Here is a 72,089-nt window from a genome sequence, read left to right as displayed (position 1 = left end):
GAACTCCAGGCCTCGAGGGCCGGTGTCCTGAAGTTTTTAGATCTCACCCTGGGCCAACACACCTGAATCAAATGATTAGTTCATTACCAGGCCTCTGGAGAACTTCAAGACATGTTGAGGAGGTAATTTAGCCTTTAAATCAGCTGTCTTGTATCAAGGTTACATCTAAAACCTGCAGGACACCGGCCCTCAAAGCCTGGAGTTTGACACCTGTGCTGTAGACAATGTTTTAAAAGCCGCTCTTTGTTCTAAACACCAGGGCCCGTATCCCTAAAGATTCTGAGAATCCTCTCAGAGAGCTCCTAACTTAACCTAAAAATTCCTTGCCAGGAGTTTTAGCTTAGAAGTGATTCCAGAACATTTTCAGTGAACTCTGAGCAAGGAATGGATGGAAAATCCTATCTTAGTGAGGAGGTGTGGTTGACCCCGTTGCTAGGTATGAGTCATCATTTCAAAAGCCGTGATTGGTTGATCCTACAAGTTTGATGGAAATGAGCTTTTGGTGACAATGAGCAAAGGATGTACCCTCAAATCAATAAACATAATTATACACTCTAATCTTATGCTGACTGTAATTGTAAATATTTCACATTCAAGAAAATATCTGGAAAATGAATAGTAAGCTGTAGGGGTTATAGCCTAACATTAGAATCTAAAATATGTGAAAACTTAAACTCATTACACCCTGTTCAAATAATGATTCGTGTCTTATTTGCTCATATCAATATCCTAGCTGGCATATTTTGTACTTTCACTCCCATATGGACCCCATTGAAAACAACATGGCCTATCTCAAGGGGCTGTCCCTAATGAAGTAGAAATCACAACGTTACAAGTCCAGTTTGGTCTTAACGAGGTAACACGGCTCAGCTTTTATCAATGTCTGTGATTGCTGGCTGGTCTATTTGTAAAGGCTTGTTAACAAATATCCTACAAACACAGAAAATGGAGAAAAAAGGGCTCATAAAGCGAACTGGACTGAGGAGCAAGGTTTGTTTCTGGCCCAGTTGGTGAACGAACATAAAGGTATCTCTCCTGCCTCTTCTGTTGGCCATTTTGTGCAGCTGCTTAGGGGACTCTTAAGCCACTAAAGTCCTCTTCCTGCTCTTAGCAGATCTCGCCTTAGGAGCCCTTTTAAGCGCTAGGAATCTTGAGGAATAGCTTTTATATTAACTGGGATTATCGTGTCACTTTTAGGGAAATTTTAAGAAAACGTCATGACTCTGAGAATTACGGGCCCCAGGGCCCGTATCCCTAAAGAATCTTTGTGCAAAAAGTGGCTCCTAGCGGCCAAATTCTAAGAAAATTCTCAGACCCGTGACGTTTTCTTAGAATTTCCCTAAAAATGTGACACAACAATCCCAGTTAATATAAAAGCTATTCCTCAAGATTCCTAGCGCTAAAAAGGGCTCCTAAGGCGAGATCTGCTAAGAGCAGGAAGAGGACTTTAGTGGCTTAAGAGTTCCCCTAAGCAGCTGCACAAAATGGCCAACAGAAGAGGCAGGAGAGATACCTTTATGTTCGTTCACCAACTGGGCCAGCAACAAACCTTGCTCCTCAGTCCAGTTCGGCTTATGCCCTTTTTTTCTCCATTTTCTGTGTTTGTAGGATATTTGTTAACAAGCCTTTACAAAATAGACCAGCCAGCAATCACAGACATTGATAAAAGCTGAGCCGTGTTACCTTCGTTAAGACCACACTGAACTTGTAACATTGTGATTTCTTCTTCATTAGGGACAGCCCCTTGAGATAGGCGATCGTGGCTCAAAAGTTGGGAGTTCGCCTTGTAATCGGAAGGTTGCCGGTTTGAGCCCGGCTTGGACAGTCTCGGTCGTTGTGTCCTTGGGCAAGACACTTCACCCGTTGCCTACTGGTGGTGGTCAGAGGGCCCGGTGGCGCCAGTGTTCGGCAGCCTCGCCTCTGTCAGTGCGCCCGAGGGTGGCTGTGGCTACATGTAGCTTGCCATCACCAGTGTGTGAATGTGTGCGTGGATGACTGGATGTGTAAAGCGCTTTGGGGTCTTTAGGGACTAGTAAAGCGCTATACAAATACAGGCCATTTACCATTTGTTTTCAATGGGGTCCATATGGGAGTGAAAGTACAAAATATGCCAGCTAGGATATTGATATGAGCAAATAAGACACGAATCATTATTTGAACAGGGTGTAATGAGTTTAAGTTTTCACATATTTTAGATTCTAATGTTAGGCTATAACCCCTACAGCTTACTATTCATTTTCCAGATATTTTCTTGAATGTGAAATATTATTTACAATTACAGTCAGCATAAGATTAGAGTGTATAATTATGTTTATTGATTTGAGGGTACATCCTTTGCTCATTCTCACCAAAAGCTCATTTCCATCAAACTTGTAGGATCAACCAATCACGGCTTTTGAAATGATGACTCATACCTAGCAACGGGGTCAACCACACCTCCTCACTAAGATAGGATTTTCCATCCATTCCTTGCTCAGAGTTCACTGAAAATGTTCTGGAATCACTTCTAAACTAAAACTCCTGGCAAGGAATTTTTAGGTTAAGTTAGGAGCTCTCTGAGAGGATTCTCAGAATCTTTAGGGATACGGGCCCTGGTGTCACTTTACCTGTGATAGTAACTCCCAGCATGTGTAGGTTTGATCTCTGCTCTATGTATGAAACGCATATAAAGAAATCAACAGCGTTAGTTCAATGATGCTTTTATTTTGAAACTAAAGAACTGAAAGAAATGAACCCAAGTAAGTTTACAGTCAGTTATCTGTGTCTGGATTTGGATTCAGATGAAAAATAAGGAAACATTTCAGCTTCTAGAAATTCCTCCACAGCACTGACACACATTTTTTTATATCAAACTAAATCAGCTGTTTACATTTTTATCATGATAGTCAGATTAAGTTTAACATCTGTTAAGTGTTTAAGAAAAATACCTTTTATCAAAGAAGAGAAAAAGAGGAACTGTTGGATTTTGCTAAACTTAACAGAAAAAAAACCAGTTAAAAGCAAACATGTGGGCCAGCAGTCTCCAAAATAACAGACTGACCAACACAGGACAGTGGAGCCAATAACAAAATAATGCAATTTACCAACTTACAGATAATAGTCATGACCTAATGGAGGAGCAGCACTTTATGAAGAGCCGACTCAAAGAAAGGACAAAGAGAAGAGAATCACTGAGCATTTAACTGGATTTATTTGAATCAAAGATAACAAGAAGAAGTAAATTATCTGAGTCAGTAGAATCAGAGAAGGAAAAACAAATAAACACAAAACTAGAACCCAACCAGAAAGAGAGAGAGAGCAAGAAGCTGATTCCAGCAGGTGATTTACTTCCTGTTTTATTTCTAAAAATGGCTAAGCTCCGCCCACACATGACAGTCCAAACAGGAAGTGTTCGAGGTGTAACACCTCTCACATGGTGAATATCAGATGACCACTGAAGGTGGTATGATGGTTTTGATTGTCAAATAGCCTTGCACCAGGATCAATACGTACAGACACCTGATCTCCAACCTCTAGAAGCAGTGAGGCTCCATTAGAGGCGCTCACACCACCAGATGTTTGACGTACAAATGTAACAAAATTTTCTCTCCATTCCTGAACAAATAGGCACCTGCAGGAATATTTCCATTTCCATATACTGTCCAGTAAAAGTGGTAGACTCCTCTCACTGGTGCAGTGAAAATACCTGTGGGACATTTGTTTTTGTTAAATGGAAAATCAGCTGTTAGAACATCTGGAACATCAACCTGACATCAGCATAGCTGAGAAGAGACATTCAGTGTTATTACCTGTGTGTGGGTTGTAGGTATTTCCAATGTTTGTGACAACACGTTTGAAGATCAGAGTCATATGTGTGTTATAGGGTCCAGTGTATCCGTAACCTTGATCCAGCAGACTGACTGAGAAAGCCACCTGTTTGACTGAGAGAGAGAGAGAAATGTCATCATTTGAAACTTTCTGTTTTAGAGTTAGACTCTTCCCAAAAAAGTGACTATGACAAAAACTTTAATCTCCAGTGAAAGAAATGTTTGACAGCTGAAAGCATTTCATTGTCACAGAAAATGTGACAATGAAAATGTGTCAAATATTTCAACGTTTCTAGAGAAATTATCAGATTCTGACACAGTACCTTGTAGTTCATGCTTCAGCTGGTCGATCTCAGTTTTCTGACTCTCAAGCTTTGCTACTTGTTCTGACAAAATGCAAATTGAAAGAAATCATTATTTTCACACAGTGATTCACATGTTTTTTTATCTGTGGTAAGAAAGTAACTTTGACTCTCATTCTGTTCATGCTACACTGAGCGGTGGTCTCCTCCACGTCCCCTCATCCTCCACCTCACACTCTGCAGAGCCACAGGACCACACCTCCTACAGGTGCTGGGTGGAGAATGGTTGAAGAAGCAGACTTGTTTGACTGCATCACTGAACAAACTGACTCTCATTTGAAATCTGTGCAGTTAAACTCTGACATCTTTATCCAGTGTGTGTACTCTCTACTCTGTGTTTCTCTCCTTCACTTAGACATGAACCATAGACTGTATGTAAAAGATGGCTGTAACCACACCACTTGTCTGCTCACTTGTTTAACATGACAACCCATATGGACTCATACTCATGTAGTGCCTTTTTACTCAGTTAAGCAATCAAAGGATGGATGGTGGCTGTAACCATGCAGCTGTAGCTCTGTTGGTTGATCAGGTGACCTGTGTGCCAAATGGCTACAGATGTGTGGGTTCGATTCCTGATTATGTTGCATAGTTCATACATGCACAATTACATAACAGTTGAGTAGAGGTTGCTGGCTTCTGTCTGCAGGTGGCGCTACAGCAAAAATACAGATTAAAATGTTCACAGAAATTAGGCCCAGATTTGCTAAAACAGCCTGTGAGTGTAATGGTGAAACAGCACTAAAAGGTTTGGTGTAATGGCTTTGAGTTCTTGTGACCCAGCATTTTTGAGTATTTTGTATTATGGCTTATGTTCTGAATCCTTTGTTTTGCAGTTTTGATTATTATATTTATTTTTACTCTAGGTTTGGTAATGGCTATTATGGTTTTAGTTCATAGGTTTTGTTATATGGCTTCCTGTGTTCCATGTTGTGCTATTTTTGTGCCTTTCTGTCCTGCGTTTAAGCCCTCTATGATCTGTCTCCCCAGTCTCCAGGGGCGGATCTAGAAGGGTGGCATGGGGTGGCAAGTGCCACCCTAAAATAAGCCCTTGACACCCCAAGTGCCACCCTAGTTTTGCATATGGCAATGTTGTTTATTAAAATACGACAGCATTAATGCTTCGATCAAGCTAGCTTCAATTTGTAGTGAGCATGAATTTTAAAACTAACTGAATTGATTGCACAATCCCCCCTTGCCTCCTAAAAAAATGGTTCAGCCCATAGCTGCTCCTCCAACGTGTTGTCAATGGCTACCAATGCTATGCTCTGATTGGTGCAAGGGGACATCTTGAATGAACACCGCGCAGCATTCAGATTTCAACTCAGACTGTTGATTTGTATTCTCTGGGAATGTCATAAAGCTAAATGTTATTAGCCCAATAAATCATGAAAAACAAGGTTTATATTTCTGTACATTCACTGATAGTTTTCCTGTACTTAATGTTTATTATTTAATGTTGTTTTGTGCTATTGCATACCGTGAAAGCTGCGGTTATCATAAAAAAAGTGCGCAAATTGTAAGATAAACTTTAATTTGGGTAATCAAGTGCATTTTAGTTTTAATATTAACGGTGAAGGCCATTACATCGAACGCATTGCGTAAAAACAGCAATAAGTCTCAGTGCGATCAACCTATATATGCACATCGAACGCATTGCGCTTTTGCGGATAATTTATCCTCATTAAACTGTCTAAAAAAATAGAAAAATGAAGATGATATGAAGCCTTGATGAGCTGGTGCTAATCTTCGTAAATGAGAAAAGTGGGAAATGAAGATTCTGGTTCATCCGTTTCTCAGAGAAGACAACAGCAGGGATAATATTATCGTTTGATCCTGGTGTTGAAGCTGTATCATGGCTTCCTAATGCATTGTTGCCAAATGCATTGATCTGATTGGTCTGATTTGTGTATTCAGATCCGAAACATCTGAAAAATCGGTTTGAATTATATGCGCAAATTCGTCCAGTGAAATAACATGGTTGGGGCAGAACGCCTGCGATAGCAGGCGAGTCTGAAAAATATTTTTAATGCATTAAGTATTCGCACTGATTTTGTGAAAGGGCCTTCATATTAAATCTGCATTTGCACAATTTCAGACACTACTGAGAGGTATGAAGAGAAAGGGTGACATCACTATTTTCTTCCACACAAAGAGGAGAGATCAGGGAGACAAAGGGCTAGAAGCTGGGCCAGGGCAAGACGCTGAGCCAGGGCAAGACGCTGAGCCAGGGCAAGCAGCAGCAGAGGAAGAAGAAATATGGTCCAAAGCAGGGAAGGTGATGGGGTCAGACAGCAGAGGGAAGGAGAGACAGCCTGAGTTCTTTGTGTTTATTCAAAGCGATCCCCATGGTAAGATGTCTGTCTGAATTTGCATAAATGTAGAAAAATAAAATATATAACTAACATGTAAAACTAAATTACAGTAATGGTTTAATCATATTAAATATGCATTAGCACTATGTTGCAATACAAATCTAATTAATTAATTTGTGCATATAAGATTATTTGAGCAAAGAGGTTTTTCAAAACACAGTTGAAGCTCATGCAATATTTTGTGTTTTGTATGTGATTTTTAGACATATCCAAAGTCAGAAGTGACAACCCAACACAGCCACATCTGAGTTTTCCTAAGACATATCAAGGATGCAGCAGGAGGAGCTTCCGCCCAGAATGGTACAAAATACACCCTTGGTTGGAATATTCCCAGAGTAGAGACTCTTGTTACTGCTTTGCTTGCCGGCATTTCTCTCTTCCTGATGCTCCCAAAAGTGTGTTTACTTCAGGTGTTGGATATCGTAATTGGAAGAAAGCAATGTTTAAAGACAGTGGGTTCTGTTGTCATGCAAAATCTCAGAGTCATAAAACAGCAATGATTGCTTGGGCAGAGAATAACAAAATGAGTGAAAAAAATGAAACTCTGATGACGGCAATGGATGACCATCGCCAGAAACAAGTGCTTGAAAACCAGACTTACATTAGGACTATAGCAGAAATTCTAATCTTGACTGCTACAGAAAATATAGCTCAACGTGGACACAGGGAGTCTGCTGACTCAAATAAAAGGGACATTTTCCTAGAAATGTTGAACATGGTAGGCAATCATGATCCTGTGGTTAAAAGGAGACTGGAACAACAAGCCAAAAATGCTTTGTACACCAGTAAAACCATCCAGAATGAAATTGTTTCATGTTTGGCTGAAATGGTTGCTGAGGAGATCATCCGAGAAGTTAAAGACAGTGGACAATTTTCAGTCATTGTAGATGAGACTAAAGATGTCAGTAAATCAGAGCAAATTTCTTTTATAGTTAGATACTACTATAATGGTGCAATACACGAGAGTTTCTTAGGGTTTCAAGAGGCAGACAGACTGGATGCTGCTGGGCTGACCAGCAAGATTATTGGCTGTTTAGAAAACATGGGCTGGACTACAGACAGAACCTTGTTGGCCAAGGGTATGATGGAGCATCTGTGATGAGTGGGTCACATTCTGGTGTACACGCTAGGATAAAGGAGGTGGCAAAGTATGCTTTCTACATTCACTGTAGTGCCACTGCTTAAACCTTGTCATAGTAGATGCAGTCCAAAGTGTGCCTGATGCAGGAAATTTCTTTTCTTTGCTAGAATGATTATACACATTCATATCTGGATCTTACGTCCATCAGAAATGGCTGACAGTGCAGCAGGAAATGTTTCATGGGGTACCAAGAGAACTGCAGCGCCTTAGTGATACACGTTGGTCTTCTAGACATATAGCATGTCGCAATATCATGGACAGGTTGCCTGCAATTTTGTGTGTACTAGAAGAGATCTCATCAGAGAACAATGCACAGAGAGCTGTAGAAGCAAAGGGCATTCTGGTTCAAATGGATCTGAATTTTGTTGGATGTCTTGCACTCTTCAGAAAAGTATTGAATGATTCTAATATGTTATCAGAAATGCTTCAGTCCAAAACTGTTGACCTGTCTAAGGCTATAAACCTAGTTGAATCGCTTAAGGAGACAATAGTTTATTACCCAACTGAATCCTTTTTTGATGACCTGTGGACTGATATTCTAGAAACATGTGAAAAAAGTGGCATTTCAACCCAACACATCCCAAAACGATCAATACAGAAAGCAAGAAAACTTCATGATTCTCTTGTTACTTCTACCCTTGGACAGCATGCAGACCCAGACAACAAACAAATGTTCAGAATCTAAGTATTCTACCCAGTTATAGACTGTATGATGGGAGAAATGGAAAGACGCTTTTCTAGGCTGAACTGTAATATTATTAAAGGTGTTCAGGCATTAAATCCATCAAGTGGCACATTTTTGAGAGAGGAGGATGTACTACTTCTTGCCCGTGCTTATGACTCCAATACTGATGATCTGAAGCATGAAGTACCTCAGATTAGGCGAGTCTTAGAAAGACTTGCAAAGAGTGATGAAACAGTTCCTACCACTCTCCTACAATTTGTGAGTCATATAATGATGTGTTTTTTGAACTGTTCCGGCTGTGCAAAATAGCTGTAGTGTTGCCTGTCAGCAGTGCATCTTGTGAAAGAACCTTTTCTGCTTTGAGGATAATTAAAAACTATTTACGATCAACTATGACAGAGGAAAGACTGTCCAATCTGTCTATACTCAGTATACTCAGCGCCTCTACTACCTGAGGAGACTGCGGAGTGCACACATTCCCAGACCTCTGATGCTGAACTTTTATAATTGTGCCATTAGCAGCGTTCTGATGTATGGACTGCTAGTGTGGTTCCCCAGCTGCACCAAGGCCGATCAGCAAGCACTACAGCGGGTGGTGAAAGAAGCTGGCAGAATTATTGGAACAACTCTGCCAGAGATTAGTAATATCTTCCGCACTCGCTGTTTGAGGAGGGTGCACAGTATCCTGCGGGACCAATATCATCCTGCGCGCCACCTTTTCCATCTGCTGCCCTCAGGGAGAAGGTACAGGTCCATACAGGCCAGAACATCCAGACTGGCCAACAGCCTGAGGCTTCTGAACTCTTTGCCCCCTCTCTCTCACGGACAATAACCATATCCAACTTCTAAATATTACTTGTCATGTTGTATGTTGTTGCTAAGGACTGTTTTATTGCACTGGAGTCATATTTACACTTATTATTATTTTATTCACGGGTGTATGGAAGCTCCAAACGCAATTTCATTGTTTTTCTGACAATGACAATAAATATTTGAATTGAATTAAATTGAATTGAGTCCAAACGCACAAAAGCATTGGATTTGGATGAGTTTGTCAGACGGTTTGCTCATCAACATGGAAATCGCCGCATTCAGCTGTTGTAGACACAATATTCTTCAACGTGGCCTAATGTAATGAAAAATAAGCTTTAAGTACTTGACTAGTGAATCCTGATGGTGAAAAATGTTTTTTTCATATTATTTTGTTCAGTGTTTTTTGTAAAGTGTAGATTTCTGACCTTTTGGTGTAAATGTAAGGATGTAATACACTTTTGAATGTATTTCCAACATAAAAAGAGTGTGAAACTTAATTAAAAATACAAGTCCAACTTAATCCACCTTGTATTGTGTAGGTTTCCGGATTTTGTACTTATTGGGATATATGCTTATTTGTTGTACAGGCTATACAGTACATAAAATCCAAAATATTTTTTAATGTAACTGAAATATTTAGTTATTTCGGCTAATGCCAAAAAGAATGTTAGACTACGTTATATTAAACAAAAATTGATGTATTTTGACTATATATGGCATGTATTAGAACAGACCTTCCCAAAGTGTGGGGCCCGCCCCCTAGGGTGGGCGCAGAGCCATTGCAGAGGGGGCGCGGCATGAAAGAGGGGGGGAAACAAAACGCTTGGACACTGCTAGCACGGGGCGGCCACAGAAATGCAAAGCAGGAGATGAAGCATCACTGAATATGTTTCCAAACCAACTTCATTCTAAGCCAAAGACTAGAAAATATGGTGAAGCATATCTTCCCTTTGGCTTCACCTGCACAAGTGCTGAGGTAGGTCTCCCCTGCAGAATTGGTTTTCCCTGTGTCGGGAGCAGCGCTGGGCTCTCCAAATCACGGACAAACAGGATCCCACAGCTGTTTATGTTTTTAAACCCATTTTGCACAGAGAGGCATTTTTTGAAAAATGTATTGACAGCAATGTTGAATATTATTACACAGGGAAAAAAAACAACTAGACGTAAAATAATTACACCGTGACGCCTCTGCCTTTCTAAATGCAGGGACAGTAACTGCGTGTGTATATGTAAGCGTGTAAAACCTGCAGACAGTCAGATTAACAGTATTTTGTCTCTATCTGCCGTTCTGGAAATTCATCTCATGTAAACAATAACGTGGCGCACAGCGTGACGTGAAAAAAGGCACATACCTTTGACGTTGCGTGAAGAACTCGGTATTGCTCGTCCGCGCGTAAACGCAAAAAAGGAGTTTTAAAAAATCTCCGTTTTCGGTGAATCGAAATGCCGTTTATGTGTGGACGAGTTAGTTTGAGGTTTTGTTAAGTCTCTTTACAGGTCCAGCAATAAAGCTGCCATTTTGGAATTTAAGTTTTGCTTCTGCGTTTTGAGTTTGCATTTGGATCCTTTTCCTGCTTACCTGCACACAGACCATGACATTTGGCTAGTTTTAGGTGTGTTGCTCTGTTTTCTGAACACTGGTGCAGTCGGTTCATTACCTCCATAAAGGAGGTTATATTGTTGGATGTGTTTGTGTGCATGTCATTCTTTGTGCCTGTAAACACAACAGCTCGAGAAATTTAGATTCTGATAAACCTTTGCACTGGCGTAGAGTGGAGTCATTTAATTCACTGTTCTTGATATAGTGCAAAAATCACAACAACAGTTGGCTCAAGGTGATTTATATTTTAAGGTAAAGACGGTACAATAAATGTTAATACATTAAAATCTGGCGAACATCCACCAAGGTCAACTTAATGATTTATTGGATAAAAATGAACTAAAAGCCTAATAGCTGAAGTTATGATTCTTACAAGGGTGATGTGTATTACCAACATATAGTAAGTACATATAACAATATTTCACTTGGTGGGCCCACATTCTCATTTTAGGTTTGACAGTGTTTTTAGTAGATAAAGGCAGATGGTTTCCATGGAGTGGAGCAGATGAGCTGAGAAAACTAGGAAGGAACGGCGGGAGATGAGAACAGAGGAAATTTCAGACAACAAAAGACCTTGGTAGAGGAGTAACCTGAACCCTCGTTCCGCCTTGACTCTGAGCTGAAGCTCTGACAGTGAAGCATGATGGGATTTTTTTTAAGACTTGAGGTAATGGCCTAAAGCACAGGCTTTGAACTCCAGGCCTCGAGGGCCGGTGTCCTGCAGGTTTTAGATGTGTCCTTGATCCAACACAGCTGAAAAGGTCTAAATCACCTCCTCAACATGTCTTGAAGTTCTCCAGAGGCCTGGTAATTAACTAATCATTTGATTCAGGTGTGTTGACCCAGGGTGAGATCCAAAACCTGCAGGACACCGGTCCTCAAGTCCTTGAGTTCGACACCTGTGGCCTAATGGCTTGTGAAGGCTAAATTGTGATCTTATTTTGAAGTAGAAGATGTAGAGGGGGTTGCCTGGCTGGTTAAATTACTTTGAGTGAGGAAGCAATAACTAATGTGTAGATTTCAGAAACAAAGGTGACGGTAAGCAGTTTTTGGAAGGGTTGGTTGAATTTTGAGAGACTGATTAGAGGAGAACCACCTTCCATAATTATATCCCCCAAAACCTGTAGAGAGTTTAATTCCACCAAGCTGGATGGCTAAACCTCATAGAAGATGTTGAAAGATTTTATTATGTTTATGTTTAGAAGGACATTTTGTTTAAGGTTTTCTAGATGTGTTTGCTCTTTTTTACTAGAGAAGTTACGTTGTGCAAGCTTTGTGTGCATTCCAGAGCTCTCTGACTTTCACACACACATCCTGGGAGCATGAGAGAGGTTGTACCCTCTCTTACTGATTTATGGTATAGGAGGACACCTACTCTGTATCTGTTTTAGTCTAAGAGCCTTTTGTTTAGTTGGACCGCTAGACTCCTGGCACCAGCTTTGGGGAGTCTTCATGGGGTCATATCTCGACCACACACACACACACACACACACACGGTATACGTCATATGTTAATGAACCTATGCATATTCATGTAACCACAATAAAAGAGCAGTGTTACGGGAGAGCGGACGAGAGCAACTGAGGTCAAGCGAAGGAACGGCGCCTGTCCAGTTCTCTCCCGTGCACGTTAATTTGTAAAACCTGTCTGAGTGTCACTTATTCCAATCTGAGTTGCATTACAGGAAAACTCCTGACATTTTTTGGTCCTTCGAGCCAGATTTAACATAACACTTTTGTGTGATCCTACGGGAAAACCTCATCGAGTCCTGACGTCGTGAGAAGCCCGCGCTGAAGTCTGTCGACAGCTCCTGTCTAGGTACAGGATAAAAGATCAGAAACGTGAATTCGGGTTCTGGCCAGCGTTTTTAGAAGTGGTCCACGACGGTGGGGGTCGATGAGGCGGACCTGAGAGACCGGCAGTGAATCAGCAAGCAGGTGAATATTGACACTCTGAGACACGTTGCGTAAAATCGTGTAAGCTCGCCTGAAGAAGGCTGGTAGCATTTAAAATAAAGATAGAGCTCGTCTGAGACTGGTAGCTCCCCATAGTGGGTAAAGTCAGCGCGCGCATAAAGGTATTTATTGTTTTATTTTTGTGTTGATGGAATAAGTTGATTTTACAGCACAATAAGGAGGCTGAACTATTCCATTAATTTGTTTACTGTTGGTCACCCAAGTACTGGTGAAAAGAGAGAAACAGGTCGTGTTATATCACATAAAGATGACACCGCTTTCAAGAATAGCTTGAAAGTAGAAGGCCGTGTCAACTACCTCTCTCGATTCTCGTACCAGAGAAGGTGCCGCAGTTGTGTAGTTGTAAAGGATTAAAATGGGTAACAAAGCTTCAAAACTCACTGCTGACGAGCAGTGGTTAGAGGAAAAAATGTCCAGGCGCCGGACAAATTAGTGCATGTAGATGGAGAAATCAAGAGAAAAGAACTAAATGTCCCACATGGGAGGGAAAATGTAGCCCCTCCGCATTGACTAAATTAAAAGAAACCCTCCAAGCAGAAATAAATACTGAAAAGAATCCAAAAAAGAAAACAAAACGTAATTGTCTCCCATTGTGAGAGCGGTGATTCTGCAGGTCACCAGCTAGTGTAAAAAAAAAAAAAAAAAAGAGAGAGAGTAAGAAGGAGAAAAATCTACATTGTAGATGAGAAATATACATAGGGAAAAAGGTTTTGAGTTTATCAGCCAAGAACAACTATAATCTCATTTTCTATTTTTAAGAAAGGAGAGTTAATAAAAAACAGAGAGAGAGTTCTGTGTGTCGGTTAAGCAATGAGAACAATGATCAAAATGTCTCAGTGTGTCACTTGCAGGTGAGGAGCAGACCCGGATCAATTTCCCATATGCAGCAGTCGGAAGGAAATTATAGTTTAACATCATTGGGAACATTTGGGCCAAGTTTTTGGCTAACTTATTTACAGTGCCATGTGTCCCTCATCCTCACAAGTGAGCTCTCACTCCTCCCTGAAGACAAAGAATGCAGTTCCAAAGAGCAATAACATGGCAGATGAAGAGACAGTAGCAAGTCCTGAGCAAAGAGTCCCAGCAAGCAGCAGCAGTGTGGACAAACAGCATCAGAGAAGAAGAGTAAACCATCATCCTGACTGACTGGATGAATGACACTGTTTCCAACAAGCTGCAACTTCATTGTGCTTGTGAAAAGGACTTTTGAGGAGAACTGAGGAGACTGTTTGACATTTCCCGCTTTTGGAGAAAATGGCAAGAAGAGACAGTGGAACACAGGACAAAGCTGAAGAAGAACTGCCGGCTATTGGACTGTTGAAGTGGGAGAGGACGACAGAGTGAGAGCAGGTGAGAACACAGAGGAAAGCTGGTGTTTAATGTGGGAAATCAAAATTTGGGTTAGCAAATCTGGGGAAAAGAAAACTGACTGCTTAAGTGGAAAGTTGTGAAGGAATCTGAAACACTGCGAAAAGAAACATATACAAAATCACACACACAAGCAGAACATGCATTAACCCTACTAACACAAACACAAGAGAACTCATGAAGATTAGACAACATCTTAAGCATGTGAGTCGGTTCATCATCTTGTCCAAGTCACCTCGTGTGATGAAAAGAAAAAAAATCAGTGGACTCATAGCACATTAGTTGAAAATGATCAATTAATAGCAGAGAAGTGTGTAGGAAAGGCAGCTTTAAGAACATGTCCTGCTGAAGATTCAGCTCCACAGACATCGATTAAACCTGCCTAATAACACAAACACACATGCAATGAAAATCAGCTTGTTATCTCTCATCAGTGCTAAAATAGAGTCAATTTAACAGACACTTGTTATCAAATGCTGAATTTATCCAATGCTGACAGTTAACTCTCTAGGTTGCAGGACAACAGTTTAATTTTGTGGGAAAAAACAGGATTCTGGTTTGATCAACCAGTGATCAGACAATAAATTTAGTTGGTAATATAGTAAATTGGGAGATGCTTTCTGCTTGACTGATGCAGCACAAGTAATTTACTGTATGAGGGAAATTCTATTTTTGTGATAATATTTTGAACATGCATTTCTGTTGTCCTGTCAACTTGGTGAGTTAACAGCGGATATGCAAATTAGTTGATGGTTCTTAGATTAAGTAAAGGTGGCTGAATTCTAGCACGAGTGAATGGGATGTGTTGGAGTTTGTTAGAGTGGAGACTCTAAACACTGAGTTTCCTGTTGTGATGTGTGAGTGAATCCTGCACCCAGATACACAACTCTGAATATATAAGAACAAACGTCTTTTGTGAAATGCATGACGACATGTCACATGTTTTATGATGACGGGGAAAAAGGAAAACTAAATAAAATCTATGGCCTAAATGAGTAAAAAGTACAGTCCTGGGGATTAAATTCATAGCTAATGAGACATGAGGCTTATGTTGTGTGTTGTGCGGCTAATGGTTGGTTTGGTTTTGAATTAATCTAGCTGATGATTTTTCTTTTGTTGTGAAGTTGAGCCTGCCAATTAGTATGATGGTATGATGAACCATGCTAATGGTATGATTTACCCTCCTGAGATGAGTGTGTGTCATGACTTAACGAGGCCTTTTTATTTTGATACTTTCACAGTGCACTGAAAGTTTTGTTTGATAACCTCTGTTTGAGCAGATCTGCACGATTAGAACAGAAGCGCTATAAGACACGTCGTCGAGAAAATTGTTGCAAGTGAGTTTCTCCAAAAATTAAAATGGGCTCAGGAGAAAGTCACTTATCTGGGACAATTAGAAAATAGGTCCCTGTCAAAAAAAAAAAAGGATTCAGCGAGATAATCCGATCTAAAAAATTTTCTTTTTCTTTTTGAAATGACGTCATTTTGCTGAGAAGTGGAAACGAAATCCGATGACAGTTTCCACTGTCAGCAAAGAAAGAATGAATGAATGAATGCATGAATGAATGAGTGGAAGAGAAATAAAACTGACTGACTGACATCACTGTGCGAAGTTAACCCCCACCTGACAAAGGTGCAGATGAATCTATGTGTGTTTCTTTTTTTACAGGAGCAGAAAGATGACGACAACATCGAGGTTGCGTGATGATTTAACTTTTAAATGTTACTTTCTGTGTCTGTGCATCTACCAGGGGTGTTATTCACTACCTTGTGTTGCTCACAGAGATAACTGTGACAAAGTGTGTACACCTGCGCAGCGCTAACATTTCTACAGCATTACAATTCTTCATGTGATTTATACCAGGACAGCTGGTTGATGTTTTCTACTACAGGATTTCTGGGTTTATGTGTGAGGGAAAACTGTTTACAGGTTATGAGTTGGTGATGCTGTTACACTGTGTTGTTGGGAAAATGTGAAGGTTACTTTGACGATGTGGATAACATGTGAATCATTCCCTGTGTTGAAACTTGTGTCACTTCTTTCCACAGATATGGATGGCTAACTTTATGGTCTTTTTATAGCACCTCTGGACCCTGTCAACTTCTGCCTGACCTCCAGGATTGTCCATGTGTGTTGCAATGTTTATTTTTCTAAGAGTGCTCTATTACTCTTATGATACAATTGTTTATAAGTGTGAAGTTTGATTTTACTTCCAGATCTTGTTTTCCAGGCCATGATGGTGTGTATGATGGCTCCAGGCAGAGCCAGATGTTGAGCACACTTACTGTGCAAAACACACTAACATCTTTTATTGCAGGGTTATGGAGCTGCTCCAGAGGAGATGCCCTGATGTTGCCTGGGACATGATCTAGCTAATCTTTTTCTTTCAGACAGGAATCTAGGTTTGATGAGTTGACTCATGGGAGTGTCCATGCGTCAAGAGGAGGGGTCCAGAGTTAAAGAGTTACATGAAACTATCTTTTCTATGTTTTCTAAACTATGTTTTTATGATTTTTGTGTGCTTAACAGTTCATCTACGGGTATTAAACCTATGTAAAGTGGGGCATCCATGTTCAGCTGAGGCTTTGATGGTCCATAAATGAAGCTCACTGAACTAAAGAATGTGGTTTGATGATGATTGACATGCTCCCCAAATAGAAGTTTTTCCTCCTAGCAAGGAAATACAGGTGCAGCAGTCAGAGTATTGCTGAAAGGAATCTCCTGAGAAATCTTCAGAGGCCCAGTGAGAAGCGAGAACCATTCCAAGCAGAGCTGACAGCCCAGGCAGTGGTTGAGGTCAAAGGTTGAGCTGTTTGGGGCCCATCATGAGATCAGATTCCACAGCCACAGCAAGGACCATGAAGCTGCGTTGGAATGAGAGCTGTGCCAAGGGGGCTTTCCAGAGGCCAATAGAGGAGATTGTAGACAACAGATGGGCACCTGAAGGATGAGGGGAGCGTGCCAAGCTCCATCGACAGCGCAGAGGGAGTCCAAGGATGACATCATGATTCTGTGAAAAGCACAGGAACCAGAAGCTATGGTGGTGATGACAGCAGTTTCCAGTGAACATCACCCAATGCTGTGTCACTATACTATGCACACGATGGCACACTGACGACTGCTGGGATCATAACAGCAGTAAGATAACTGGATCCAGCACCCTTTCCACAGAGGGTTTTTCCTGCAGAGGATGGACAATGGAGGAGTCATATGTATCCCCCACAGGACAAGGAGGCCTGAAGTGAGGTGATGGGGGTTGGTAGAGGCCACAAAACTCAAGTGTTGACGAGGCCTGCAGCTTTGAAGATAGCTGAGACCCATGTTGACAAACAACAAACTCAACTGGTATGTTTGAATGTCTATTCTACATACATTTGGACTCTGGTCCTATGGACAGTGATGGAAACAACTGGAAGAGACATTTATGACACCCTGCAGAACTTAAACCACTCTGCAGAGAGATGTGCGATTTACATGTCTTGCAGAGGAGCACCACCAAGCTGGAGTGATCTTGAAAATGTTAATTTCTTTTTTGACCATTAACAATTCATTTGTTTGCTTGCAGGATGCAGTTTACCATTGAATGAGATCAATGAGAAATTGGGTAACTGCTAATACATTTGTGAAACTGTGTACGTTTACATATGCTGAGTATAAAAATGGTTGCATTAACACTACCAGACATGAGGTATTCATAACTAGGGACTTTTCTAGCATAACTGCCGAAGGGGAGAATGTTAGATTTGTATTGTTGATTGTCATTTATGTTTACAGATATCTACTTATATGCTTAGGGTTTTAGAATTAGTTGCAGATAGATAGAAGTTTGATCTTTAGTAGTCTGTGGAGACTCTGGAATTTCACACACATACTTACAGTCATCGAACATGACTGATGCTCTGAACACACTTAGACAACTCAGAGATGCAACATCACCCTACCACAGAATGAAGAAGATGATAATGAGATAGACATTTGGATATAACATACTCACAAAACCCACTAATTAATGATGTCCTGGCTAAAAATGTTTTACAAGTGGCCATAGACTGATACATTGTTAGTGAGTTGCTATGTATATATATATAGGAGAAAAGATCAAACAACAGGAGGGAATGTTGAAAGATTTTATTATGTTTATGTTTAGAAGGACATTTTGTTTAAGGTTTTCTAGATGTGTTTGCTCTTTTTTACTAGAGAAGTTACGTTGTGCAAGCTTTGTGTGCATTCCAGAGCTCTCTGACTTTCACACACACATCCTGGGAGCATGAGAGAGGTTGTACCTTCTCTTACTGATTTATGGTATAGGACACATGTGTCAAAGTCAAGGGCCCGCGAATGAATTATTATGGCCCCCGGGATGATATTTGATTAGTATTAGAATCGGCCCGCAGGTCACAGCCGCCTGCTGGGGTTTTACACGCACCAATACTCCATTCCCCACAATGCAACAGAAGCCCGCGAACTCACTGTAGCGCTGGAAGCGGGACTCGGCTTCATTATTCATCAGCATTCAGAGCAGATGTCAACTTTCAGCAACTCCCCTCCCCAATAATGGCTAAACGGAAGGTGTACGGTGAGCACAGGGAATTTCAAGCCAGGTGGGAGGCAGAGTACATGTTCACGGAGGTAAAAGGCAAACCTGTTTGTCTTCTGTGTGGAGAAAGTGTGGCTGTAATGAAAGAATATAATCTAAGAAGGCACTATGAAACATCTAAGAAACACAAAGACAGAGACAAGAATATGGACACGGAACAAAGGCTACAGAAGGTGGAAGAATTAAAACGAGGTCTGAAGTCCCGGCAGGCTTTGTTTACAAAAGCAAAATCACAAAGCGAGGCTGCTGTTAAGGCCAGTTTTCTTGTGGCAGAAGAAGTTGCAAAATCAGCCCGACCATTTAGAGAGGGAGAGTTTATCAAAAGCTGTATGCTTAAAGTTTGTGATGCAGTGTGCCCAGACAAAAGGCAGCTATTTTCAAACGTGAGCCTGAGCAGAAACACCGTTGCTGAACGTGTAAACCAGCTGTCCACCAATCTAAAAGAACAGCTTGTGGAAAAGGGAAAAGATTTCATTGCATATTCCCTTGCTGTGGATGAGAGCACTGACACAACTGACATTGCCCAGTTGTCAATTTTCATTCGTGGAGTGGACTCCAGCCTGACCGTAACAGAAGAGTTTTTGGCGTTACGTCCGATGCATGGCACGACTACAGGACAAGATCTGTATGAAGAGGTATCCAGATGTGTAAATGAGATGGGACTGCCTTGGGAAAAACTCGTGGGATTGACAACAGATGGAGCACCCGCGATGTGTGGACACAGGAGTGGATTGGTGGCAAGGATACGTGAGAGGATGCGGGACGAAAATGTTACAGAGGAGCTGACAGCTTACCACTGCATAATACACCAGGAGTCGTTATGTGGCAAAGCCTTGAAAATGGAACATGTAATGACCATCATAACGCGTGCAGTTAACTTCATCAGAGCCAAAGGTTTAAATCACCGCCAGTTCAAGGCATTTCTGGGCGAGTTAGATACAGAGTATGGTGACTTGCCCTATCACACAGATGTGCGATGGCTAAGCTAGGGAAAGGTGCTGCAAAGATGTTTCGAGCTTCGTGAGGAGATCTGTCTGTTCATGGAAAGCAAGGGGAAAGACACAACAGAGCTTCGAGATGAAACATTTATGTGTGAAATGGCCTTTCTGTGCGACATCACAAGCCATCTGAATGTGATGAACCTGCAACTGCAGGGACGGGGGCGTGTCATCTCTGATATGTACAGTACGGTGAAGGCGTTTAAAACCAAGCTGAGTCTGTGGGAGACGCAGATGCAGAAAGAAAACCTGAGCCACTTCCCCAGCTGCCAGACCATGAAAGACAAGCTTTCTACCGCTGTGTTCCCAAGTGCACAGTTTGCCGATAAACTCAACATACTTGCCGCTGAGTTCCGACGCCGATTTGCTGACTTTGAAGCTCAAAAAAGCAGGTTCGAACTACTTGCCAATCCTTTTGGAGTTGATGTGGAAAGCGCACCACCAAACCTCCAAATGGAGTTGATTGAGCTCCAGTGCAATGACACACTGAGGGAAAAATATGAGAGAGTGGGTGCCGCTGAGTTTGCACGTTTCATCCCCGACGCAATGCCTCAGCTGCGCATCCAAGCTGCTCAGACGCTCTCCATGTTTGGCAGCACATACCTGTGTGAACAATTGTTCTCTTTGATGAAGCTAAACAAAACATCACACCGGAGCCGTCTTACTGATAAACACCTTGACTCAATTCTGAGGATTTCCTCAGCTCAGAGCCTGACCCCGAACATTGATGAACTCGTACAAAAGATGAGACACCACCAAGTATCAGGCTCAGACAAGTGAGCATCGCAGAAGATTTATGTATTTTTAGTTTTTAATTCAGTTAAATTTTTTTAGATTTGTTTCTACAAGATATGATTTTTCTTTGAAGGAAGTATTGTTTTGTCTGTGTGCCATAGATTTTTGTATTTTATCTTATTGTATTTTATTTATTTATATTTATTTTTCAGTTAATAGACTCAGGGAAAATTGCAGATAAGAGCCATGAGAAAGAATACAACTGATTTGATTTTTTTTTTTCAATTTTCTCTTTTTACTATTGGAAAGCAGTAATTGGTAGGATATTGCACTTTCAGTTTATAATGCATGTAATTTCATTTATGCATTCATCTTAATATTAAGGAGCATATTTTGTTTATGAATAACATTTACTTTTTTGCTGTTTGCCTGTTGAAAATGTTTTCTTTCAAAATAACTGAGAGCCATGAGAAAATATTGCTTTATTCATTTAATGTACAGGACATGCAATTTTTCTTTGAAGTAAGTTTGTTTTTGTCTGTGAGCCTGTTGAAAAATGTTTTCACTTAAAATTACTGACAGAGCCATAGAAAATATTGGATTATTTATTTAATCGTTAAATAATATACACTGTGTTAGGTCTTGGTTCAATAGGTTATGTGCAATCATTTTAATATGTTTTAATAAACATTGAACCAGTTCGGCCCTCAGCTTGTAGCAAATTTCTTTTTTTGGCCCTCTGATGTATTTGACTTTGACATCCCTGGTTTAGATGGACCGCTAGACTCCTGGCACCAGCTTTGGGGAGTCTTCATGGGGCCATATCTCGACCACACACACACACACACACGGTATACGTCATATGTTAATGAACCTATGCATATTCATGTAACCACAATAAAAGAGCAGTGTTACGGGAGAGCGGACGAGAGCAACTGAGGTCAAGCGAAGGAACGGCGCCTGTCCAGTTCTCTCCCGTGCACGTTAATTTGTAAAACCTGTCTGAGTGTCACTTATTCCAATCTGAGTTGCATTACAGGAAAACTCCTGACAGAAGATCATGATGCCATTGGGATGTTGTCAGAACCGCAAGGAGAGCTGTCTTGTATGCTGTCAAGTATGAAGGGTTTAGAACATGACTTGAATTGTCTGATGAAGCAGAGCTGTAGAAATCTTTGTCTGATATGCTGACGGACAAAGGGGCCATTATGAGCAAATGGAAGGGTGAGTAAGATTATGTTACTCTTGAGAGATAAGATGTGTTAAAGTGATTCTCGAAAGGAGATCGCACAAAAACGAGAACGAACAGCTTGAAGAGCCGGTGATGTCATTTATAGATAAGAACCGGAAAAGGCATGTTTGGAGGTGTGGTCCCACTCCTGAAATTAGGATAAGTTATCTCCAAAAAATATCCCATCACATTTGACCTTTGACCTCACTTTTTCACTTCACATCTGGCTTCCCTTCAGTTTAATCCCAAAATGTGATAAATATCTTACAAAATAGTGTCAAGAGAAAGAGAGTGAATCCACAACAATAAAAATAATTATACTCAAAATTATGTCAACTATATTAAAAATGGTTTCAATAAATAAAAGTCTGGACTTTGCACTTTTTACTGCATGACAAACTTCTTAAAGTACGTTTACAAATAAGAAAGAAAACAAAATGAATACATACAAAATACAAAACTATTCCCTAAAAACTAAATACTGCCCAGAGACTGAGCTGCCTTGATGGAGGTTTGTGCTTCTTGCTTCACTACGACATGTTCAATCTGCCAGGAGTCAAACAGCTTTGCACAAACTAAGAGATGATGTTGAGCTGCAGGTGATTTACTAACAGGACAGGTGCAGCTTGTTAAGTGTAATCAGAAAAACCTGTAAATAAAGGTCATACACTCTCATCAACCACAACGGTGACAAATAGGAAGAATCAGAGAAAAAGATTTTCTGCACTGAGCTGGAGGTTCTAGTTGACCGATGAAAATGTTTAATGATGTTCTCCAAAATCTGAACATTCAGTCTGACTGTCAGAGAGCTGTTTAAGCATTAAGAGGCTCTAATGTCTGTGTCTCAATCTCACGGCCCATGTCACCTCTACTTGTAGCCCGCATAATGACATGAAGAAATATTTTTAAAAGTTATTATTCAAAAAGTTATTTAATATGAAGGCAATAGGCAGAATGCTACAGGCATCGCCCTAAAGAATGTAGCCTCATGGGCAGTGTAGTCCCTGCTGCAGGGAGAATGGACTGCCATGCCTGTTATGTGTCTGTGAGCGAGGGAGGGAGAAAAAAAGTGGAAAAGTACGAGTTGTCATCGAGCAAAAACGGGAGCTGGAAGCATGTAAATATAATAATAACCACTGCAGCCAAAAAGAGTGCCTGACGAGCCCAGTTGTAAGTAAGCTATTAAGACTCGACTGTACACTGTGTTTGTGTTTTCCTCCGAAAAAATAAGTTCCGTTGGAGCAGCCTTTCAACGCCTCTCTCTGTCTCTCGCTAGCAAAGTTGACCCAGACAACAAAGTAAAGCTAGTTTTCGGCTACGAGCCGGAACCCAACGTATTAGCCAGAAGTCCCTTTACTATGGTTCGGAGCCGCAGACCGGTTTTATATATGCACGGAATAGTTTTCTATACGAGATTGCTGCCAAAAGTGCAGCCTGACCTAATGTCCACCCTACTGTTACTCATTTTATATTAAGATTTAACCCTTTAAGACCTACCATAGAACCAAGTCCGCCAGAGCTTATATTATATTTTTACATGCTGTAGTGCCATTTTTGGGAGCATTTCAAGTTGCTATACATCAATACAACCATTATAGCCCACATTTTAATAATATGTATGGATTAAGTGCATTGTAATTACATAAATTGCAAAAAAGTGCAATAAACTACAAAAAAATTGAAAATCGTTTTTGTTTTTTTAACATATATTTCTAGTTAGAGAAATTTAAGAGGCTTATCCCTCAAAACTGTAAATACAAAAAAGTTGCACAAAATAGTTTCCCACCACAGGAAATTTATTTTGAGTGTCTTCATAGTTTTATTTTTGAAATACACCAATTTTTATATATTGCAGGAAAAACGAAAATAAATATTATAGTGCAAATTTGCAAAAAAGAAGCATGTGCATCAAAATAAACTATTTCCAGCAGTGCAATTTGAGTTCTAAGCAACCCAGAAACAACACAGTCATAAAGTGAAAGATAACTTTTAAAAACACAAGTATAGGCTCATGAGGCCCTGATGGTAAAAAGACTACATTTCCGCAAATGACGTCACTTCCGGTTTCGGGCAGGTAATGGCGGACATGCGATAGTTCGCGCTGACGTCTATTCCATCCTAGGAAGCGTTACGAACAGCTGATCGGATCGGCGAAGCGTGTTTCTGGAATATTATGTTTTTGTTGCTGCAAGCGCTTTTTATGCAGTTTTTGCAAAGCTATATGTGAAAGGAAACCGTGACCTAGCACAAGCTGATGGCACAAGATGTAAGTACAACTCCTCTGGTTTCATATGCAAAAAAATTATTGCACTAGCTTACGTGGTTGCAGTGCTACCGGGATTTTAAAATAGTTACGCAAAACGGAGCGTGCCTGCTCCGACCGGTTTTAAAGGGTTAAAAATCTAGTTGGTATTGGTATGGCGAATAACCTTCAGTAAAAGTAATAAATCACACAGCAATAGTACATTCATGCAGTTGTAAAAAGCACAATAATATATTAAGTAATCCAAAGTATTCAGAATACTTTACTCTCATTGAGTAACGCAATAGAATATGTTACAAAATACATTTTGGGGCATGTATTCTGTAGTGGAATACATTTTAAAATTATCCTTCCCAACACTGACAGTTGTTCGTACCTGAACAGGTAACTGTGGTCGAGGTTATTGATTCACTGGTCGTGGTGCTGAGAGTTGTACACAAAGTAAATAATGTACTTAAATATAGTCTCAGTGCATGCTCCAAGATCACATTATGCTCTGTTGAAATTATGCTTTTGATTTAACAAAGGAAACTTCAACTGCTGTGAACATTCCAGCAGAGGTAGATCAAACAATTATATAAATGTGAACATGTGTCAGAAATATGAATATATTAACATTTCTATAGAAAGATTTCTACCACATACCTTCTGACTGCAGCTTCAGCTGATCGATCTCAGTCTCCAGCTTTGCTGCTTGTTCTGAGAAAAATGAAAAAGAAAAAAACTCACAGACACAGACTTTAAATGATGGTTAGAATTGTTGTATCAGCACAGAAACTGGTTTTTAAGTAAATGTAGAAGTGTTTGGTTTGGAAGTGTTTGCCATGAAGAGGAGCTGTGAGCATTTTCATTATAAACACATTCCAGTCACTTCCTGATGCTGAGATGAAAAGAGACGTTTTTGGCTCCAGTGTCTGATATTATATTCAATTTCACAAGACCGCACAGAACCATGAATGTTTGTCATTCCTCATTTCTGTCATTCTGATTATTTCTGATGTGATTTTGATTTTCTGTAACACAATGACCTGACATGATACTCTACCTTGATTCTCTTTCTGTAGGACAGTAATCCGCTCTGTCTGTAAAGCCAGTGAGACTGCCATCTCTCTGAGCACAGCATGGATGTCCTGTGGACAGGGTTGTTGGTTTGAAATCTGCTGGTCAACAATTTCATTATCTGCCTCAGTCTGATTTGTGGAAACAGAGCAGACCAGAAGCAACAGCGTGAAAAAAACCATGATCTCCATTCTGTCAGTGAAAACTCAACAGTATCTGTGTCATCTGCAAACCTGACTGACTTTTATATTACACAGTACAAAGGAGAGGTTACTGTATCATTATATTCAGTAACCCTATGATAACTGAGGGCATAAGTAATTCTAGTAAATCACTGACTAATGTAATATTTATGACTTCAAGACAGACTACAAGGAAAACAACAAGTAACTATCAATGATTGTTAACTGACAGCAAATCAGGTCAACACGTGTTCATTGTAAATAAGAGCAAATATGATCTCCATGAAGGGACTTTTATTCAGAGGAAACTTTAATCTGGAAACATGGATTAATCAACACAAATCATTTTCCATATCTAGGATTATTTATTGTCATCACTGATTAACAATAAATTAATTACAAAAACAGAACAGGCTGACAAAGAGCCAAATGATCTATGTGGTCTAAATATTTATGTAATGTTTGACTTACAGATACAAGGTTAAAGGAGATCATGTGACATCGAATACTAGAATTTAAATAATCATTATGAACTTCCACTAACTCAGAAGAATGTTAACTAGCCTGTATTTAAAAAGTCCCCTGTACATCTGGGACTACACACTGTTATCACTGAGAAACAGACTAACTCAGCACTCTGCTGAGCTGTGTTGTATTCTCTGTTTTATTCCTTTAGTTCTCAGCAGTAATGATGTTATGAACATCCTTCAAACTGTCACAGATGTATCATCTGATAGGTTCTTGTGCTTAAACCTATTCGCTGGAACGTTAAAGGCAATGTAATAACACAGCAAGCAAGACACGAAGTAGGCAAAGTTCTTTGTGGTACTCATGCATGAGGGAGGCCTGCCTGGAGCCAAGTGTCGTTCCACCTACTTGACCTCCATCAGACTCTCAGCCAGGTTCCCCATAGCACTCCTTTTATTGAGGTTACTTGAATATGCATAGGGTCATTAACATATGATGTATACATACACACAAAGGGTACCTTGCCTGTGGTTTTGCAAAGTGTGTGTGTGTGTGTGTGTGTGAATTGCTGACCAAAAAGGGTCACACAGCAGGAACAACATCCTAGGTCATAAAGAGGGTAACCTCCCCACACCCAATCTATGGTTCACCTAGATAACACAGTGAAGCCATACAAATGGCAGGAAGTTTTACCACATCAAACAGACCTTCACAAGGATGTTGCCTGTGATAAAACACTACAGCCCCCCACTCAGAACCTCGAGAATCTGGGGAGGGGAGAACAAAAGAATTCCTTTCAACACACAGTTAAAGTACAAATGGTAAGAATAAAAATGACAAACATTTAACAATTCACTCTAACATCATCAAGGAAAGCAGCTTTACAAACTGCATCTTTATTTAGACTTCTTCTCTGTTTTTGATCTCTGAGCTGACTTCAACAATAACTTCATCCAAACCATCAACATGTCTGTTAGACCCATCCCTGCAACACTGCTCACAGATGTTTTACCTTCACTTCCACATTAAATCAGGTGAGTTTCTGTTCATCAACAGGAAAAGTAAAAGAACTCAGGTTGGTGTGATCACAAGTTTTTCTAAATCCTCCTCCTAAAGCACCAGACAGACCTTTCTGTCCACACCAGTGTACATACACACAATCTTTACTCACCTGATCACCAAATCGTGTTCCCTGCTAGGTCATCCTCTTCCTCCAAAAGAAATGAGAGTTTTACTTTGGGGTTCAAAGCTTCTTTGTCTCCTGTTTCCTCCACCAGCTGAGCAGCTTTCATCAGACACAAGTTTGTCCCCATCCTCCAGCTCTGATGCATTTCTGTTTGGTGGTTCTATCCTGTTGAGCATCTAGGTGCAGGATGTCTACAGAAGCACAGACGGAGCAGCCACATAGCTGTCCAAGAAGGCAAGCTGCATGTAGCACCAAAACTTTATCAACAGGCATCACCTCTCAGACACCCACTAACATTTAGACACGTGTGCACGCTGATGAGGACGATGCTGATGATGTTCAAAGAGTGTTGCAGGATGCAGAGCCCACGGTGCAGCTTAGGACTGGATAAATGATCACATGTTAACCTCAGTTATGATTGTTGGCTTCCATCACTCATGAACACAAGATCATTGGAATAAAATGATTCTTTTTGCATTAACAGTCATTATGAAGTACACCTCTTTCCTTTGTAGAAGTTTAAACACACTCACAGTTTAGTTCAGCTCAAGATGTCAGAAAGAAGCTTTGAAAAGCTCAACACTATTGTGTTTCTCTCTTGCATTGTGTCATCTATATGTCATGGGGCAGAAGTAAATTTAATTATTTATTCTCTTATATTCGGTTGTTTTGATAGTTTACATAATTCTATATTTATTATTTGCATGCTTTTATTTTGAAAGGTTAGTATTATTTCCTATTCAAATCTTCCCATCTTCACCATCTGCTCAGTCACCTGTTATAAAAGATGAAGGTCAGCACAGTGAAGCAGAGCGGACACACAGCAGGGTCACAGCAGAGCGAGCAGCAGAATGATCGTCATGGAAACCTGTCCATGACAAGTTCTGTCTGTGGAGCTGACGTCAGTGGACGAGGAGCTGGACCCAGAAAATTAAGAGACTCAACTTGTGAAAGAGTGATCGCTTAAGAAATGATCTGTGTTTCGACTGTTGCACCCATGCACATCATCACATCAGAGTTTGATCTTGTGTCAACCTCCTGTTCATCACAGAGTTCACACAGGGATGGAAACTAACATCTCAGCAGAGGATTGGAAACCAGCTTGTGGTGTACCTCAGATGGTGAATACAGATACTAATATACCAGAATATTGACACAATTCTACATTCTTGCCAAGAGTGTTTGCAAACAAACACAAACATTTGAAATTCACCATCTCATCTACAGCAGTGATCTACTGTTTACTATGTGAGAGAGAAACAGTCCATTTCATCTTCAACTACATGATAACAAGCTTTTATTGTGTTGAAGCATTTCTTAGATCTTAAAGTGAAGCTAATTACACTCAGACACTGAAGGAAACCTCTCACTGTACTTTATATAAAAGCTGGATGACAGTGCAGAACAACAGTTTGTAACATGTAGAAAATGCTCTGATAGTTTTCATCTGTACCTCGACCCAGATTGTTAAAACAACCTCACCCTAACCTTGCAATGCTTCATATCAAAGTTTTAGTAATATTCAATATCCATTAAGATGAAATGTATCCAGCTTATAGGGAAAAGTCCTTGTGACTGATCCTTCTTTAAGGGTCCAGACTCATAGCAGGTCTATTTAACGGACCATTTTAACAACACAGTTATCAGGCTGTCATTGCTTCCTGTGAACACTTTAAACTTTGGATCTAAATGGCACAATTAGCCTTGGGCAAAAAGTCAAAGTCCAGTTTTGTGAGTACAGAAAACACGTGCATGATCTTTGTTTGTGAAGGAGTGACGGGAACTGATGACACTGTATTTCCTCATACTTCTGGAGCTTTGACAAACTGACTGATGTTTGTTGTTGTAGATCTGATAGAGATATACCCTGGCAGCTGTAATTGCAGCAAAAGGTGATTCTATAAAGTATTGACTCAGGGGGCTGAATAATTACGTACACCCCACTTTTCAGTTATTTATTTGTAAAAAATGTACCAGGTTTTATCCTTGTGAGCCTCCATAAAGGCCACATCATCTTTGATAAAGCAAAGCTGGAAAATATGTGATTCTTTTCCAGAGTCCAATCTAACATGTAGAAATTTGCTTTTGTTTTGTCAGCAGACAAATCCCAATGTTTGGATTTGCAGTTTGCCAAAAAACAAAACAAAACAACAACAACAACAAAAAAACAAACAAACATAAACCTTTTTTAAAAAGCTGGTTGGCTTTTGATTGTTAAAGGACATAAGGTCAGTCTCAAACAGACAAACAGACACAACCTCCACTGAAACCACTCAATGAGGTCCCTGCTGTTTCTAGCCTGCAGTTGTAGTGTTCTGAACGGAAGTTTGGTGAGCTTCCCTCCCTCCAGGACATCTACAGGAAGCGGTGCCTGAGGAAAGCGGGGAGGATCATCAAGGACTCCAGTCACCCCAGCCATAAACTCTTCAGACTACTTCCATCGGGAAGGAGGTTCTGCAGCATCCGGTCCCATACCAGCAGACTGAGAGACAGCTTTTTCCACCAGGCCATCAGACTGCTGAGCACTTCATAGACACCTCACCTTCACTACTGGAACCTCAACATTATGCACTCCACACTGTATATAAATGCCACTTGTTTTGCACAATATCCAACTACCAACCTCTGTATATTTTATATATTTATGTTATTGTTTTACTCTATTTAATTTGTAAAATATGTATACACACACACACACACACACATATACACACACATAGACATACATATTTAGTATACACATTCAGTAATATGCATACACTCTTATATTGTACATATATTTATTCATATAATTCTCAGATTTAGCCATTCTTATATTTTTGCTTGTTCTTATGTTATTGTACTTTGCACAACTCTGTTGCTTGTGAAGCTCGCACACAAGAATTTCACTCGCATGTACTGTACCAGTCTACCTGCACATGTGACGTGACAATAAAAGTGATTTGATTTGGTTTATTGTTTGTGTTCTCCACTGAAGAGACATTTCCATTGGTTAGCCACAATCAAACAAGTCATATTTTCCATCTCACAGCTTGGCAAAGCCCACATACCCACACAGGAACGTTATACAAGAACTGAGGTTTATTAATCTGCCAAAGAAACCAGAGTGCAGTCATAAGTCACCGAGCATAAATAACATTTACATAACAATAAAGTTAATAAAGTATATTAACACATTTATATGATCATTGCCTACTTGGCAGAAAATTCTGTTAAAAATATGTCCTTTTTGAGTCATTTGAGTAAGGTTCAGTGAGAAAAAGGCGCAAAATATATAAAAGTATTTCAACAAGCAGTTGTACTCTTGAGATGCTGAGAGGACCAATCAGAGACCAGCAGTGGATGTCAGTGGTTGGATTGGTGGACTACTTCAGTGAAGAGTAGATGACGTCTGGCTCTGGTTTAAAGTCTGAACACAAACACACACAGTTCAAACAACAGGAAACATCATTACAAGCTTTGTAGTTCAATCAAGACCTCCAATCTCCACCTCTCTGCATCACACACAGTCCCAGTTCAGACTTTACTGGGAACTGGCTCAGGTTAATAAGACAAAGTTCTTCAAACACTGCCAACACTTTAGATGTGTCTTGAATCAATGAAATTTATAAGATCTCCTTCTTCTCCTGAAACTTGAAGAAGGTTTCTCAGACTTAGCCATATTTTTTTTAAAAAGGAACCCCCAACACATGTAGTATCTATAAAGTGCAGGATGGTGTTCTTGTTCCTACGACTGCACCCAGATTTTCAACTATTCAGGTATTTGTTTACTGGGTAGTATTGGATAGTGTTGTTGGTTTGGTATGTATGTCTGGTAACAATCATTTATGCAGAAACACTCTCAGGTGACCAAATGACCAAAACTAGAATTAGACAGCATGTGTTACATCACATGTAATGAAACCACACAACAAGCAAGTCTATGAAAATGTTGTTGGTGTTTTTAGAACTGATTTGAAAGAAGTCACTGATTTTGTGAACCCTATATCCTCATGCATGTCATTTCAATGCCTTAATGCTTCTACATTTAAGTCTTGATTTTGGAGCAGACAGAAGGTCCTCACTAAAGATCTGAGACAGCCAACAGACTCATGCAGGCACAGTTTTTCTGCTGTGTTCCAGGAAATGCAGTCTGCTGTCTGACAGAACTGAAAAGCTTAACATCCTGACCTTGAAACAGGATGTGGTTAGCTTAGCTTAGAATTACAGCTAGGTTGGCTCTGTTTAAATTTAAAGATAGATAGCAGATGTACCTCTAAGAGTCTTTAGTCTGATGACCATTTGTCTGTAACTTATGTCTTCAGTTCCCACCTCTGAGGAGACTGCAGCTGGATTAGTCTCTGCACAATAAAACACTTAAATTACTTCAACAACATCAATTGCCGTAGTACTGTAATACTGTATTATAACACTACAGCTATGGCAATATGTTTTTGTTACATGCTTCATTTAAAAAAATATTAAATGAGCATCAGGTTTTCACAGGTTTTTTTTCCCCACTTCATGCCTCTGCTGCAAGCAACAGTTGACCAGTAAAGAACCTTTACCAGTTCTTTACTGGTGGGTGTTTGGGTGAAAAAGAAGGTAGACGACCACAATGCTGCTATGTTTATTCTAATGCAAACTGATGCACTTCACCACAGAGCACAAAGCAAATATGCTGTTATTATCTGCCAAACCACAAAATACACAAGTGAGAATCCTCTTCGGCTTAAATTTACTGAAATAAAAAACAGGATGCTTGTTTAAATAAGTCAAAATATCATATCAAAAGACATTTAGTTTGTTGAGTATACCTTTTTATACATTAACAAGAATTTGATCTTGGTAATTAGTGTGTGTACCCGAATGATTTCAGACTCATCGGGAATGGTGTGGAACATATTACTCAGTAACGTCACTACCAAAGGTGGAGGACACCGTTGGTTCCCTCAGCTTTTGGGTTGGAGAAAGGGCTCTGACTGTTTCTAAACACCAGTCTGGACTTGGCTTAGCAATACTGGAACAGTGAGGCATTTCACCAGAAAAGCTAGAGGACTTGGCTAAGGAGAGGGGGATCCAGATTTCTGCTTAGACGGTTTCCTCCTCGATCCAGATAAGCAGTAGAAAATGAATGAATTAATGAATGGATTTATTGTATGTACGCAAGCTAATTAGATTGTTTATTAGAATATTAAGACAATGTAATTGCAATACACAGATTTATACAGCTCACAAGGAAATGTTACCCACTACTATGATGAACATGCTTAACGTAACGCTTACTAAACAGCAGCCTGTTACCATTCTAATGTTAGCATTTAGCTTAAACCAAGGGGTTATTGCGTAGAACTGAAACATGATGGAGACAAAGATCAGATGTCTTTTGTCTTGTTTTTCTTCTGTTTGATGATGATTTGACCATAACTCACATCTTCAGCTCTCATAACTGTGTTGTTCGCAGCTGGATGACTTTCTGTGCAATAAAAGTTGTTCACTCCCATTTAACTCAACTTAAATGGGACTTGATTCTTCTTCTCTGTTAAATGTAGAGAAATCCAACTTCACGTTATTCTCAAATGCCAAAGAGCTGTTAACTACATCTACTGAGATTAAAACTAAGGAACTGTAATTGAAATGGTTACATCTTACAAGTATCCAGGTATCATTATAAATCAGAATTTGTCATCTAAAACTCACATTCAAAGGCTTGTTTCTAAGTTAAAACTAAAACTAAGTTACTTTTTTAGAAATCAATCCTTTTTCTCCCTCCAAGTGAAAAAACACTTGATTCATGCAACTTTTTTTTACCTTTATTTGATTACAGTGACCTGCTTTTTATGAATACACCTGCCCACATAAAGAGGTTGGATACAGTCTACCGTTGTGCTTTACGCTTTATTACTGGCTATGGAAATCATGTACATAATTGTGCTGGTTCCATCTTATTTATGTGTTTATATGTGTAAAACACCAGTGACTGTGAGGTTAACCATGTTACTGATGGGACCCTCTCTGGACTCACACCAGTAAACTCCACTGTCATGAGGCATGATCATACCAGTGTTACAGGTAGAACCAGCTTCTTCTCCTCACCCATCTCCACACTGAGTCCTCTGTTGTTTGCTTGTGTTTCTCCTCAGAGTCCATCCAGCAGAGCTGTCGCCCTCCTCACAGCTCAGAGACACAAAGTCATATTGAAAGAACTGAGAGCTGCTGGGACTCACAGTCAGACGAGCTGTGAGGGTGTATAAATGCTCAATCAACAATATTTTATTTCCATATAATTCAACACTTAAGAGCATAAGAACCATCATGATGGGGAGACCTGCCTGCAGAGGGTCACAGCAAGTCTCAAAATGGTGACGGGTTACTCAGCCTTTTATAGCCTCTAGTAGCCCCCACCTAGTCGTAAAAGCCTAAACATTCACATTCTTTCTCTCTTACGGCGCCTAAGTTATGACCTCGGCTCCCTGTCTTTCTGCTCTCCGTAAAGGTGGGGGTATGGAATGTGGTCTTCTCTTCTATTCTAGACACAAGGTCTCCTGCACACAACCTTCTCTTCATGATTCAGCAGTATGAAATGTCAAGAAACAGTGTAACACATTCAACAGTGTCGAGTAATACAGGTCAATCAAATAGATCTAATGATTTTCACACTCTTTTAAGTCAGAAGTATAATGCAAACTAAAACTACATACTGATCACACACTCTATATTAAGGGGTATAATATGATCTACAGCAGTATCATAATTCAACTACTTTGATTACAGATATAAGGTAACATATGATACCAGAATAATCTCACATCTCTTATATATTATTTGACTCTCTTTATACATTGATATGAGACATAGTTTCCTGTTGCATTTATTAAATCCGTTACAGTCTCTGTTTATATTCTGGTTCTTCTGGTTTTGTGATATTTATTTTAGTTTAGATCATCTTTTAGTGATCTTACTCTAATCCTATAGTATACTCTGTGTTTTATCTCCATGTTTTTTTCTATCCCTGTGTCAAGTCTCAGTTTCAGTATTAGTTAAGTTTCCTGTTTTACTTTTTTAGTCTTTTGTCTCGTCTTGTGTTGAGTCTAAGCTCTCTTCTCTTGTATTCATGATTTCCTCTCACTGTGTTTCCACTTCCCCTAATCACCCTTCTGTGTGTATATATATTGTCTCTGTCTGTTTGATCCTTCATCAGAGTGAATTTTTCAATTTAGTTTCTTGGTCTTTGTCCCCCAGTGCCTCAGCCTCTCTGTTTCATTTATTTTCATTTGTTCTTAGGTATAACTTTTTGTTTTGCCTCATGTGGTTTTTATCAACTCAGTCAAGTGCTAGCCTTCTGTAAAAACTGCCTCTGTATCACATCTTGGGTCCTGACACATCATGACTACATGAACCCAATCAGGTCATATCAGTGAGCATTTCTCAGGTTTAAACTGTGACAGAAGAAGGTTACTGACCTTGGTTTGTTGTGCAGCTCAGCAGTGAGATCAGAACTAAAGAGAAATGAGACTCAGGTTGATTTGAGGTGAACATAAAGAACAACTCCACACAAACAGCTGACAAACACACAAACTTATTTCTCTGATATATCAACTCATTTTCAATTAAAGCCAGCAACATGTTTAAATAACATTTGGACAACAAACAACTGAAAAAGTAACTCCCACAAAATCATGTGTCCACTGTGCAGCTGTGTTGATATAATGAGTGAATGATTTGAGCTTTTCACTGCCTGCTGTGTTTCCTCGACTCCTGAGCAAAGATAAAGAGTCAGTTCAGACCTGCAGTTGGTCCTCGTGGTGTTTTGAACTTGAATTCAGCCTGATTTGTTTTTCATGTCTTCTCCTCCATCATCAGTTATCAGGAGAGCAGACAGTCAAAGTACAAGAATTCAAACAAACACAGAGATTCTACTTACAGAGCAGACACAGCACAGATGTTTCCTTCATCGTCCTTCTCACTCATTTGAGCTTTTTTTCATTTCTCTCACTGACACCAAGTAAAGCCCGCCCTCTTCCTCTGAAGATGTCCTCTTCCTTTTTTAGTACTAAGACAGTGGCACAACTACCGCTACCAGAAATAGCAGTGCATGAATCTCAATTTCATTAATGAAACTATTCTGAAATATACAGACAGTCACACTGTGTTGTGCCTGTAATTTAAATGTTTTATGTGAGGATCAATAAATCACGTGGTACTCATTGAAATTGTAGCGTTTATTCACAAACTTTAAAGAGAATCAGATCTCCTCTGCTCTCAGTGATCTGTAGTTTGGTTGATGAACAAATCCATGTCCATGTAGTTACGTCCCCCTCAGTGAGAGAGGCAGATATGAGCTGAAACACAGGAATCAAACCAGGGACGCTGCTGTTATGGAGCTGAACTGGAACCATTCAGACACTGAGGCCCTCTGAACACATTTTAATTACAGCTGTGCAGAGACACACTGATGACTGACTGGAACACTATGATTCACATTTTACATTAACACCATCCTCACACATGCTTTATATATGACCACTAGAGGGAGATGTTGGACTTTAAGGACTAACATGGATACAAGCAGATTAACAATATTCCCATACATTCATCCCATTTTATGTCACTTTATGTATTTCTGCATTTAGTTGTTGTTGTTTTGGGGGTTTTTTTTGTCTGTTTGAAGCAGCCAAAATATCAAATTTCAAGTTAAACCAACACTGGTGACTATTATGTTTTTATGGGCAGCAATCGTCTTTTTCTCAACACGGCTTTTATTGTGACACATTTTACACGAACATGACTCAAACTTGCAGAGCAGAGCCCCTAAGAACTGACATGCTTGTTTTTCTGTGTTTGCAGAATGAAAGACAAGGAAAACATATTATAAACTCCTACACATCTGGAAGTGTCTTTTTTGTCCAAGTGTTCAAAACTGTGACAGTCTCAGGTTGTTAGGAGACCTGGGTTGTTGACCCAGAATTTTGAGATTTCGTTATTGCTGAACTATGATTTTGCCATTGTTTATCATTTATAGTCTTTCGGTTTCTTTGTTAGAGTTCTGCCTTCTGGTTTCTGTCTGTGTCCCTTAGTTGCTCTCTCTCTCCCTTGTCCGCTGTATCCCCTTGTAAAGTCCGCGTCTGTGTGTTATGTTTCCTGTTTTACTTTGATAGTCCGTGTCTCATGCTAATGTGTCTGGTTTTGCTGCCTTTGTCTTGTCAGCTCTGATTTGCCCCAGCTGTGTTTCCTTCCTGTCTCCCATTCCCTGATTGCTCGCTCGGTGTATTTAAGCCCCGTGTTTTCTTTTGGCTGTGTCGCAATCTCCATCATCCCATGCTTTGCGGTCGGTCTTCCCGTCATCCACCATTACAGTTGCATTTCAGTCCACCTTTTGTGTTCCGGGTGTCTGCACTTTGGGTGCACCACTCCCGCCTGCACACAGCCTTCACATGACACAGGTTGTCCATAAGAATTTATTTATTTTACTGAGGTCCATACAGGTAGAAACACAAAGGTTAGATTCCATTGGAAAACTTTAGACTTGCCTGCTGTCTGTATACAGTGGTCTGGGGGATCTTCCAGGAAAACTCAGTGACCTACTGGGTATATCGCTATGTTTACTCCTACATTAGCAAGAAGATATGCCTCAGTAAAAAGTCAACCACATTTATAATGCCATAAACCAAATGTCTACTTTGAAGTTACCCAGATAAGTCAAAATCCTGTTTCAGGCTTCATCAGTGAGCTTTTAAGTGTTTGGGTCTCTTAATCACTTCATGAGATTTTCAACTATGTGTCATACCACAATGCTTTATTTATTGACTGGATGTTATGATGGAGCAAACAGGGTTACCTCCTCTCTGCAACAGGGGATTGGTGAAAGATAAGAAAGCAGAGAAATAGAAGGACAAACATTCTGTTTCCAACTGCAGCTTCTCTAATGAAGCAAACCCAAATGATACACAGAACAAGAAAGACACAATAGGGGTGGGTACACAAGCAAATATACAATTTCGGTGTGTGTGACAAACCACAGATCCCAAAGAACTGTCCGAAGCCTGGCAGAACCCCTACCACATAAGTTGCTTGAGCCAAGCTAGACCACAACCTCCAAAGGTGGAGGCTAGCAAACCACTCGGTATAACCACTAGTTATACCGAGACTTGAAATGTGAGTCATGGCTATTTCATGCTTCACTGAATGGTTTAGTGCTGGTTCATGAGATGTGATCACATGTTCATGAGGTTGTGGTTCAAAAAACTAAAAACTTTTAATAAAAACCTCACATGGTAAAGTTATGGCTTAGATGATATAAATGTTTTGCAGAATGTGATGCTTTGTACAAGTACATTAAAAAGTGAGGTCAGCTAACAAAATATAATAATCTACTGACAGCACCAAGTTTACTTTTCTCTATGTCTCAAAGTTTAAAAAAACAAAAACAAAACAAAGTTGTAAAATATCTGTGATTATTTTCTGGTGTCCCAGCTAAAATGCTGAAATAGCTTTCTTTATTCTGACCATCAGAAATACCTGAAATACTGATTTTGAAACTATTAGAAAATAATAATAAAAAAGGAAAAATTAAATTTTAAACTACTGGAGAAATTCAACAATTAAAAAAAAAATCACCATGTCACATGCTACTCGTTGGGCTTGGAGAGTGCGCTTTCAGTCTCAAACAGACAAACTGAAGCTTTTCTCTCACATATGGTTAGTGAATGATGTTACTGATGTCTTTAGTCTTCTCTCACCCCAACCGGTTGCAGCAGATGGCCGCCCCTCCCTGAGCCTGGTTCTGCCGGAGGTTTCTTCCTGTTAAAGGGAGTTTTTCCTTCCCACTGTTGCCAAAGTGCTTGCTCATAGGGGGTCATATGATTGTTGGGTTTTTCTCTGTATTTATTATTGTGCGATCTACTGTACAATATAAAACGCCTTGAGGCGACTTTTGTTGTGATTTGGCGCTATATAAATAAAATTGAATTGAATTGAATTTAGTCTGCAGTTGCAGTTTAGTGTTTGTTTCTTGCACTGATGAGAGATGTGTATCAGTTAGCCACAACCAAACAAGTCAAATTTTCCATCCAACACCTCAGTAAAACCCACAGAACCACGTGACAGCTATGTAAGAACAAAAGTTTATCAATACTGCAAAGACACCGGATCACAGTCATGAGAATATCAGTCGATAAACACAAAATAAATTATTTACAGCATTAAAATTTCTGCTTTCATAAAATATACTAAGGGGGGGCTGAAGGCATAGTAAAATTACCTTATTTTGTTTTACACCATGAGCTTAAGTGAGGAAGTGTTTAGCTTAGCATAAAGACTGTAAACTGCTATGTTGAGCAGCAACTGAGTACAGTGCAGCTGGATCAATGTCTGCAAAATCAAACATACAACTTACTTTAACAGTAGCAACTGTGATAGTACAGTACACCTTGGGTTGAGTTTTTTCCACTGCATACCACCACTGTTGTGAACTAACAGTTGACCAGAAAGAACCCGTGGGTGTTTGTGCAAAAAGGCGGACCACCACAGAGCTTTTATTTTCCGTTAATGCAAACTGATGCACTTTACCACAAAGCACATAGTAAACATGTTCTCATAGCCAACACAGAACACACTGTAGTGAACAACAGGAAGTTGCTGCTTTGGTTTTACATTCAGGATACTAAAGAAGACAAAATTAAGCATTAAAAGAAATTGTATTTGCGGTCTACATTTTTAGCTCTGTTGTATTAACTAGAAATTCCTCTTGCTCAAAAAAATGAGCACCAAACCAAAATGGGTCTAATCTGGACTGCTTTGAAACTTGTTTCTGAGTTATGACACAAGTTTGACAACACCTAGGATCTGGTTATTGCACGGTGGACCTATGGTTGAGTCTATGCCATTAGTTAAAGAGAAATGTTGTCCACATAAAACTTGACAGATGGCATTATTTCAACTAAATGAGAGATCCTTTAGCTGAGAAGATGAATTGATGAAGATTTTTACTAATCATCACAAACACAGAATTAACATCTACAATATTTCCTGTTTGTTAAATCAGCCCTGTAGAAAAAAATATGAATTGGCTGATTGGTCACCACCTACTGACCAATCGGTTCTCAGAAAAGACATCAGGGCAGGATCTCGATGATGCGTTTGGCTAAATAACGAGTTTTCAAGTTTGTGAATGTTTCCCAGAAGGAAAAACACTAAAATTATGGTTGGCAGAAAGATATAAAAACTACAGTCAGCTGTCAGAGAAGACAAACCCCAGATTTTACATTTCTAATCATTTGAAAATGAGAAAAAAGGGAAAATGTAATTTTGAAACTACTAGAAATTTTTTCACATTTAAACTAAATTAAACACTTCATTAAACTGAAAATTTGTACCATGTCACCTGCTGCTGGTTGGGTTCTGAGTATCCAAGGACATAAAGTGTTTCAGTCTCAAACAGACAGATCCTGCACTGAAGCTCTGCTGTGCAGTTCACAGTATTAAATGATGCTTTTGCTGTTTCCTGTACTGTGTTTGTTTCCTGCAGTGAAGAGAGATGTGCATCAGTTAGCCACAAGCAAACAAGTTAAAGTTTCCATCTGACATCTCAGTGAAACCCACAGAACCACATGATAAAAGTTTTTTGTTTTTTTTTAATAATGCAAAGATGTAAAATATAGTAACATATATAAATGACCGATTAAATTTCAATTACATTTCCACAGAAAAAAAAAGATCTTTTCTTTTTTTTTAATACATTGATTTGGTTAATTAATTTGGTTAGAAGAAAATATGAAATATATAAAAATAGTTTCAACATGTGGATGTCCTCTGGTGTGACGTGCTGGGGGACCAATCAGAGACCAGCAGCTGGACGTCAGTGGTTGGACTGGTGGACTACTTCAGTTAAGAGTAGACGTCTTCTTGCTCAGTTTAAAGTCTGCACACAAACACACACAGTTCAAACAACAGGAAACATGATTACAAGCTTTGGAGTTCACTCAAGACCTCCAATCTCCACCTCTCTGCATCACAAACAGTCTAAAGCCTGACTGTACTGGGGATAACATCAGCTTCAGATTCAAATATTGCTAAGGCTTTACCTGCATCTTAATAAACCATGGAATTCACAAAACACAAACGTGGAACCCACAGATTTGTGGGAGAATAAATCCTTTGTTCAGTATTGCATAACTAATTGCTTGTTTGGTGGTCAGTTCCATTATGTGGTCAGATTATAAATAGTAGCTGCTATCTGAGCATCCCACACTTGCTCCTATATTACTGTATACACATCTGTGTTTCTGCTCACCAGACTTCCATATTTCTCACAGAAATTGCCTGTGAAGTCTTACTTTATCAGAATGATTCTCTCTATGGATTGCAGGTTGTTGCTGGGGAAGCCCAAATTAAGCAATGCTATTTGATCGTAAGTTTGGGCCTCTTTAATAGCTGTAGATCAGCAGTGTGCTTCTGCAGTAGGGTGGGTGCATTTGATGGTTTTATTGGATATAGTCATAGTCTTTGGTGGTGGACTCCATGTGTCATGGTTATTTGTGCTTGTTTAAGCCAATTTAGGCCAATCTCCAACCTTCCTTTCATATCAAAAATCCTTGAAAGAGTAGTTGTCAAACAGCTAACTGATAATCTGCAGAGGATTTGAAGAGTTTCAGTCAGGTTTCAGAGCTCATCACAGCACAGAAACAGCTTTAGTGAAGGTTACAAATGATCTTCTTATGGCCTCTGACAGTGGACTCATCTCTGTGCTTGTCCTGCTAGACCTCAGTGCAGCGTTTGATACTGTTCACCATAATATTCTATTAGCACGATTAGAGCACGCTGTAGGTATTACAGGCAGTGTTGGTCAAGTTACTTGAAAAAAGTAATCAGTAGCTAATTCCTGATTACTTCCCCCAAAAGTAATCCTGTTACTTTACTGATTACATATTTTCAAAAGTAATTTGTTACTTAGTTACTTAGTAACTTTTTAAAACATGATTTACAACCTGAATAGGTAATAAAGCGATAGATCTTTCAGCCCAATTCTACTGTATCTGCATAATCCATAATATAAAATGTAATCAAATGGAAAAGTCTCTTTTTAAAACTTGTTTTATTAGTTTTAATCTTTTAACTTTATGCATCAATCAAAAATTAAATTATATGCAACATTCTCTGACTGGAAGAAATTTGTTTAACATTTAAAACTATTTTCTGCACATTCCAGCACATAAAATAAAATATTTTTTGTGTTTACACTCACACTTTCAAGTAGATGCAAGTAAAACACAGCAGAAACCGTTAAGTAATGCAGTAAAGCAACGTGCTTACAGGAAAGTAATAGGAATCTAATTACCTTTTTTGCAATAGTAATCCCTTACTTTACTCCTTACTTGAAAAAGGTAATCGGATTACTGCCCATCTCTAATTACAGGTCATCATATCTATCTAATAGACTCCAATTTGTTCATATAAATGGAGAGTCCTCTTCACACACTAAGTTTATTTATGGAGATTTCTCCTGTTTTGGCTTCCCTTCATTGGCTTCCTGTTAAATCCAGAATTGGATTCAAAATCCTGCTCCTCACATACAAGGTCTTAAATAATCAGGCCCCATCTTATCTTAATGACATTATATTATATGCACCATATAACCCCATTAGAGCACTTTGCTCTTGCACTGCAGGCTTACTTGCTGTTCCTAGAGTATTTAAAAGTAGAATGGGAGGGAGAGCCTTCAGTTTTCAGGCCCCTCTTCTGTGGAACCAGCTTCCAGTTTGGATTCGGGAGACAGACACTATCTCTACTTTTAAGTTTAGGCTTAAAACTTTCCTTTTTGCTAAAGCAAAAAGTTAGGGCTGGATCAGGTGACCCTGAATCCTCCCATAGTGTTGCTGCAATAGATGTTTCTTCTTGAGTCACCTTTCTCACTCATTATGTGGTAACCCTTTAAGACCTGCCATAGAACCAAGTCCGCCAGAGCTTATCTTTATATTTTTACATGCCGTAGTGACATTTTTGGGAGCATTTCAAGTTGTTTTACATCAATACAACTGGTATAGCCCAAATTTTAACAATATGTATGCATTAAGTCCATATTAACTACATAAATTGCAAAAAGTGCATTAAACTACAAAATTGAAAATCTTTTTTTTTTTTTTTTTTTTACATATCTTTCTAGTTAGAGAAATTTAAGAGGTTTATCCCTCAAAACTGTAAATACAAAAAAGATGCACAAAATCGTTTCCCACCACAGGAAAATAGTTTTATTTTTAAGATAAATCAATTTCTATATACTGCATTGAAAAATGAAAATAAATATTATAATGCAAATTTGAAAAAACAAAACAAAAAAACAGCACGTGCATCAAAATAAACTATTTCCAGCAGTGCAGTTTGAGTTCAAAGCATCCCAGAAACTATACAGAAAAGCTTAAAGTCAAACATGACTTTTAAAAACAGCAGTATAGGCTTATAAGGCCCTGAAGGTAAAAACAAACAAACAAAAAAACTACTTTATGCGCGAGGTAATGGCGGACATGCGATAATTCGCGCTGACGTCTAATCCAACGTAGCAAGTTTTTATGTTTAAGTTGTTTTTTTTGCTGGTTTTTAGCTTGTTTTTTGTCTGTTTGGGAGCTTACACAGTCTCTACGGAAATGGGGTTTTGGGGGGATAGCAGAGAAGCTGCAGAGAGGCGTGTGAGACTGCAACTCTGCTTCCTGGTCCCAACTCTGGATAGTCACATTTTGGGGTGTTTAATAAATTTGGCCAGATTTCTAGAAATGAGAGCTGCTCCATCCAAAGTGGAATGGATGTCGTCTCTCTTAACAAGACCAAGTTTCCTCCAGAAAGTTTTTCAATTCTGTAAATATCTGTAAAGCCCACGTTGTTTTTTGGACACCACTCAGACAGACAGCAATTTAAGGAGAACACAAAGCTAAACATGTCACTCCTGATGGAGGGGACCAGAGAAAACTGGAGTCTTATTTTGGCAAAGTTACACAACGATTCAATATTGATTTTAGTGACCTCTGCTTGATTTAACCAGTTGTTATTACTGCCCAGCAGTTTTAAACTTCCCTCAGTGTTGCCTACTCTGGCCCCTGGGAGACAGTTGACTATGGTTTCTGGTGTGGGCTCCCTCTAGTGGTACGTGAGAAGTCTCCATTTTTCACTTTTTTTTCACCCATCCATCCATTTTCTTCCTCTTATCTGGGGCAGCAGCCCACGGAGAGAAGCCCAGAGCTCCCTCTCCCCAGCCACCTCCTCCAGCTTGTCCAAGGGAACACCCAGACGTTCCCAGGCGATATACATATATATATTCTCTCCAGCGTGTCCGAGGTCTGCCCCTGGGTCTCCTCCCGGTGGGAAATGCCCAGAACATCTCACTCAGGAGGCGCCCGAGAGGCATCCTTGTCAGATGCCCAAACCACCTCAGCTGGCTCCTTTTGATGTGAAGGAGCAGCAGCTCTTCTCTGAGCCCATCCCGAATGGCCGAACTTCTCACCCTATCTCTAAGGGAGAGGCCAGCCACCTTTCGGAGGAAGCCCATTTCCGCTGCTTGTATCCGCGATCTCATTCTTTCGGTCAGAGCTCATGACCATAGGGACGGTAGGGACCTAGATCGACTGGTAAACTGAGAGCTTTACTTTTTACAGTCAGCTCTCTCTTTACCCAAAACAGACCAGTACAACGTCCGCATCACTGCGGCCGCTGCACCAATTAGTATGTCGATCTCTCGCTCCCTTCTCCCGTCACTTGTGAACAGTGTTGGGCAAGTTACTTTGATAAAGTAATTAGTTATAGTCAGAGGCGGAGGCAGACATTTGAAACACCCGGGGCTTAGCCCTAAAGGGTAGTATGCATGTGGGATTTTTTTTTGAGGGGGGGGGTTAGAAATGACTGAAATATTAATTGGCTCTGTTTTGAGTTTTGTTCTAAAAAGAATGACTTCATATAGGGAAAAATAAATATCACATATGCAGGACACCTTAAACTAGTTTTTTAATTAAGCAGCAAGGCAGAACAAAGTCGGGGCTGTATCAAGACACGAGGACTAAACCCCAATTCAACCAGACCCAGAACAGATCTGGAATTAATACAGGACTACAACAGTTCAAAATCAGGACTACTCTGGACTTAACCAAAACGGAACCAGAATCAAAACTAGATGATAGTAGCACTGAAAATCATCATAGACCTGCACTACACTTATTTTTTAATTCTACCAAAGTACACTATTTAGATTCAGAAAAGTTTATATAATTATTTAGCCTTGTTGTGCAAACAAGCCTGCATAACTTAATAAATATATAACTTGAAAAATAACAAACCTAAAAAGAAACACTAGGTACTAGATACATGAGTACCTATGATACGGTGATACTTTTGGTAAACAACCATTTGACTAACATGTGTGTCTCACCTGCTCTTGTTCCATCTCTGTTCTGTCCTCGTTCTCCTCTCTCTCCCTCTCTGTTCCTCTCTCTCCCTCTTTGTGCTGACAATCATCAAATATACAGTTGAAACCAGATATTTACATACTGTTCAGATAAAAACACAAACACTTTTTTAATTGTAACATCAAATCAGACTAAATGTTTATTTTTTTAAGACTGATAAATATAAAAACATATTTGTTAAATTTAAGCGTAAAGAGAGAAACTATCTTTATTTCTTAATTGTAAATGGCACCAAATTGTATTCAAATTGAGCCACACTTATGGAGCTCCACAATTCTTTTCCTGGTGTTTTGGTTGACATCTCTTGATTTTCCCATTTCAAAGAAACAGGCTCTGTGTTTTGCCTAATATGCATCCACAGGTGTGCCACCAATTTACTGACATGGACTCTACTAACCTATCAGAAGCTTCTTCAGCTCAGAATGAAATCGTCTGGAGTTTTCTTATTAATTAACACTAAACTTAGTGTATATTTACTCCTAAATTTGTTGAAAGTGATAAAAAATAGACAGCTCTCTCTTTATTCTGACATTTAACTAATTCAAAAGATATTTCAATATTTATTTATCCAAAACAAAACAAGTTTACTCTAAATTGATGTTTAACAGTAAAAAAATGTTCTTGTGTTTTCCATAAAGTGTATGTAAATATCTGGTTTAAACTGTGAATATACTGCTGTGTATTGAAATTCCTCTTGTTTTGCATAGAAATATACTGAACAACACACAAAGCATAATATATAAAATAACATCTACCAGAGTTTTTTTTTTGAAAGAAGCCCCTTATGTCCATTCTTGTATATCAGTACATTACTGAAACCGATTTATTTAGCCGTGGAGGGAAACAACTGAAAATATGAAATAAACATACATGTAAGCTAAGACTCTCTAAAGAAACAGCATTGTTGTTGTTCAGCTTTTCATTTCGCCATTTGTTGATTCACTTGAAGAGCGAGTAACGTAATATGGGTCAAGTGATCAGTTTGATATCAATCTTTTGTGATACACCGTCATATTTACATTATTTGTACAGTACGAATGATTTGCTTTGGTACCTGGTCAGACTTCAGTTCTGCTCTGTCTGCCTGGATGCGTTTCTCCAACAGCGCACTCGCAGGCAGCAGCTCCCCCTGCCCCCCCGCTCCGCCGCCACTGGTTATAGTTACAAGTTACTTCTTCAAAAAAGTAACTGAGTTAGTAACTGAGTTACAAGATTCTAAAAGTAATTAATTACTGAAAAGTAACTATTGTGTTAGTTAAAAAAAACCTCTGAGGTCCAGGTTAAAATTGGCCATTTTTAACTACTTTTGATGTTTCCTCTACATTTCACCTTTAAAAACTGTTTATTTGCCTTGTTTGGTATCACTCTTTTCAGCACAACTTCATGTGTCTGAATTTACAGTTATGTTTTCATTTTGACATTAACACAATTGTAGTAGAAGTCATATTTTTTACTGTAACAACCACAAACATGTTTAATGAATCATATTTCATAACTTTAAATGTAAATATAAATTGTCAATTTTAAAATCCTATGCACAAGTTTTGCAAACAACAAAGTTATTTGCATCCATTTACCTTTTACCTTGATTTTTTAAATAACCATTTCAAACTATTTACAGAACAATCAGCTGTTCTGCATTCAATAAGATGCCACACAAATTATTTTTGCCAATTTCTGTTCACTATAAAGGAGAACATCACAGCCTGATACCTGCAGGTCTGACAGCACTAGGTGTATCACTCCTTTTTCTACCTGGAGATAGCAGTCGCCTCATTGTTCTGACACACAACACAAAACTATCCACAACACTACACACTAACTACACAAGACAACACATTAACTACACACTCCAAACACGCTAAACGTCACAAATCTCTGACATCTCAAAACTCCCTCTCCCTCTTTTTCTGCTGTCTTTCTTTCTCTCTCTCTCTCTCGCCGTCACTCCTAAAACTTCTGTTTTTTGTTTTGTTTTTTTATTTTTTGGTCATAAGCAGAGAGTGCTTGCTAGCGCTGTCCTTAGATAGTAAACACGACGAAACTATTGAGGAAAAACACATGTATATATTCTTTATCATTACTCTGGTTTTACGTGGCCTATCAACACAATTTAAAAAACTGGTATATATCACCTTGTTGCTTTGTCATCTTGAAGTGGTCATGTGATTGGCTTACCACGACTACTTTATTCTTCCTCAGTCAAACAGCAGCACTCATGCGATTGTTTTGCCCCTGAGCTCCAGGTGTTGTGCCAAAAAGTGATCGTCGGGCAGAAAGTGATTGCCGTCCGCGGAAGCACGCGCAGCTGCTTAAAGCTGTAGCGTCCAGATTACTTACAGCTACTTCCGTGCAGCTGATATAAGATGCGGTAAGCTGAAGACCGCTTCAACCGTCTGTTCGTTGAAAAATAGTAACGGGACCGCATTTTCTTGTTAGTAACGGTAACGGCGTTGTAACGATAGAAATAGTAATTAGTTAGATTACTCGTTACTGAAAAAAGTAACGCCGTTAGTAACACCGTTACTTGTAACGCCGTTATTCCCTATCACTGCTTGTGAACAAGACCCCGAGATACTTGAACTCCTCCACTTGGGGCAGGAACTCATCCCCACTCGACCCGAAGTGGGTACTCCACCCTTTTTCAGCTGAGGATCATGGCCTCAGATTTGGAGGTGCTGATTCTCATACCGACCGCTTCACACTCGGCTGCGAACCCTTCAAAGGTGAGCTGGAGACCATCACCCGATGAAGCCAACAGAACCACGTCATCTGCAAAAAGCAGAGATGAGATCCTGAGACCACCGAAGTGAAAGCCTTCCGCCACTTAGCTACGCCTAGAAATTCTGTCCATAAAAATTATCAACAGAATCAGTGGCAAAGGGCAGCCCTGGCGGAGCCCATCACCCACGAGGAACGAGTGCAACTTATTTCTGGCTATGCGGACCATGATTTTGCAACGGTTGTATAAGGACTGAATGGCTTGTAGCAATGGGCCAGACACCCCATACTCCCGGAGCACCCCCGACAGGACCCCCCCAGGGACACGGTCGAATGCCTTCTCCAAGTCCACAAAACACATGTAGACTGGTTGGGCAAACTCCCATGCGCCCTCGAGTATCCAGTGTTCCACGGCCAGGATGAAAACCGCATTGTTCCATCTGTATCCGAGGTTCGACTAATGGACGGACTCTCCTCTCCAACACCCTTGCATAGACTTAACCAGGGAAGCTAAGGAGTGTGATGCCCCTGTAGTTGGAACACACCCTCCGGTCCCCTTTCTTAAAGATGGGAACCACCACCCCGGTCTGCCAGTCCGGGGGTACTGCCCCTGATCCCCACGCAACATTGTAGAGGGGTGTCAACCAAGACAGCCCTACAACATCCAGAGCCTTCAGGACCTTGGGGCAGACCTCCCCACCTCCTCCCCAGGGCCTCTGCCACCAAGGAGTTGTTTAACTGCCTCAGTGACTTCGCCCCCAGAGATTGGCGGGTCATCCCCTTTGTCCCCAGAATCTGCTTCCTCCACAGAAGATGTGCCACTGGGATTAAGATGGCCCTTTAAGTATTCCTTCCACTGCCCGACAATTTTCTCAGTCAAAGTCAGCAGCACTCCACTTGCACTATACACAGTGCAGGTAGAACACCGCTTTCCCCTCTTGAGTCGCCTCACGGTTTGCTAGAATCTCTTCGAGGCAGTCTGAAAGTCATTTTCCATGCCCTCTCCAAACTCCTCCCACACCACGTTTTTGCTTCAGCCATTGCCCATGCCACGTTCCCCTTGGCCTGTCAGTACCTATCAGCTGCTTCCGGAGTCTCACAGGCTAACTAAGCCCGATAGGACTCTTTCTTCAGCTTGGTGGCTCCCCTCACCTGTGGTGTCCACCATTTGGTTCGGGAATTACCACCACGACACGCACCAACCACCTTGCTGCCACAGCTCAGTGCAGTGGCTTCGGCAATGGAGATGCTGAACATGGTCCATTTGTATTCAATGTCGCCAGTCTCCCTCGGAATGCTGTCGAAGCTCTGCCGGAGGTGTGAGTTAAAGACCTTGCGAACCGGGGTCTCTTTTCTCAACACACCCTTACTGTACGTTTAGGCGTGCCAGGTCTGTCCAGCATCCTCCCACGCCACTTGATCCAACTCACCACCAGGTGGTGATCAGTTAACAGCTCAGCCCCTCTCTTTACCTGAGTGTCCAAAACATATGGCCTTAGATCTGGTGATACGATTACAAAATAAATCATCAACCTGCAGCCTAGAGTGTCCTGGTGCCACGTGCATTTATGGGCACTCTTATGTTCAAACATGTGGTTCGTTATGGCCAAACTGTGGTTTGTACAGTAGTACAATAACAAAACACGGCTCGGGTTCAGATCAGGGAGGCCGTTCCTCCCAACCACGCCCCTCCAGGTCTCGCTGTCATTGCCAACATGAGCATTGAAGTCTCCCAGTAGGACAACAGACAATAGAGTCCCCAGGAGGAGCACCCTCCAGTACCCCACCCAGAGACTCTAAGAAGGCTGGTAACTCTGAACCGCCACTCGGCACATAAGCACAGACGACGGTCAGGACCTGTTCCCCGACCTGAAGGCGAATGGAACAAACCATCTCATCCACTGAGAGAAACCCCAACATACCGGGAGCAAGCCAAGGGGATACTAAGATACCCATGCCAGCCCGCCGCCTCTCACCAGGGACAACTCCAGACTGAGACAGAGTCCAGCCCCTCTTCAGGAGACTGGTTCCAGAGTCCAAGCCATGCGTTGGGGTGAACCCGACTATATCTAGCCGGTACCTCTCAACCTCATGCACTAACTACCCACCAGAGAGGTGACATTCCATGTCCGGCCACCAGACGCTTGCCCTCAGGCACCCTCCCTGGGCCTGGCTCCAGGGTGGGCCCCCGATAACCCTATTCCGGGCAGGGTGAACTGTTCCCTCAATGGTCTTGTCATAGGGGTCTTCTGAATCGCTCTTTGTCTGGTCCCTCACCCAGGACCAATTTGCCATGGGAGACACTACCAGGGGGCAAAAGCCCCCAGACAACATAGCCCCTGGGATCCCTGGGACACACAAACCCCTCCATGACCATGAGGTAGCGAATTACAAAGGTTTTTTTTTTTTTTTTTTTTTTTTTTTTTTTAAAGATTAAATAATATATCACGTTCTGGCTGAGGAATTTCTGAAAAATGTAAATGTACAGCTCTCCTATCACTTCCGACATAAATGAAGACAGAAGACTAAACAGGGTGTTTGTAGGGTTACTGAAGTCCGGCTAGCTTGTATATAATGATGTGCTACCTGGTGGCTAGTGACACAGCTATGTTAGCATAACATAAACACAGTGAAGCTGGAGGATGAATGCTAACTTTTTTTCACTCCATGAAAGTTAACATGAGGGTTCCTGATGGTTAGGGACACATGCTTCAGTGAGGAGAACAACTGAGATAATTAATCCACAATACGAGGTTAGTCATTAATATACTGCTGCATGGGCTGGGTTGTAGTTACATCATAAGGTTTTAAAAACTGAGAGAAATAAACAGTCATAATAAAAACCTGAAGGAGGCTGACAGTGATCACTGCCTTTTTTTAGGGGCTTTTTTAAAAAAAATAAATAAAACAAGATACAAAGCATTAAAACACCTTAATAAATGCAGATTAGTTTGGACCAAATTTCATCAGGTCATTACTTAAGATTGGCTATCCCATCTCCTGTGAATGTTTTGATGCAGTACAGTTGTTATTATTATCACTTGTCCTGTTTATGACAGTTAAATAACATTCATATAAGAAATAAAATTGTCTTGTGTAAACTGTATGTGGTGTTAAAAAGGCCTATACTACTGTACTTTAATGCCTGTCATAAGGGTGGTACTTCAAGAGCCATAAATTTTATGAGGTGATACTCATTGTGAAACGTTTGAGAACCACTGGTTTAAAATTAAGACTGGACAGAGATAGCTTGATTCTGTCCAAAGTTGAAAATACAAGGCATTATCTTTTGGATAAATTTGAATGGACACACGAGAAAACACAACAACAAAACCAGCTGACTTTTGCTCTGTTGAGATTTAATGATAAAGAGCAGCTGTACCTCTGGTCTTCTTTGGTTTGATGGCCATTTGTCCATAGGTAACATCTTCAGTTCTCACTGCTGAGTACACCACAGCTGTATCAATGGCTGCACAATGAAAGATGTAAATTAGTTCAGCAACAACAACTGCAATAGAACTGCAGATTTTTTTCCTACTTCTTTACACCTCTGCTGTGAAACAACAGTTGACCAAAAACTGGTGGGTGTTTGTGTGAAAAAAAAAAGAACTACAAAGCTATTATCTTCTGTTAATGCAAACTGTTGCACTTCACCACATATTACAAAGGAAACATGTTCTTGCACCATGAACACTATTTCAGCCAAACTGGAACACACGGCAGTGAGAAGCATTGTCACATTAAATAGAGCAAACAACAGGAAGAACTTCTTCGGTTTTACATGCGGGAGTTTAGAGAAGATGAAACAAATCATTATATTAAAAGACATTTAGTCTTGTGTGTCTTTTTATACACTTCATGTTAACTAAAACTTCATCCTGCTAGTTAATGTGTGTATCAAAACCATAGAGCACACATAGCTGGGTCAAATCTCAGCTTATTTGGAACTTATTCAGGTATAACCCAAAGGTTACAACACACCTAACACCTATTGCAAGGTGGATTTGTTGGTGAAGCTGGTTGAGGACCCGGGCTTTAAGAATAAAGCCCACAGGGGTGAGAAAGGATTCATATACAGTATATATATATATATAAACATAACCACATCATGTGTACACAATTATTTTACAACTACCACTCATATCCCCTGACATAAAAAGACAATGTTACCTCTGTGTTGTTTGATTGTGATGGTTTGATGTCACTATGTGTGATGTAATCTGTGAAATTATCATTTACTGCTTATTTTTTGTTTGTTTTTGTAGCTGTCGTTATTATTGTTCTTTGAATTAAATAAAATGATTTTAGACTTGAAAAAAAACGTTTGGAGAATTATTTCTGTAATTTGTAATTTTAAAGAACTTAAATTACTTGAACACTACAATCCAGTCTAACAAAAAAATAATAGTCAATTTTTTACTCATTCATAAAAAACATATCTTCTAAGATCAGAAAGTCTGTGTCTCACCTTCAGGTTTCCTATGAACACATCGTCTCACAAGCAGAGTCAGTAACACCAGTAGAACCACAACACACACTGATCCAAAAGAGGACAACACAGAGAGAATGACAGGAGAGAGTGATACAGAGGTAGGTGTAGTTGGAGATGTGGATGCAGGAGGAGGTGTGGATGTAGGTGGAGGTGTGGTGGTGTGTTTGTCTAAGATAAAGCAAACACAGTCATTAAGTTGTCGTCACATTGTGAATGTTGAAACCTGCAGAAACACAGACAGGTGAGTGTGTCACCTGTGACAGTGATCCAGCTGGATGGAGACTCTCCATGACCGCTGATGTCACACTTGTAGAGGCCTTCATCAGACCTGGAAACATGCTGGATGGTCATGTGACCTGTAGGCTGCTTCCTGATGAGGGAGCCATCTTTATAGAAAGCAGCTGGGAGGTTGGAGGGAGTGGTCTTTGTTTTACAGAGCAGAGTGACGTCATCTCCCTCCATCACAGGGAGGACAGGACTCTGCAGGATCACTGATCCACCTCAACACAGAGACAAACTACAGCATTTCATCCATTTACACACAGCTTCATCAACACTAACTCCACACACTCAGCTTACCAGTGACTGTCAGGTTAACCATGTTACTGATGGGACCCTCTCTGGACTCACACCAGTAAACTCCACTGTCCCATGTGAAGATGTTACTGATGTGACATCTGGTTGGCTTTGCCATCTGGCCTCGACAATGTAGTTTGCTTCCATTTCTCCACAGAGTCCATCCAGCAGAGCTGTCCTCCTCCTCACAGCTCAGAGTCACAGAGTCATATTCAAAGACCTGAGAGCTGCTGGGACTCACAGTCAGACGAGCTGTGAGGGTTAAAATGAAAAACGCTGCTCGGTTATATTTTTGTCTCTGTGTTAAAGTGTTAAAAGGATGTTTTGCTTGATTCTGAAACATGAACCCAATCAGGTCATATCAGTGATTATTTATCAGGTTTAAGCTGTGACAGAAGAAGGTTACTGACCTTGGTTTGTTGTGCAGCTCAGCAGTGAGATCAGAACTAAAGAGAAATGACACTCAGGTTGATTTGAGCTGAACATAAAGAACAACTCCACACAAACAGCTGACAAACACACAAACTCATCTCTCGCTTATATGGCTACTCATTTTTCTCTTTGATGTCTGCAACGTGTCAATAACAGCATTGAGAGTGGAACTCTTCTCAGAGTGAAAAGGCCAAACTTAAACCTGTATTTTTTTATGACATTTTTATTACGACATGTCTAAACAGCCTGCTTTTATACCATTCTCATGTTTGACCTTTGACCAAATTCTTGAAGCATTAAATACCAAAATGGTGTACTCATCTCTACCTAGGCCTAGTAAATTGTTGTAGAGTTTAAAAATGATCCATAAAAAAAACATAAAAAATGTTGGTAATATAAAGACACCACAGTTCAAGGTCTGTGTAACGGTAGATACCACTAACACCTTAATGGATCTAATATTTTAAAGTTTTTTCAAAGTCACATTTGATGTGACCTTGACCCAATATTCACTAAAATTAAATCAGCTTGAGCTTTTACTGGCATCTTCCATCACACACAATTTGGAAATGACATAATGAAAACTGTTCATGCTTAATTGCTAACAAAAAGACTAAAAGTCAAACAAACAATCTAATTGATTACATACTCACTCCCGTTGGTGAGGAGAATGAAGTCTGGACATCAAAAGACTTGAAAGTGTTTAAAAAATAAAACACAATAAAAAAAAAAAAATACAGGCCATGGAATAACTTCCAATTATTCTCACATTCTGGACACTTCAACCTCCTGTACTTCTTTTTTCCCCCCAAAAAAACATCTCTGAATACAATTATTGTTTCCTTCTGATTGTTATGATCTCCACATTACATCAATATAAAAAAAACGTAAAATCATGTGTCCACTGTCCAGCTATGTTGATATAATGAGTGGATGATTTGAGCTTTTCACTGCCTGCTGTGTTTCCTCGACTCCTGAGCAAAGATAAAGAGTCAGTTCAGACCTGCAGTTGGTCCTCGTGGTGTTTTGAACTTGAATTCAGCCTGATTTGTTTTTCATGTCTTCTCCTCCATCATCAGTTATCAGGAGAGCAGACAGTCAAAGTACAAGAATTCAAACAAACACAGAGATTCTACTTACAGAGCAGACACAGCACAGATGTTTCCTTCATCGTCCTTCTCACTCATTTGAGCTTTTTTTCATTTCTCTCACTGACACCAAGTAAAGCCCGCCCTCTTCCTCTGAGCACCAGCTTTTCTATTGGTTCAAACACAGAGGTGGGTAACTTATTTTTTATATTCATACCAAAATCATGTTCAATGTAACTATAATGAGATTATAGTCCCTTTTTCTTTATACACTCTGAAAACACTATGACTTAAAACTTACACACAAACATAAAAGACAAGAGCAGTAAAAAATGAGTGTGGTTAAAGTCTGCTGTGGCAAATGCAAAAACCTACACAAGGAAGAACTGTTGTAGTTGCCCTTAATTTATATATCTTATATCAGTGATTGAATCAGTTCCTCGCAATTTAACAGATATACTATGTAAACTCTGAAAATCTGAGAAATTTAATTTAATATCCTCAGTGATCTGTAGTTCGGTTGGTGAACAAATCCATTTCCATGTGGTGGACGTCCCCCTCAGTGAGAGAGGCAGATATTCACATTTTACACTAACACCAGCCTCACGCAGGATTTATATATGGCCACTAGAGGGAGATGTTGGACTTTAAACGCTAACATGGATCCAAACAGATCATCAGTGACACCGCTTCTTACAAGAATTGATTGATTGATTGATTGATTGAATCTTTATTTTGAACATGTTAAAAAAGTACAACAACATAGAATTTAAAGAGACAAATAAACAAAGCAAAACAAAAGGAAAACGAGCAACCACAACTACAAATAACTTTCATGTTCAAAAAGGAGCAGGAAGAAGCATAAGCTTATTTAATCCCACCCCTTTTCCACTATGTAGTAATGAATAGACTACAGAAATACCTCCTTGAAATTACATTATATGTTATGTGTATTTTTTTTTTTATTATTTATTAATTTATATATATATATATGTTTCTATCTATCCATACCTACGTATATACACATACACACATATACACATTTTCAATAACCCCAGTAACACCTCAAAGGATACACAACCTACAGATATATATACCCATACCAACATACCCGTGCACCCACAAGCACACATGAAAATATTGGACAAGAACACCCTATCAACTCTCTACCTCCTCCCTGTACCCTGTAAAAACCATATCCTTAAACCGCTTTTAAACTGCACCATGCTCGGACATTGCTTCATATCTTTACTTAGTCTGTTCCACAGCTTCACTCCACACACAGAGATGCAAAACTTTTTAATGTTGTGCGGATATAAGGATGTTTTAAAATTAATTCCCCCTCAAATTGTATCCCCGATCCCTTTTAGAAAACAGTTTTAGAATATTGTCAGGAAGCAGGTTATTTATTGCTTTATACATAATTTGTGCAGAATTAACATGCTGAGCATTTGTATTTAACTTAACTGTGGATAAAAATGAACTTCACTTACATATTCAGTTCAATTCAATTTTATTAATATAGTACCAAATCACAACAACAGTCGGCTCAAGGCGCTTTATAATACATAATATACATTAATAATAATTAATGTAATTATTATTAATAATATAATCTAAGAAGAAACCTCCGTCAGAACCAGGCTCAGGGAGGGGCGGCCATCTGCTGTGACCTTTGGGGTGAGAGAAGGAAGACAGGATAAAGACATGCTGTGGAAGAGAGACAGAGATTAATAACAAGCATGATTCAATGCAGAGAGGTCTATTAACACATAGTGAGTGAGAAAGGTGACTGAAGAAGAAATACTCAGTGCATCATGGGAATCTCCCATCAGCGTATGCCTAATCGAGCATAACAAAGGAAGGATTCAGGGTCATGTTAGGTTGAAATTGTTAAATGTTGTCATTATTATACTTAAATTTGTAAGCCTTGCCTTAAATTGTATGATCAAAGACATTCTTTGTTTCTATTGTCCTCCCCAGCCTATTCAATGGTGAGGGAGGGTTGGGGGGGGTTTACAGTGTTTAACTGTAGGGATGTGAAGATTGTCTGTGAAGGTTCTCACTCATCCAGGTCATCGTAGTCAAAGGAGTTTTGAAAGAAAAGCGTCTGGACTTCTTTAAGTTGCTTGAAGACGTTTCACCTCTCATCCGAGAAGCTTCTTTAGTTCTAAGGTCAAATGGCCGAGAGTCCCAGATTTAAACCCAGTGGGAGTATCCCCCCAAAGAGGGACAAAGGACCCCCTGATGATCCTCCAATCACATGGCTCACATCACACACCTTGGCTCACACAAAAACACCCACATCCACACAGTGGCGGTCCTAGCCTGTTTGGCGCCCAGGGCGAACACTCCCTCTGGCGCCCCCCACACACACACACACACACATAGAGATTATGCACAGTATGCAAACGGCTACCAAACAGCCATCATAATTCGTCATGCAATGAGAACAGGACAAATCAAGAATTGACAATGACTAATTAATATTAAAATCTGTAACATAATGTATTGTTTGGAGTTTAGTCTGTTACTGTTACTATTTTTACCATTTCTTCTTGGAGCAACTGTAATCCACATTATTTCCTTAGGGATTAATAAAGTATTATGATTCTGATTGTTTCAGGATGACCTGCCATTATCCAATCACACATCTGCTTACCTGCATCTTTTGTTCGTTTCTCCTCCTCTTCTTTTCTCTTTTTTCTAAACTGAGCACCTGATGGCTTTGAACTTTTCTTGTCCATCTTCCATTGGTTATAATTTTGCACTCCAGTATGAACACCCATCCCTCAACCAGAGGATCACCACAACATAATCTAACAGACCTACACCTTAGTTCACAGATTCACTTTGTCTAGGATGCATTTCTGAGATTTCACACAACCCAGGTTTCAAATCATGAATACATAATGGGCTTGGATTTACAACATTATAAATGAAATGTGCTCTATTTGGAAGCAGCAGGTCTCCCTCCCCTTTCGACGGGTTATGTGTGAGACTTTAAATCCTCAAACTGTAAATTATACATTTTAAATTGTTATTGATCCCTTTACCCCGAGTCCTAAAGTGTATATTTATTTTCTTACTCTACTATATTTATTGTTCGTTTATTTGCACTGCTGTAACTGGAGCTTAGAATCTCATCATCTCTATATACTGGACTGTATGTAGCGGAGATGACAATAAAGTTTACTTTGACTTCAGCAGCGCGCAGGCGCACCGAGGGCTCTCACGCTCACTTTTCGTGTATAGAATTTCGAAAAAACATCGGTGCCGATGCCCGTGATGCCGCCCCCCATCACGATGCCGCCCCGGGCAACCGCCCGTGTCGCCCGTATCAAAAACCGCTACTGCATCCACACACACTCACTCAAGTGCACACACACATGCATATGTACGTGCTTGCACATGCATACACACACACACACACACACACTCAGTGCCTGACGCACCACGGGGGGGGGGGGTTTACAATGGGTGTTTGTGACACTGAGTGTCGCAGAATAAAAGGCTGGAGGGGGGTCCTGGTTTTTGGAGTTGTTTGAGACTGAGGGCAGAGATGCTGCCAAAGGCTCCCCTTGCTAGCAAGTAAAACTGGTTAAACTGTTCGTCTTGCTTTCTTCATGGGTGATAAGTCTTTGAACTAGCGGGCCTGCTGAAGCGCAGATCCAACAGTTCACCTGGTCCAGCCCTAACTATATGCTTTAGGAAAAAGGAAAGTTTGAAGCCTAATCTTGAAAGTAGAGATAGTGTCTGTCTCCTGAATCCAAACTGGAAGCTGGTTCCACAGAAGAGGGGCCTGAAAACTGAAGGCTCTGCCTCCCATTCTACTTTTAAATACTCTAGGAACAACAAGTAAGCCTGCAGAGCGAGAGCGAAGTGCTCTAATAGGGTGATATGGTACTACAAGGTCATTAAGATAAGATGGGGCCTGATTATTTAAGACCTTGTATGTGAGGAGCAGGATTTTGAAATCAATTCTGGATTTAACAGGAAGCCAATGAAGGAAGCCAAAACAGGAGAAATATGTTCTCTTTCTAGTCCCTGTCAGGACTCTTGCTGCAGCATTTTGGATTAGCTGAAGGCTTTTCAGTGAGTTTTTTGGACATCCTGATAATAATGAATTACAGTAGTCCAGCCTGGAAGTAATAAATGCATGAGCTAGTTTTTCAGCATCACTCTGAGACAGGATATTTCTAATTTTAGAGATGTTATGCAAAATGGAAGAAAGCAGTCTTACATATTTGTTTAATATGTGCGTTGAAGGACATGTCCTGGTCAAAAATGACTCCAAGGTTCCTCACAGTGTTACTGGAGGCCAAGGTAATGCCATCCAGAGTAAGAATCTGCTTAGATACCATATTTCTAAGATTTTCAGGGCCGAGTACAATAACCTCAGGCTGCAACCCGACTTCTACCTGTTTGTGTTTCTGCTTCAAGTACTGCATTAACTTTGCTTTTTTGAGTAATGACTAACTCTGTTAAGTGGTTCTTATACAGTGTTTTTCTACTTGAGCACTCAGACCACTTTATACAACTTGCATCATTGCCATTCATTTAAGCACTTTTTTCTGCAGTGCTTTCTATCTATCTAAGTCTTATGGACACACTGGAGAACTTGAGCAGGCGGGGATCAAACCACCAACCTTGTGATTAGTAGGAGACCTGTTCTAACTACAAAGTACCAGCTGTCACCTCCCTCGCACTCACATATTCATCATAATAGTGATAGTTGTGTTAATGCCATATGTATGTGAAACACAACACTTCCTGCCTCGATGTCAAACTAAAAGGCTTCAATATTTCTGTTTTCAGAAATCTTTGATTCATTATCCAGGCTTTTATTTTGAAGATGGTAAAAGATGGTATTGTAAGATTGTCTCTGAGATATGACATCAATCATTTGATGGCGATTCTACAAAACCTAGTAAGCCATTTAAAGCAAGATTGTCTCCTGTAATTTTAACAACAAAACCAAACACTGGCTCCGCAGTAAAGGGAAGGGGGGTTCCTTTAGTTCCTAAAATTTTCCAGTCATCAAAGACTTTAGTATTTCTTCAAAACCTTAACAGCTTCTTACTAAGTCCAGTGTTATTTCACTACAACAGAGACAGAGAGGACTGATCATCTGAGTAATATTTACAAATGATGTGTAGAGTCTGATAAAGATGATGAGACAGCTGAGAAGAACACGAGGCTGAAGGATGCAGATCATTTATTGATCAGTACATAAAGTCAGTCTAACATTTGTGTCAGTCAATGATATGGGAAAGGTGACTGGTGCACCAGTGCATCACTGCACACCAGTACATGTTAAAACTGAGGAAACTGGTTGGATTCAAGTTCAGCTGGTGTTAAAGTGTCAGTGAGCAGAAGATGTCAGTTTTTTTTGTCGCTCTCATGTTAAATTATAGCAAACAGTAAACACTGTATGTTACTACTGTAACTCACAGATCAACACTTAGATAATCACATGCAGTGTGTTTGTGGTCAGGTGGATCAGACAGACATAATACTGTAATACTGCTGATTTCTAGTCTTTTTTGATAAAACCTGAAGATAAAACACAGTCACTGATTCTGATACTCTTACATACAGGACACTGAAATCATGGACATGAATAAGTTTAAACAAAATCCTTTCTGTTGAAAACAAAAAGGAAACCAATACTACTTTAATATTTGCCAAACTGTACCTTTATTTTAGTGACTGGCTTAGATGCTGTTGCAAAAGAGGAAACAAAATGAATCAATTTATGCAGCAGAGTTTTTCTTCTTGACACAAATTCCACTAAATCACTGAAAAATACAGAAAGAGAAACTATAAATATATTCTGATCAATATCAGTCTTCTTTACTCCATAAATGTTGTACTGCTTCAACTGAAATATTGAACTGCTGTTGTGTCATAGATGACTCATTTGTGATGAAGAATTTAAAGATAATATTAAAAAGAAATACAGCAGGTAAAAAATGCTGTCAGTTATCAGACTACTTCGGTGTAGCTGTTTTAGACTAGTCTATTGATATTAGACATTTATTCACTGTTACAAGTGTTAATAATGCACTGTCAGTCATCTTTATTTTTTCTGATTATTATTCAAGCTGCACAGGATCTCTGTGTGATTTGTCTTTACTGTCTTAATGTTGGATTATACTGAACCTTTTTATGACTAACATGGCCATCTGTCTGTTCAAGTGTGATCACAGTGTTGGTCCTCGGGTGGTAGAGTGCACTGATCTTTGATTAAATGTTTGTCTTGCACAAAAACACTGAAGAACAAATTCAGTAGTTGTTTAATGACCTCTGTCGGCTGATTTATTATTATTGTCAGCTGTTTCTGCCGTTCTTTCATCTGTCATTCTGCATGTTGAACTGATCTCAAATCTGCCACAAATCACTAGAAGGCTGGTATGAAATCTGACTCTGTTTTAACTCTTATGTTTCCTTTAGGTCAAAACAACAACAACAAGAGCAGCAACAAGAAGCACAGCAGAGACTGGCAGACCAACTTTGGGTCCAACAGATCCATTCGTCTTCCCTCCATCCTCTGTGTGTCCTCCTGTCTGACCTGCAGGTGAGAAACAGGTGTGAGGTGTCAGCTGTCAGGTAGGTGATGAGTGAAGAACAGAACAGAATCCATTTCCTCTTCAAACTGCTGTCAGACATTATCTACTGCACTCTGATCACATCACTCAGACCAGCTGCTTTCTACAAAGTCTCATCAACAACATCTTTAGAAACAAACATCAACAACCAGGAAGCAGCTTCACCTCTGATCACACACACACTCAACTCTACTCACTCACCTGGAGGATCAACATGAAGGTAGATGATGCTGATGAGCTTCATAGGTTGTCTGACTCCCTCAACAATACCACATCTGTAAATTCCAGTGTCATTAATTGTCACATTGTTCAGAATCAAAGACAGGTCTCCATCCTTCATCTGTCTGTCCTGCAGATCCACCCGGTTCTTAAAAGATGGATGCTGGTCGTCTGGATCAAACTGTTCATCTCGGTACATCAAGACATACTGTCCCTGTTCATGCCTGCTCCACTTTACCACTATGGGCTTGTTGTTATTTGGAGCTCGACATGGCAGAGTGACGTTCTGTCCAGACTCAGCTGTGATGTTTTTCTGGTCTGAAAGAGGAAACAACACAGAGTAGAGAGGTTAAAGGTCAACATACAACCCCTCACACACTCTTCACCCTGCTGCCTCCCGGAAAGAGGTACCAGAGCATCCGGGCTCTCAATACCAGACTGCAAAAAAACTGTTTCTGCCCCCAAGCTGTCAGACTCCTGAGCACTCAGTGACTGGACTGACGCGCGCGCACACACACACACACACACACACACACACACACACACACACACACACACACACACACACACACACACACACACACACACACACACACACACACACACACACACACTTTCATATATGTCACTACCTCAAGCACTTGTCTTTGCACAATGTTCAGGGCTGGACTGGGACAAAACATTGTCCCAGGCATTTTGACTAGAGACCGGCCCACCAGGTATTATAGAAAAAGCCATAAAACCTTTGAATGAAAACAAACGCTGGTGTGACAGTGATGTACAGTCTTGTTGGTATATATGTATCAATCTAATAAACTTGAACCTACACCATCCTCCCTATTCTGGTATTCTAAACAATACTTAGCTGAAATATTTATCAACCTTATCAATAATTACATATGCCTAACTAATAGGTAAATTAGTTAGGCATATGTAGGTATAGGTATGATGTGGCTCCAGCAAAAATCAGCTGATACTAGAAAGTAATATTAAATAAATTCTAACAGCTGATCAAGCTTAAATGTGCTGCTGTTGTTTAGTGCGACATCTGCTGGTTTCCTCTTTCTGGCGCAAAGTGGCCAATAAACAAATAAGACAGACGGGAGTCGCGACAGAAAAGCCAATCAGCTGATCATTGATCAGTTTCATGATTGAAGTAGCAACAGGAGAGGGAGGGGGAGAAGAAGAGGTGCACAGTGTAAAGACACAGAATAACTCCAGCTTTGTGTCATTTTTTCATTCTAACTGAAGCACGACACAAATGACGTTGCTTTTCACCTCAATTTGGAACTTTAAAGTTCGACTTCATCAGCTGTAATTGGTCCAGCCCAGAGTTGATCATGACCAATTGGCCAATCCACCACCTTTCATTGTTTATACCATTACAAAAAAATCCCCCAAAAAACCAAAAATGAAAAAAACATCGGCCCACCGGGCAAATACCCGGTATTCCGGAAGGCCAGTCCAACTATGACAATGTCATATACACACTCACACAAACACATGCACTCGTTCAGCCATTTTGGTGAGGACATTCATTGGCATAATGCTATCCTTAGCCCCTTACCCTAACAATCAAAAATGAATGCCTAACCCTGATCCTTACCCTAAACCTAATCATAATCTAATTGTAACCCTGACACTAAAACCACATTTTGAGCCTCAAAAATGCCTTTAAATGTGTTCAGACATGTGAGGACCAGTGTGTGTGTCCTAACAAGTGACTGTTGGTCCTCGCAAGTATAGTAGAATGCCAATTTTGGTCCTTACAAAGATGTCTAAACAGGAACACACACACACCTTCATGCATCAACCTCTTGCACAATGCTCAGTCTTTTTGCACAACCAACTGTCATTGTTGCACTGAGGACTTGTAACTGAGTATTTGCCTTAATTTGCTGAATGTTTGGTTTGCCTGCAACAGAATGTTTACACAAACAAACCCGGGATAGTCAATGCAGCAATGTTACTTTGACAAAGCAAGCAAATCATAGCAAATAAATAAACATACAGAATAATGTGCAAAAAAAAAAAAGTCAACACATATGGGACAAGTGGATTGTATCTCAACTGCTCATCCACTTTGTCACAGTCATATGTAACACCATAGTCTTGGAGGAACATTGTCACACTTCACTGCACACGGTTGAAATGACAATAAAGCCACTTGACTTCACTTGTATTATCTGTGTGACAGTAGCAAACGACAACCATGCAGGTGGTGTAGTGGGTTGACTGAAAACTTATCAGCTCTTTATCACAAAACAAAAACGACATTTAAAATAATTAACACAAATATATTACTATCAAAAATAAATTCAGTTTCTGCAGCTTCCACAGAACAAAAACATGTCCTGATAATAAGTGAACATAATGTGTGAGAGAAAGCAGCCCTGTCATTATGAGACACTGCGAGTCTCTGCATGCTGCCTTTATGGAGCTACAGCTGTTTGTATACACTGAATTCACTAGCTGGGCCCACATTCTCATTTTAGGTTTGACAGCATTTTAGTAGGGAAAGGTGAATGGCTTGGACATGAACTGAGCTGCAGTTTGGGGAAGGCCTCGAAGGCGACTGGCGACGGCACCCGGGCCTGGCAGATCCCCATGCACTGTATAGAAGTGAAGAAGTTAAAGAACTGAAAACAAGGAGGGAGGGTGGAGCACGTAAACGAGAATGAACAGCTTGCAGAACTGGGGGAACCTATATAGATAACACCCGGAAGGAACGTGTTTGGAGGCGTGGTCCCGCTCCTGAAATTCCGATACATAATCTCCAACAAAAAACTTTGTAGCTGTTACTGACTCCTGAAACTACAACACATCACACTGACACACACATTACACTTCTTTGTCTCTGTGGTGAAAACTGCACTGCTGACTAAGCGGCTAAATCCACACAGACACCACAAGACCTTGTGATGCCCTCACCCACACAGGCAAACTGAAACTAATTGTTTGGGAAGTAACATGTAAACACTGTTTGGTTTATAAACCTCACCTGCAGAGACAAACACGAAGACACTGAGAAAGAGCAACGTGGAGCACTGCGACGGAGTTGCAGCAGACAACTTGTTCTCTGTTTCTGCTGATCTGACTCTTAGATTTTTCTAAAAGTCTGAGTCTGTTGGTATTTTCAGTTAATAACAGAACCTGAGTTAAAACTTGACTACATGAGGTTAAATTTGAGGTTTAAATAAAGCTGAAACATTAGTTTTTCAGCCACTCATTCAAACGCCACACTTTCGATGTCTCTTAAGGAGTCGCATTAGAGTGACGTTTGGTAGGTTGGACTTTAGGGTGACTATAAATAAGTGCGTCATAACTAAAGAAGTGAAATCTAAAGCAGGTCTGAGTGTTTAACAGATTCAGTTTTTGAATGATCTCCACAGAACAACACAAACATAACTTCTGTCATCATCAATCATCAGCTACATACTAAAGACCATCATCAGCCAAAGGACTTCAAATGATGAAACACATTGAATTCATTATTTATGATAAATCAGATGCTTTACTTTTTAAGCACTTACTGTTTTTCTGAGTGGGGGTCTTTGAAACCGTCAAACACTCTGATCATCAGGATGTAAAATATATCCACAAAACATAGGAAAACAAAGAGTGAGGCTTGTTTATTTCCATCTGCTTTTTCTGTTGGTCAAAATACATTTTATTCCAGGTTTTAGAATTTATAAAGGAAAAAGGAAAAAAATCAAAAAGTTACAAGATAAAAATTAAAAATTTGTGTATAAAGTAAAGCTGTGTCAAACGGTCTGAAGACAAAACTAACTTCTATATCTGTCTGTCATCCTGTTTTATGCAACACACCCTTCATCTGACATAAGTTCCCATTGCAACACCTTTGCAACCACATACCTCTCTTCTCGGCCTCTTAGTACACATGATTCTGTTTTTGTCTGCATCTGGCATTTTTTTTCCACAGGGAGATCCACATGAAATATTCAAAGCTTAAAAAAAATCTTGACCACAATATCACAGCTTCTTTGAGCAACAAAAACACGTGTTGGTTGTATAAGTGCATTCTGAGTAAACTTTGAAGGCTTATATGAATAAACATGACCAAGTGTTATATGTGGCTTCACAAAAAGTTACAACATACAAACGTTTCATTATTGCCAGTACTTCCTGTTACTATTCTCTCTAAAATGTCTGGAGAAATCTTTAAAGTCAGCATTGTGGTTGTGGTAAGTGAGTCTCATAAAGAAGCCACATTATAATTCCTAAAGTACTAGAATGGCCTAAAAATTCAGGAAGCCTCACCTTTTCTTTCCTTCTTTGATGTTATTTTGTTTTCATGAAATGTCAGATTATGAAGTGATTTCATATTAAAGCTTCATATTAGAGCTAATATAGACAACCAAATAGTTCAGAACATCCTAATATGGAAAAGTGTTACTGTGGCGGAGGTGTAGTCTCTGGCTCAGCTGCAGGGGAGGAGTGGTGCACTGAGCTCGAGGGGGGCGGTACCGGGAGGCAGGTGAGCCACAGGTGGTGGCGATTGACTGATGTCAGTGTCTCTTTCCATTTCCCTTTATAGTGACGGCAGAGTCGAGTGGGAGGAGAGAGGGAGAGCTGGACTGGAATAGGCTGTTTCCCCTTGTGCAATAAAATATAAATACTCGTGAGCACAATCATCGTGTGTGTCGCATACTTTACAGTTACATACCTCCAGCTTCTTCAAGGGTTTGACAGTTTTCCTTTTTATTATTGTGCTACTGAGGCAATAACAGAGATGGAAATAAGACAGAAGTGGTGAAACAGCAGAATACATATATATATATATATATATATATATATATATATATATATATATATATATATATATATATATATATATATATATATATATATATATATATATATATATATATATATATATATATATATATATATATATATATATATATATAAAACACCCAGCACGCCCCTGCGGGCGGTTTATCCTTCAAGCTCGGGTCCTCTACCAGAGGCCTGGGAGCTTGAGGGTCCTGCGCAGTATCTTAGCTGTTCCCAGGACTGCGCTCTTCTGGACAGAGATCTCCGATGTTGTTCCCGGGATCTGCTGGAGCCACTCGCCTAGCTTGGGAGTCACCGCACCTAGTGCTCCGATTACCACGGGACCACCGTCACCTTCACCCTCCACATCCTCTCGAGCTCTTCTCTGAGCCCTTGGTATTTCTCCAGCTTCTCGTGTTCCTTCTTCCTGATATTGCTGTCATTCGAACCGCTACATCGATCACTACAGCCGTCTTCTTCTGTTTGTCTACCACCACTATGTCCGGTTGGTTAGCCACCACCATTTTGTCCGTCTGTATCTGGAAGTCCCACAGGATCTTAGCTCGGTCATTCTCCACCACCCTTGGGGCATCTCCCATTTTGACCTCGGGACTTCCAGGTTATACTCGCACAGATGTTCCTGTACACTATGCCGGCCACTTGGTTATGGCGCTCCATGTATGCCTTGCCTGCTAGCATCTTGCACCCTGCTGTTATGTGCTGGATTGTCTCTGGGGCATCTTTACACAGCCTGCACATATATATATATATATATATATATATATATATATATATATATATATATATATATATATATATATATATATATATATATATATATATTAGTTGCCTACCTTGTCTGGTTGCATGCAGCACCTCTGTGTGTGTAGCCTGAAACTGTAGCCAGTTACTAGGCCTACTGCTACGCATCAAGTTTTGTCTCAGTATATTTAGAATTAAAATTACCTGTCTCCATCTGTAGCCAGTTAAGCTTGCCTTTCTATTGCATGTGGCATTTAAGCAAACCTAGTGATTGATGCTGGACAATGAAAATGAAGAAAAGTCTTTCTTCTAAGAGTGAAAAAGGAACGAAGATAAAAGGGGAAGAAGAGAAGAAACATAAAAGCGTGGTGAGCGGAACGGATAACAACAATGACATTTAATGCTAAATAACAAAATGCTGTAACTCCCTCCGGCATCACATTATTTTTTTCACTTTCACATTTGACATTTGTTAACTTGCTAACTAGCTAACCAACTAGCAGAGCAGTTGTGGTTGTTGTGTGTGTGGAAAAACAGAGTCTGTAGCCCTGGATTCGGCTTGTGAGTGTATCAAGCAGACTAAAAGAACACAGAAGGTAGTCACAGTATTAACACTGATATGGGAACGTAAATGTCTTTTGTTGTCACATGAATACCGTATTTTCTCTAATAGAGAGGGGCCTTTTCAGTTCCATGTTTATGTTATTGCATTATTATGTGTATACAAAATCCTGCGCTCTGAGTAATGATTTCAATGTGAAGCCCCCTGATGTTTCTTTAGAATAATTAGAGTCAGTTTTTACTTAAGTAAATAAAGAATATGAAATTATTTCTGGGTCTGAAATTAATCGGTCAACAATGACAAAAAAAACAGCTAACCCTTATACTCTCTTTTTAAAATAGAAGAATTGGGAGCAGGAAAACAGTAGACAGAAAGATTTTGTATTTGATTTAAATGAAAAAATGACACTTTGCAAACCATGTGGAGAAACTCTCACCAGTAAAAACTTACACTTTGTTTGTTAGTAACTGAATCAACGTTAGATTTAGTTTACTGTGTTCTTATGCTGTTTTTAACTAAACTAAATGACTGTAATGACAATTATTAAAACTAGTTCAGTAATTGCTGTGAAAATGAACACTGATAGTCACAGACTGTTAGTCGTCTTATCGCGCATGACTGATTTTTTTCTTTAACTTTGCTTCCATATCCACCAGGGGGTGCTGCAGTACCCTCTGCAGTTTTTCATATATTTTCCAGATCCTCCTGGGTGATTTTAAGATGCTCCCAGGCCAGGAGAGATCATCCAGTTCGCAGTAGTAACTTTCCAACATCCACCAGATCAACAGCAAACAGTTTATTCTTAACTTTGCCTTTCTGTGGAATTATAATCTCTGTGTAATTTCAAACTAAGACATCTTGTTTCTGAAACTAACTCTAACCTATTCTGGTTCAACAATCAGCTGATGGATGGTAAGAGGTCAAACTGAGTAAATGATGACTTTTAAAAAGCAGCAGGTTGTCACATTTTTTTTTTCCACTTGACGCCTCTGCTGCGAGCACCAGCTGACCAGAGAGAACTGGTGGGCAAAAACAGGTCACAAACCACAATGCTGCTATCTTTATCTTAATACAAACTGATGCACTTTACTACAGAGGACAAAATAAGAAGTGACAAGCCTCACTGGCTTTAGATCAACTGAAATAACATGAAGTTTCTGTAAGAAAGTCATAAATAATAATTTTGTCAAAGGACATTTTGTTTGTTGAGTCTGCATTTTTATGACTTTATTTTTATGTACAGACGTGAACAAAATTGTTGGTACCCTTCGGTCAATGAAAGAAAAACTCACAATGGTCACAGAAATAACTTTAACCTGACAAAAGTAATAATAAATTTAAAAAAATTATGAATGTTAACCAATGAAAGTCAGGCATTGCTTTTCAACCATGCTTCAAGGGGGGTTTGATAAAGCATAGTTGAAAAATATCTTATTCTCTTCCAGACTCCAAGCCAACATGTTGAAATTTGCTTTTGTTTTTTTTCCGTCTCATCAGCAGACAAATCCCAATGTTAGACAGCTGGGATAGACTCCAGCCTCCTGCAAACCTGAAAGCAAATGGATGGATGGATGGATTTGCAGTTTGGAAGCAAATAAGTGAATAAAAATTCAAAAAAGCTGTTTTGTTTTTGAGTGTCAAAGGACATAATATTAGCCTCAAACAGACACCACCTTCACTGAAACCACTGAGTGATGTCCCTGCTTTTTTTAGCCTGCAATTGTGGTTTAGTGTTTGTGATAGGTTTGTAGCTTAAACCTGGAACGTTCAAGACAATTTAACTACACAGCAAAAGCACTGAACACCAAGTAGGCAAAGTTCTTTGTGTTACTCATATATGAGGGAGAGAACCACGACAAGCGCCGTTCCTTTGCTTGACCCCAGTCGCTCTTGTCCGCTCCCCCGTAACACTGCTCTTTTATTGAGGTTACATGAATATGCATAGATTCATTAACATGTGACGTCTACATACACACAAAGAGTACCTTGCCTGTGCGTTGTGTAAGTGTGTGTGTGTGTGTTTGTGTGTGGGGTCAGAGTGTGACCCCATAAACGACTTCCCTAAACCTGCTGGTCTGGAAGTCCAGCAGTTCATCTAAACAAAAGGCACTTAGACTAAAACAGACATAGACACGTTTATCCTACCACAAAACAATAAGACAAGGTACGACCTCTCCCATGCTCCCAGGATGTGGGTGTGAATGCCAGAGCATTCTGGAATGCACACAAAGTCTTTGCAGACTATTAAGGATCAAACCTCTACCAACATGACATTGATCATACAACTCTAAGCATATATGAGTAGATATTTCTAAGCATAAATGACAATCAACAAAACAAATCTAACAGTTTGTGTTCTCCACTGAAGAGACATTTTCTTTGGTTAGCCACAACCAAACCAGTCACATTTTCCATCTCACAGCTTGGTAAAGCCCACATAACCACACAGGAAAGTTAATCTGCCAAAGAAACCAGATTGCAGTCACTGAGCATAAATAACGTTGAAATAACAATGAAATGAATAAAGCATATTATCATCTTTATATGATCATTGCCTACCTGGCAGAAAATTCAGTTAAAAATTTACAATTTTTGAATCGTTCGAGTAAGTTTCAGTAAGAAAAAGGCACAAAATATATAAAAGTATTTTAACAATCGGTTGTACTTTTGAGGTGCTGGGAGGAGCAGTTAGAGACCAGCAGCTGGACGTCAGTGGTTGGACTGGTGGACTACTTCAGTGAAGAGTAGACGACGTCTGGCTCTGGTTTAAAGTCTGAACACAAACACACACAGTTCAAACAACAGGAAACATGATTACAAGCTTTGTAGTTCAATCAAGACCTCCAATCTCCACCTCTCTGCATCACACACAGTCCCAGTTCAGACTTTAGTTCTTCAAACACTGCCAACACTTTAGAAGTTTCTTGAATCAATGAAATCCACTTGTCTATATCTCTCCTTCTTCTCTTGAACCTTGGAGAAGGTTTCTCAGACTCAGGCAGATTTTTTTTTTTTTTTAAATCTTTTAACCACCAAGACATGTAGTATCTATAAAGTGCAGGATGGTGTGGTTGTTCTTGCAACTGCACCCAGATTTTCACCTTTTCAAGTATTTTACTGGGTAGTACTGGATAGTGTTGTTGGCTTGGTATGTCTGTCTGGTAACAATCATTTATGCAGAAACACTCTCAGGTGACCAAATGACCGAAACTAGAATTAGACAACATGTGTTACATCACATGTAATGATGTAATGCAACCACACAAAAAGCAAGTCTATGAAATTGTTGGTGTTTTTATAATGATTTGAAGAGGATGACTGATTTTGTGAACCTGATCTCCTCATGCATGTCATTCCCAGGTATTAATGCTTCTACATTTAAGTCTTGATTTTGGAGTAGACAAAAGGCCCTCACTAAAGATCTGAGCCAACAGACTCATGCAGACACAGTGTTCCAGGAAATTCAGTCTGCTGTCTGATAGAGGTGACAAATTTGACATCCTGACCTTGAGACAGGATGTGGTTAGCTTAGCTTAGAATTACGGCTAGCTTGGCTCTGTTCAAACTTTAAGATAGATAGCAGATGTACCTCTTGGAGTCTTTGGTCTGATGAATATTTGTCCATAACTTATGTCTTCAGTTCCCACTGCTAAGTAGACTGCTGCTGGATTAGTCTCTGCACAATAAAACACTTAAATTACTTCAACAACATCAATAGCAGTAGTACTGCAATCCTGTATTATAACACTACAGCTATGGCAATATGTTTTGTTACATCCTGCATTGAAAAAATATTAAGTGAGCATCAGGTTTTCACAGGTTTTTTTCCCACTTCACGCCTCTGCTGCAAGCCACAGTTGACCAGAAAAGAAGTGGTGAGTGATTGGGTGAAAAAGGAGGTAGACGACCACAATGCTGCTATGTTTATCCTAATGCAAACTGATGCACTTCACCAAAGAGCACAAAGCAAACATGCTGTCATTATCTGCCAAAGCACAAAATAAACAAGTGAGAGGCCTCACTGGCTTAAATTTACTGAAAAAAAAAAAAAAAAAAAAAAGAAAACAAAACAAAACTGCATGCTTGTTCAAAGAAGTCAAAAATAATTATCATATCAAAAGACATTTAGTTCGCTGAGTGTTCCTTTTTATACATTAAGCTCTATACATTAAATGCATGTATCAAAACAAGATATCAAACACATCTGAAATGGTGTGGAACTTATTACTCCATTACGTCACTAAAGGTGGATGACACGGTTGGTTCCCTCAGCCTTTGGGTTGGGCAAAAGGTTCTGATGGTTATTAAACACCAGTCAGGAATACTTGGCTTAGCAATGCTGGAACAGGCACCACATCCTGGCATTCCCCTAAACTTGGCTACAGAGAGGGAGATCTAGATTTCTGCTTAGATTGTACACAGCTCACAAGGAAATGTTACCTACTACAATGATGAAGATATTTAGCATAAAGCTTACTAAACATCAGCCTGTTAACATTCTAATGTTAGCATTTAGCTTAAACCAAGGGGTCAGTGTCTGTGTGTAGAACTGAAACATGATGGAGACAAAGATCAGATGTACCTTTTCTCTTTAACTTGTTTTTCTTCTGTTTGATGATGATTTGACCATAACTCACATCTCCAGCTCTCATTACTGTGTTGTTCGCAGCTGGACAACTTTCTGAGCAATAAAAACACACAAAGAGGAATCATTGCATGGTGGTATTCATGACACATGAAAATTAAACCATTAAATGTTTGTGTCACATAAATATGAAAAAGTAAATTAGTTAAAAAGAAAAATGGTAAATAATGCTGGAGTGAATTAAGTTAATGCTAGTTTGAATCTTATTTAAAAGCCTCTACATGTTACTTTCAGTTTTTAAAACGAATGCCCCTGTGTTAAAGCATCTGCAGCTAAAGCGTGTTCTTTTTATCAGAAACAGGAAGCTGGACGACGGCAGAGGTGTTAACCACAGGTCATACTTAGTTCAACATTCAAAGAACAATACTCAGAAGGCAAAATACGTGATTTTAAAGACATTTGATTAAGATGCTCAATGTGTTACATTTAGGACAAGGAAAGGAAAGTCAAATAAAAAAGCACACTGTTAAAAGTTAAAGTACAATCATAAAATTTTGTCAGTTAATAATTACATTTTTTTTTTACTACACATTTAATGTCTGACCTTTCCTCACATGCTCAATAATGCATTCATTGTAATTAGTTTGAATGATGTCTAAAGCTACTACACGAAAAATAATGAAAGTGGTCGTAGAAACAAGTCTAGTTATGGAGGAAGGCTTCCAGACAATTGTAATGAAGCTCCTGCCTAAATGAATTGAGCAGAGAACATAGAAGAGACATAAAAACGGCAGCTATAAAGTCAGTATCAAAAAAAAAAAGTTTCAAAATTTTATTTGGTTGGTTGTTGTAGGATTAAAGGGAGTCGGAAACAGGGGCTACAGGTCTAATAAACTGTGTGGAAGGAACTAAAAGGGGGCTGGTGAGAGACACTGGAGTAATTGATTGGTAGAAACTGTTCAAGCACCGCTGACA

General features: G+C 39.8%; 2 long non-coding RNA genes and 2 pseudogenes across 2 annotated transcripts; 1 reads left to right on the top strand and 3 right to left on the bottom strand.

Moving 5' to 3' along the window:
- Positions 1 to 3,167: 3,167 nt before the first annotated feature.
- LOC120434252 lies at positions 3,168 to 4,422 on the bottom strand (annotated as a pseudogene).
- A 13,895-nt stretch (positions 4,423 to 18,317) lies between these two features.
- LOC120437479 lies at positions 18,318 to 21,167 on the top strand (annotated as a pseudogene).
- An 8,611-nt stretch (positions 21,168 to 29,778) lies between these two features.
- Positions 29,779 to 34,774, bottom strand: LOC120437519. Its single transcript, XR_005611200.1, has 3 exons — positions 34,750 to 34,774; positions 34,289 to 34,324; positions 29,779 to 30,255 (listed from the first exon to the last, which is right to left on the bottom strand). It is a non-coding gene; the product is annotated as an uncharacterized LOC120437519 (long non-coding RNA).
- Positions 34,775 to 59,361: 24,587 nt separating this feature from the next.
- LOC120437505 lies at positions 59,362 to 64,166 on the bottom strand. Its single transcript, XR_005611186.1, has 3 exons — positions 63,942 to 64,166; positions 60,391 to 60,726; positions 59,362 to 60,152 (listed from the first exon to the last, which is right to left on the bottom strand). It is a non-coding gene; the product is annotated as an uncharacterized LOC120437505 (long non-coding RNA).
- Between the last annotated feature and the right edge of the window lie 7,923 nt (positions 64,167 to 72,089).

This window comes from Oreochromis aureus, linkage group 3 (genome assembly GCF_013358895.1).
Source record: "Oreochromis aureus strain Israel breed Guangdong linkage group 3, ZZ_aureus, whole genome shotgun sequence".
In the NCBI taxonomy this organism is placed as follows: domain Eukaryota; kingdom Metazoa; phylum Chordata; class Actinopteri; order Cichliformes; family Cichlidae; genus Oreochromis; species Oreochromis aureus.
Note: the sequence above shows the minus strand (reverse complement) of the source record. Positions and strands in the feature narration are given on the sequence as shown.